This window comes from Carya illinoinensis, chromosome 10, assembly GCF_018687715.1.
Source record: "Carya illinoinensis cultivar Pawnee chromosome 10, C.illinoinensisPawnee_v1, whole genome shotgun sequence".
NCBI classification, from domain to species: domain Eukaryota; kingdom Viridiplantae; phylum Streptophyta; class Magnoliopsida; order Fagales; family Juglandaceae; genus Carya; species Carya illinoinensis.
In genome coordinates, this window is record NC_056761.1 from 34,750,505 (window position 1) to 34,822,593 (window position 72,089).

The following is a 72,089-nucleotide window of genomic DNA, read 5'->3' on the forward strand; positions in this document are numbered from 1 at the left end:
TGGGTTATTGGATTCCTTAGATTGTTTTCATATGTAAATCTGGAAAGTGTGACTTGATGGCCTTTATGTGTGATTTTCTTTGGTCTCTTTCGTTGTTTTAACATGAAAATTGCTAGGGACTAGCAATGAGTAAGTTGGGGGGTGTGATGAGTGTGCGAAAGTGCACTCTATATACCCTATTATTGGACTAAAATGCTAAAATGTAAATAGAAATCATAGGAATTAATGTCTATTCTTAAATTGAATTTCTATTTACGTTGGGATACTCCTAAGCAGTTTTTTTTTATGTCTAATTTCAGAATTTATAAAAGAGCAAGTCAAGCCCAGTCAAATTCAAAGGAATACATTCATGGGGTTTGAGAGCAATTTGGAAGAAAAGAAAAAGAAAAAAATCACAAAATGAAACCACAAAAAGTCCAAGTCCGAAATTCGCTAGGAGACAGTCTGGATATACTTTAGTCTTTTGACTGTATCTTTTCACCACATATCGGATTGATGCGATTCTTAATGCATTGGAAAGCTATCTTAAAGAGATATAACTTTGTCTCTAATAAGGATTTCCAAATTCGAACTCCTGAAGGCCGTACGTGGCTGCCAAGATAAGTCCTAAAATTTAGGCAATTTTTTTATGCGGAAATTAAGAGGACATTAGGGTTTCTTTCCTACCCTATATAAGCATATCATTAGCACGAAATGGAGGGAGAGGAAGAGGCACAAGAGGCAGATCTGAAGAGAAGAGAAAATCACTTCCATGGCCACCGTTCGCTTCAGTTTTCTCTGGAGATTTTTGTTGTCCAGTATATTTATGGGTAACTAAATTCTCTAGTAGGGTTAGGGATGAACTTGCACATTAGATGGTATTTCTAATTTATTCTTAATTCATGTATTTGATTTTTAATTTCTAAAAATCTTTTGTTTTATCATTCTCAATTCATCGTTGATGTTTTCTTCTCCGAATAATCATAGAATTTATTCTGTTTATGGATTCAGTCATGCTTTTTCTATTGAATGGATTAGTTCTTTGATTATATTTGGATCAATTATTTATCTATATTGATTTAGTTTTTTGCTGCAATATCGCTTCCTGAGTATATTATCGTTATTGGATTTCATCAATAGGGGTAGTAATTCACGTTTTTTAAAAGTGGTGAATGTTTTTTCAAAGAGTTACATTTGATTTAAGTCTGGTTTATAAATCTATACTTTCTGATTGGGAATTGCGGGAATTGAGTTCCTAATTGAGTTATCCAATGAATTAAGAATAATTAAAATATAAGATTTGTGCAAAGGATTCCCGACGCTCTATTGTTTGTCAAATTTGAATACTTTTTCTGTTAATCACTTTGCTTCACTTGAATTTACATTTAAAATTAATCTTTATTTTCTATTACTTATTTAATATTTTTTCTTTAATTTCTTTGTTCCTCTTGCTATTCTTTTAATTTGTCTTCCTGTGGAATCGACACCCTAAAGCTGTGCTATAACTACCGCGTTATTCTTTGGGCGTAATCATCGCTCATCCCCTACATAAACCGCGAATAATTGTTGGCTTTGTGGAAGAAGGGAAACCTTCCTCGAATCCCTAGAGCAAGCATTCATGATGTAATGACTCCTGATCAACTCAACCCATAGCCTTTACTTTCTTGATTAGCTTCTTGAAAGACGTCATTTTCTTCCCCAGCAATTTTTTTTTCTCTTCCTATAATCTACCCATAGTCTTGATTATCGCTACTCTTCTCTCCATCGTCGATATCTTCCTATCATCGCTCATGTGGCTTAAAACCTCATTAAAGTCACTACATTGTGATTTCTTGCCTTTTATTTTCTTCTCCTGTCTTTTTCAGCCTTCTTGCCTAGAGGTCTCTCAGCATTAAAGGATATATTCTCTAATAGAATGTCTTACCTTAATCGTATTGAGTCAAAAATTAGACTTGAACATGACACTTTTCTTTTATTCTCAGGACTTCCATGTGCACTTTCCATCTCAGTTGGTGTCTTAGAAGACTCAAACAACGTTCCATGTTGAAGTTGGTTTTTTGCTTCTCTCAGTAAAAAAATTTTGCCTTTTCAATTTAAAAAATAGTTGAAGATTAAGTACTCAGTTCATTAGAAGGATTTAATAATTAGAATAGTAATAATTAATATTACAATTAAATTATAACTTGTCTTGCTCAGTGCTACTGCATGGATGCATCGCTTCAACCTGGGCTAAGAAACCACAAAATTTATATGTGCATTTTTTTTATGCTTGACCATCAATTGGTCAAAGAGAGTACAAATCATTCTAGAATATTAGGTTTTTTATAGGTATTGTTATAATCATAAATTCTATTTCACAATTATGTGAACGTTTGGTCAGTCTCTCATATAGAGTCTAAGTTAATATTGAACCAAGCTAATACAAGGATAGTATCTCCCTCTACTTTGAATGATACATGTTATTAGGATTTTTTAATAAGTGCCTTTGTGTCCCACTGGGGTTGTATCATATGGATCTCAACATTATCATGTGCTCTAGTCATATGTACTAGAACAACATATATTAATGTTTTATAATATACTAGAGCAGCAACATGTTCAATAGAAATAATGTTCAACCCTAAAGTTTAGAACTTCATTAAAAAAATAGGCAGCTAACATCATTTAGACACACTTCGGTTATTCACTAGAGATGCAACATACTTTAGAACCTCTTGATCTCACTAGAGCAACTAGGGGTGCTACCCGCACCATACGGTGCGCGGTAGACCCCTTCCCCGTCCCCCCGCGCCCCTGCATGGGGTGGATGGGGAAAATTTTCCCCATCCCCCACCCCCTGTGTGCGGGGGTATCCCGTCCCGCATGACAGGGTGCGGATTGGGGGGCAATCCGTCCGCCCCCCCGCACCCCTTTTGGGCCCAAAAGCAATTTCTAGGCAAAAAATGATCCAAAAACCTCAGCAATGGGCCAAAAATGACTCACAAGCTTTTATTTTTGGCCCAAAAAAGCTTATAGGCCATTTTCAACTCATAAAATTATAAGTAAAAAGAAAAAAAATTTAAAAACCAGAATTAAAAAAAAAAAAAAAGTGTCTTAGATGGTAATTGATTTTATGGTTAATAAAAGTTACTAATTTAAGAGTCTAATACCTAATAAACTAATAATAATAACTAAGCTATTACAAAATTGAAAGGCTAAACAATTACAAAATTACAAATATAAAAGTATCCAAGAGATATTGTATCAACATTACAAATTATTGAATACAAAATATGAACAGATAATTAAAAATTGAATATTCTAAAGAGGGACTGATAGAGCTGTCAGCTGTGGTTTGTCTTTGACTGTGAGCCTGTGACACTTGGGGCTGCCCAGGCTTGAGCACATTTTTATGTTGCAGAGGTGTTAAACGTCGTCTCATGTGTTACTACAAAAATTAATATTAAAATTAATAACGATGAAATCGAAATGAATATAAATAAATCAAAATAATAAAATAAAAAATAATTACCAGGTGGTCCAAATCCAGACTGATCACCACCCTCATCGGTCTCTTTAAAATCTAAAATATTTGAAACATGAATATCCTTTCTTATCATCCAACTCTGTGTGCATATCAATGCCTCTACAGTTATAAGAGACAATGAATTACGGAAAGGATCCAATATACGACCTCCGGTACTAAAGACTGACTCTGAGACAACGGTGCTAATAGGGATGACCAAAATACAGCGGACAATCTCAAAAATGATGAAATATTTCTTTGAGGCATTCTTCCACCATCCTAATATATCGAAATTATCATCATCATCTTGAACCATATCTGCTGACAAATAGTTGTGTAACTCGAAAACCACCTCCGTAGATTGATGGACTAGTGTGAGATTATGTGCGAGGGTCTTAGTCCACTGCATTCTGCACTTCTTTGTAGGAGGCCCGGTCACGATATCTGTAGAAGGCGTTGGGGTAGGTGTATGTGTCTTAGATGTAGTACCACCCTTACTTGTATTAAACTCATTATACAATTTAGTCAGGATATCTCGGGCCAATTCACCAATAAGTTCAGTCCATACCTGATCGTGAGCAAGTCTCAACCCATATAACAAGCCTGAAACTTTTAGACGGGGATCAAGAATAATAGCCACATATAACAAAATATTCATTTTAGTCAAATCTCTCCAATATTTGTCATATTTTAGCATCATGGTCACTGTCATCCCTATCATCCTTTCATTAGAACTCCTACGCATATCTTCTAATTCTTCTTTTACCCTACATATTTGTTGACAAAACCCATGGGATGTAGGGTACAAAGAACTAGATAAATTCAATGTGACATCGTAAAATAATCCGAGAAAATCAACAAAAGTAGAAACTACCACCCAATCATCATCATTAGGCTTTCGTAATCCCCCGTGCTCATCAAAGTATTTGACATATTGGATGTCTTCATCACCCAATAATTGAAAGGTTGCCTTATATTTTTGGGCCACCTCCAACATCAAGAAGGTTGAGTTCTATCTGGTAGGAACATCAGTATAAAGACCATTCTTCGATGTTATGCCCGCAGCCTTTGCAGCAACTTTGAATTTCTCCAATCTAGAAAGAGAAGACCTCATAAATTTCACAGCCATTCTAACTCGTACAATCGAGTCATCAACATCTTTCAACTCCTCAGTTACAATTAAATTCAAAATATGTACAGCACATCTAACATACAAATATTCATCACCCAAAAATGTCTTATTTGCATCTTTAAAATAATTTTTTAGATATCCCAAGACAACATCATTAGATGACGCATTATCAACCAAAACAGTCAAAATCTTTTCCAACCCCCACTCATTTATTGCGGCCTCCAAGGCCTTCCCAATCGTCTCACCCTTATGATCAGTTATTTGACAAAATTTAATAATCTTTTTGTGCAAAACCCAATCAGAATCAACAAAATGCACAGTCAACAACATGTAATTCAATATTTTGGATAGAAGTCCAAGTATCGGTAGTGAGGCAAACTACCAAACCCGCCAATTGGCCCCTCAAAACATGTTTATAATGAAAGTACATCTTCTTAATATCATTTGCCATAGTGTGACAAGAAGGAAGTACAAATCTCGGTTCCAACTCTTGGACAAATTCTTAAAACCCTTTAACCTCCACAAACTGAAAAGGTAGCTCGTCTATGACAATCATATGAGCTAACTTCATTCTACACTCATCGAGATTATATTTCGTATACCCCTTCAATGTTGGACCCCCGGCCCTACTACTCTCATCCGCCATTTTAATATCTAGTCTAAATTGACCCTTCTCTACTAAAGATTTTAAAATTGGATTTTTCTTGCATTGTTCCTCTAAATTGATTTAGGGGTTTCAATCAATGAAACCCTTAAATCAATTTAAGGGTCTTCAATACAATTAACTTTACAGAAAAACAATCAATTTAGACGGAATCCGAAACAATCACAGCAAGAAAACCCTAACACTAAATACACATGCACAATGATCACGAATCCATAGCACACAAGTCACAAATCTCATCCTCCATCTCTGATTCAACCCATCATTCCTCCAATCTCTGATTAAAACTCAACAAAAATAAAAAAATAAAAAACAATGGAGAAAAAGCGTACGAGCTAACTTACTGTGTACCGTGCGGCGTCGTGCGAGAGAGAGGAGAGAACGAGAGCGACTCCAAGTCTCCAACCGAGACTGCGAGAGGGAGGAGAGAACAGGGTACTGGGGTAGGAGAGAGAGAGAGAGAGAGAGAGAGAGAGAGAGAGAGAGAGAGAGAGAGAGAGAGAGAGAGAGAGAGAGAGAGAGAGATTTCGAGAAGCTTGCCGAAGGGAGGGGGCGACGCGGGGGGGAGGGGTTAACCCCTTAGGGTAAGCCGCTTAATGAAATGGCACCGTTCTGTAATAGTCAAAACGGTGTCGTTTCATTAAGCCACTTAATGAAACGATATTATATATATAACATGGGGTGGGGTGGGGGAAAACCGAGTCGGGGTAGCGGCGTATCCGTCCCCTGCCTCCGATGGGGGCATCCCATAAGAGCGGGGTCCCCCGTACCCTGCCGTTGCGGTGCGGATGCCCCGCCTTGCATATGTGGGGGTGGGGCGAACGGGGCGGAGAAGAGGGTTCCGGGGCCCGCTGCCCACCCCTAAGAGCAACAACATATACTAGAGCATGCCATAATGTTTTATAATGCATTATATCTATATACATATATATAAATTGTTTTATAATGCACTAGAGTATTAGCATGTACAAAAGGAATCAATGTTCAACTCTAAAGTTTAGAACTTCAATAAAAAGAATAGGTAGCAACATGGTTTAGACATCCTTCAATTATTTACTAGAGCAGCAACATCGTTTAGAACATCTCAATCTCACTAAAGCAACGACATGTACTAGTAAGGGTGTATAGGAACCGATCGAACCGGCCATCACCGACAAGAATCAACTGCTAGAGTCCAAAACCAGTGGAGAACTGGTCGGCTGGTTGTAAAAATTTGGTAAAATCGACGTCGACCGATTCGATCCTGGTTTAAACCAATGTCTAACCACTGAATCGGCTAATAGCAAATATATATGTATATATTTATATATATCTTACTTAAAATGATACCGATAGTAATTAGGAACAGCGTCATTTTACACATGAGATTTGGAAAAAAAAAAATCATCGACACCGTTTGGTTTAATACATCAACAAACATCATTTTAGGGTTTATTACCCCTTCCCCTCCTCATCCTTCTCTCGATTCTCTCTTTCTCAATTTCTCTTTCAGACTCTCTCTCTCTCTCAAGTTGGCAACCGCACATCATCTCTCCTCTTTCATGCTGCCAGTGAGATCCACTCACCTCAATGTCAACTTTGAAACTTGAATTCTCTCTCTCTCTCTCTCTCTCTCAACAAATCTCTATGTCTGTGACTCTGAAATTTGTATGTCTATATTGGTATGATTTTTAGTTTTTGAGTATGTTTGTTATGAAATTTTACACTATAAATCAATGAATATGTAGTATATTTTTTAAAATTTTCCATATTTGTTGCTTTTGTTACCAATTAGGGATCATGATTGAGGTTTAGGCTTTGGTCATTTTCTAAGTTTGTAACTTTGTATTTGTGTTTGCATAACTGATTAGAAACCGGTGAACCGACTGAAATCACACTAAGACCGACGTCATCGGTTTTCTCTCCCTTAACCTACCGATCTTGGTCGATACCATCTCTTTAAAAAACTATCGGTGTGACTGAAACGACACTAATAGTATTGATTTTCAGCCCTATGTACTAGAGCATATAATAGTATTTTGAGGGATACTACTTATCAATCTACACCATATTTTATATATTTTAAAATTATTTTAATATTTTATTCTTATTAAATTAATTAAATTGTTCTATTAATCATTCATACACTACATATTTGTTATAGGAAAAATAAAATATATATATATATATAATATAATATATAAAAATGATAAGTAGAATTATTATAATATTTTGTAATGCACTGGAACAGCAGAACTGAAATCAATATTCAACTCTAACGTTTAAAACTTCCTAATTTACTAGAGTAGCAACATTGTTTAGATTGTGTACGTTACCATTCAGGTCATTTTTATCCAATTTCAAATTCAATATTGCCGGATCTGAAAAGACCTAGAGCTAGAAACCAAATCTAGTGCCACCACAAGAAATGGAAAGCTTATATATATTTTTTGGAAAATGAAATTTCGTCTCATGAATTTGTCCCTACAAAATTATAGTTTAAATATTTTTATTTTTTTTAATGATTAAGAAAATAAATATTAATGAAGTTATATTTTTTTCTTAATAATTAAGGATGTTTACTAAATATTTTTTTTAAAGAAAAAGAAAAGTATAATTTGCACCAATAATAACTTTGAAGAGATAAATTCAAGAAATCAATACCACCACCCATATTCTTCAAGGCTGGCTCTTCCATTAGGCGATCTAAGCAGTTGCATAAGGCCCTAGTGGAAGAAAGCCTTCCAAAAATATTCCTAATAAAATTTTTTTAAAGGAAAAAAAGTAATAATTAGAAAAAATTGAATAAATCAATAAAAAATATTAATAATATTAAATAGGTTTTATGTAATAAGTTATCTTTCTAGTTAATCGTATTTTTCTTTTCTTCTGAAAACTCAACTTTTATTACACTTTTCTTGGTTTATAGTTTTTTTAATCTTTTGGCTCATCACCAAAATTTTTATTTTCTTATTAAGTCATTAATTTATAAATATGTTAATAATACTCTTAATTACCAATAATGTACTCATTGGCATGATTTTTTTTTTTTTGCTTGAGTGTTGTTGAATCTTTATATGTTAATATTGGAACTTCTTTATTTAGATTTTTTTATTATGTTTCAGTTTACTTGATGATGACGAAATTTTTTTTTTATCCATCTCCTTTTCATTTCTAGTGTTGGTACTGAGACATGAAGATTCTCAACTTATCTCCACATAATAATTACTTCACATATGGTACATTTGTATTTTATCATTATTAGTTTAATATATAGTATGAAAAATATTAAGAGAAAAATCTACTTTTTAGTGTTGATAAAATGTTTTAGTATAATTATTTGAAGAGATAATGGTCCCTTTTTTTTTTTTTTCTAAATGCATGGATCTATAGAACTTTATTTACAATAATGGATATAATTGATTTTGAAAATCTAAAGCACATATGATAAAAGTAATTTTGATGAAATTCTTTCTAAATCGATATTTTTTTAATAAAGATTAAGTCGGTTATTAATTGAGAATGTCGTATAAAATTTTAATTAGGTAATTCTGTTTTGCTAAACGATAAGAGTGATATTTAAATAAAAATGTAATGTAAAAATTAAAATAAAAATAAATTTCTTGCATTTTACTTTTTAAAATAAAAAATATCTCACTCAAAATTTCGTTTTAGACCCTACAATGTATTCAGCTGGCCCTAATATTCTTTTATATTCGTTTCATACAAGAGTGTAAAAAACACCATATCCTGATTGTATACAAATTTTTATACTAATTTTATTCTTTGTTATTTATAAAATAAACAGAGCATGGGATGAGGTCTCTCCACTAGTTTCGTTAAAACTGGAGGGGACCAGATTCGTAACGAAAGAAGCACGTAAGCTTGACCAACTCCACGGATTCTTTGCCGCCCGCCTGTGGCCAGCAAAGTTTTCGGCTCGGCGTGCTTCTTTATTTTCTTCGCGAATCAGAACTCGTAAATGTGGATTTGTGAGTAGACGCCAGACGTGACATATAAAATGACATGGGCTATGGCCCCTTCGGATTTTCTCTCTTTCCAGTTTCCACCCAAAAGTGAATCCGAAAGCTTGATGTTAACTAATTTTTATTATTTTGCAGGAAATTCTATTTTACTAAATTATAAATAATCAAATTGTAATATCCTCCTAATATATATATTAAAACAATTTTTATATATCATCAAGAGAAAGTCTAATTATAAGTATAACTGTATATTAATATGCACCAATTTAATGTGATTAGTCAAAAATTAAATTTTATTAAAAACAGTACTAATTTAAATTTTAAATATGAAAGAATCAGTATTATTTTGTAGATTAATACGTAATTTTACTTGTACGTAACAAAACTCTTACTTCGTTATCGACACAAATGTTGTGATATTTCTTGAACTAATTTTTTGATAAAATAATTTTAGTAATAAGAATAAATAAAGATGAAACTAGGCAATGACTCTAAACCAACAAGGGTTTTTCTTTTTTTTTTTCCCCCTAAAAGAGGTCATGATGAACTCAATTTTAAATTAAGAAATTCGACACTAGACGGACTGGCATCTTCTTCTCCAATTTCATATACATAAATATCTCTCTCTCTCTCTCTCTCTCTCTCTCTCTCTCTCTCTCTCTCTCTCTCTCTCTCTCTCTCTCTCTCCAATTTGAAATCTCTTAAAAATTGTCGAGTTTGGCAATCACTTCCTAAAGCTACCATTATTTAATCTATCTCTTCCATTAAAATTTTACATAAATCTCTTGGCTAAAAGGAATTACAAATTCAAAAGAATCCAAAAAAGATGAAAAGAAAAAAAAAATGAAGAGATAAAAAAAATTTAAAAAAGTAAAAACATCAAGGCTCAAGATCAATCTTACAAAAACTTAAAAACAGAAAATAATGAATATTTTTTCAAACAAGCAGAAAATTTAAACATAAGAAAACAAAAATTACCTTATTTTATAATTTTGTGTTAAACAAGGTTTATTCAAATTTCATTAGCAGATTTCTTAAATCTAAATCTTTACTCATCTTACAACCCACATTAAGTTATTGTGATTGCATATTTATGTCGCTTAAAGAAGCTACTAGAATCTCCTAAAACAAATTTACACTTTAACATTAAAAGTTTAAGATGGTTTGCTCTAAAAAATTACTAAGAGATGAGAGATGAGAGGCTTTTATTTATTATTATTTTTTTCTAAGTAAGTCAATATCATTAAACTAAAAACATGATACATGCGGAGCGGTGGGGTTCCCAACAAAGACCCAAAAATAATAAATAACAATGTAAAGTGATAAAAAAATAGTTTATTTGAGACCAATTTCTTGAACTCTACCCATCTCCTACATGAGGACGTTGTCTTTTGAAAAGAAGGAATTAGAGTGTTTGCAATAAAGCAAACAATGGAACCATTGCTGTAGATGGTAGTTCCTCTGCTAAAAGCGGTGAAGGTGATGGGTGCACTGTCACTTATCGTGTTGAGATGATTTTTGAGGAGGTACTCAACCCCTCTAATAAGATTACAGGTTACAGAAAGCAGTAACATAAAACAACAGCCTGATATTGAGCCAAGTCGTCGGTAAGTAGCCAACATAGGCAGTGGTTGCGTGTGTAAGTCACGCGCCATCTGAGGAGGTGAAAGAATGAACAACTCCAGAGGAGCGAAGGCCTCTGAAGCCGATGGGGCCGTGCGTGGCAACCAAAACCACTCCAAGACACGGCAACGCATTGAAAACATGCACGGCAGAGGCCGCGTGTGCGTCGAACGTGCGAAGCAGAAACAGATATTTCTTTCGTGAACTAATAGATCAGTGACCGGAGGGGCTAAATTGGCGTTGCGTGTTGGTCGGAGGATGCCAGAAAATAGAAGATCATCTTGGGTTGGCGCTGAGGATGGAAAGCAACGAAAAAAACTATAGGAAAAACTAAAAAGCATTAAAATGCCAATAGGGCTGGCAGGGAGGAGGGGGTTTGGATCTTGGTGGTCAAAGCCTAAGCTCCAAACCCCCTTCACTCGATGAAGACGAGAAGAAAATGGATTTGGTTTTAGAGGGAGAGAGCAAGCAGGGTCGACGCTGGTTTCAAGGAGATGTTAAAAATCAATGAGAGACTTTTATTTATATGTTCACTCACTTTTTCAACACCCATAAAACTAAGATACTTAAAAATCTCATTTAAAAAGTTTCTTACTATGGACACTATATAAGTCATGAGGTATTCCTTTACCATCATTTGATAATAAAAAAAAGTATAAATTTTTGAAAATTTTCTAGAGATCGTAATTTAGTTTTTCAAAAATAAATTAGATGATGATCAAGATTAATAAGTTATAAGTAATTTTTTTTAAAGATGTTATAAATAATAAAAATTCTATATGTAATCAGTTTTATATATTTTTTTACGCATTTTAATATTGTGCTTAATTATATTATTTTTTAATATAAAATAATTATTTTGATTAATCATAATAATAAAATATACAAAAAATATATAAAAATGACTATATATAATAGAATTTTATAAATATATATATATATTATATATATATATATTTTTTGGTTAATCGAAGGTATGAGAAAATTTGAATATGTTTATCCGCAAAAGTAGTTGGAAAAGATAACAAGAGGCAAGTAATAAGAGACCGGGAAATGGGTGCTCAAACAATAAATAAAACCGGGAAAATTGGAAATCATTAGTGCGCACTGCACACGGACAGGACACGGGAGAAAGTAGAACTGAGACGGAACTATGGAAGCGAGAGTCAACACTGGCACGAGAAGGATACATCGAAATAATCTGAAGCCGTCCGATTTCATTTTCGATTTGAGATCCAACGGCTGCATAACTTCAAAATGTTAGAACATTCTCGAATCCTTAACCCTAACACTATATATAAGCTGCGCTTAACCCTTTCCTCCTCCTTCACTTCGGAAACCTAGCAGCCCCGCCTTTCTTTAACTTTCAGATCTCCCTCTCCTTCCTTCCTTTGTTTCCTTTTCGTCGGCCGTGCTTAGAAAGAATCATACAATGGCCGGAAAAGGAGAAGGCCCAGCGATCGGGATCGATCTCGGTACCACATACTCATGTGTGGGCGTGTGGCAACACGATCGTGTCGAAATCATCGCTAATGACCAGGGTAACAGAACCACTCCGTCCTATGTTGGTTTCACCGACACGGAGCGTTTGATCGGCGATGCGGCCAAGAACCAGGTTGCCATGAACCCCATCAACACCGTCTTCGGTGAGATCTGCGATCCTATGAACTCGTTTCTTTCACTGATTTTTAGATCTGAATGGTTGTGCTTGTATTTATTTTAATCTCCTTTATATTGTTGCACATAGGTTGTACTTTCGTTGTAAGTGTTAAATCTAAGTTATTTTACGGTTTTAAGGTATCGTTTATCTTGGAATAATTAGTATTCCTATATACTTGTTCAGATCCTTGTTGCTGAGTTTGTATTGACGTTGTTTTACCATATGGAACTTCAGACTAGCACTGCAACCTATATGCCGAATTTTTTACCGTATTTTATCTTGGCATGTTATATGAAAGAGCTAGTTAGTCATAAACAACCAGTCATAGTACTTTTTTACTTGGATAATAAGTAAATAACGAAAGATGTATAGGAATGTTTTTTAATAGGTTGTTTTAGAACTGTGGAGAATCTTTATTTATGCCTGTGTTTTGGCCCTAGGATTAACTTATGTTTATCTCATTTCAGTTGTTTGCTTTTACCTATAAAAAGAAAGTTTGTTATTTAGTGGCTTTGAAGATGATTTACACATTATTTCATGTGAGAGGAGTTGATTTTTCAGGCATATGTTCCTCCAAAGTTTTTAACTGTATAACAAGACTTGTTCTATTCCTCAAATTATAAGTGCCTGTTGGATGTTTGTATATGTAGTGCATGTCTTCCATGTTAAATAATCAACTTCGGTTCATTTAGATTCTAACGTAAGGTACACACATGCCTATCTCTGCAGATGCTAAGAGGCTGATTGGCCGCAGATTCAGTGATGCTTCTGTTCAGAGTGACATTAAATTGTGGCCATTCAAGGTCATTCCTGGACCTGGTGATAAGCCCATGATTGTGGTCAGTTACAAGGGTGAGGATAAGCAATTTGCAGCTGAAGAAATATCTTCCATGGTTCTAATAAAGATGCGTGAGATTGCCGAGGCTTATCTTGGCTCCACAATAAAAAATGCTGTTGTCACTGTCCCTGCCTACTTCAATGACTCTCAGCGTCAGGCTACAAAGGATGCTGGTGTTATTGCTGGTCTCAATGTTATGCGTATCATCAATGAGCCCACTGCTGCGGCCATTGCTTATGGTCTTGACAAGAAGGCAACTAGCGTTGGAGAGAAGAATGTCTTGATTTTTGATCTTGGAGGTGGTACCTTTGATGTGTCTCTTCTCACTATTGAAGAGGGTATCTTTGAGGTGAAAGCAACAGCTGGTGACACTCACCTTGGCGGCGAAGATTTTGATAACAGAATGGTGAACCACTTCGTTCAGGAGTTTAAGAGGAAGAACAAGAAGGACATAAGTGGCAACCCAAGAGCTCTCAGGAGGTTGAGGACATCATGCGAGAGAGCTAAGAGAACTCTCTCTTCCACTGCCCAAACTACCATTGAAATTGATTCTTTATATGAAGGTATTGATTTCTATTCAACAATTACACGTGCCAGATTTGAGGAGCTCAACATGGATCTATTTAGAAAGTGCATGGAACCTGTTGAAAAGTGTTTGAGGGATGCTAAGATGGACAAGAGCACCATCCATGATGCTGTGCTTGTCGGTGGCTCTACCAGAATTCCCAAGGTCCAGCAGCTTTTGCAGGACTTCTTTAACGGGAAGGAGCTCTGCAAGAGCATCAATCCTGATGAGGCCGTTGCCTATGGTGCTGCAGTCCAGGCTGCTATTTTGAGCGGTGAGGGTAATGAGAAGGTGCAGGATCTGTTGCTTTTGGATGTCACACCTCTCTCCCTTGGACTTGAAACAGCTGGTGGTGTCATGACTGTGCTAATTCCCAGGAACACAACCATTCCCACTAAGAAGGAGCAGGTGTTCTCTACCTATTCTGACAACCAGCCTGGTGTGTTGATCCAGGTCTACGAGGGTGAGAGAACAAGGACCAGGGATAATAACTTGCTTGGTAAATTTGAGCTTTCAGGAATCCCTCCTGCCCCCAGGGGTGTACCTCAGATCACAGTGTGCTTTGATATCGATGCCAATGGTATATTGAATGTGTCTGCCGAGGACAAGACTACTGGTCAAAAGAACAAGATCACCATTACCAATGACAAGGGTAGGCTCTCCAAGGACGAGATCGAGAAGATGGTTCAAGAGGCAGAGAAGTACAAGTCTGAGGACGAAGAGCACAAGAAGAAGGTTGAGGCAAAGAATGCCTTGGAGAATTATGCATACAACATGAGGAACACGGTGAAGGATGAGAAGATTGGAGCCAAGCTTTCTCCAGATGATAAGAAGAAGATTGAGGACGCCATTGAGCAGGCCATTCAATGGCTGGAAAGCAACCAGCTCGGTGAGGCAGATGAGTTCGAGGATAAGATGAAGGAATTGGAGAGCATCTGCAACCCAATCATTGCCAAGATGTACCAAGGTGCTGGTGCTGACATGGGCGGAGGAGTAGACGAAGATGGTCCCGGTCATGCTCATGCTGGAGGAAGTGGTGCAGGCCCCAAGATCGAGGAAGTTGACTAAATTTCTCTTAGCTTCGTAGGGGCTGGGCCGATTCTTAGTTTTATGGTGCTTTTGATGGACTAAAATGGGGCTTTGAAATTTATCTGTATTTTTTGTTCAAAGCCGAATTATTATATGTTTTGCATTCCGTCGTTTTGGACATTGTTTGCCCGGGAACGTCTTGCGAGGCAAATTTTATTTTCTCGAAATATGCAAGTGTTTACTTTTAGAGACTTCAATTTATATATCTCTCTCTCTCTATATATATATATATATAATGGATTTAGCTCATGTTAGGTTAGGCTTCTGTATGCTCAAAGTTGACTTTTCCAACAGTCGGGTTCGGATGAAGTCGAATTTTTAGGTAAATGTCTGGACATTCTCTGGTCAACAAAATCGTTCTTTTGTAATTAATTTACCAAAATCCTCAATTGAAGTAACTCTCTCTTGTACATATGCGATGTGACGTAATTTCAACTAAATGGATGTTTCCTATTTAGTGACTTCAAACATAATATGTGCTTCCATAGAGAATAGAGATTGGCAATGGTTTAGCCAATTTTAAGTCTAAAATTTGATTAAAAGTTGGTTACAGTGAAAGCCATTGAAGATATTAAGAATTATCTATCTTAAAGATGAAATAATAATATAATATTAGGGAAAAGGTTGCGTCCGTGCAGCAAGCTTTGAAAGATTTCGAGGTGCATGACTGTCTAGAGTTTTGCTATATGCAAACAGTCGCATACTAATTTGTGTACCAATACTGATTCATACATACTTAAAATTTAAATTAATATTTTTTTCAATAAAATCTATTTTTTAACTAATCACATCATATTAATACATAATTATACTTGTAACTATATTTTTCCGGCTGCCGTATATAACATTTCTGGCTTTGCGGGGCAGCACCTGTAATTACTGGGATTAGGTAGAACAGAGATTGGTCTTGCAAGTCACTGATTTTCTTATGCAATCAATAACTACAGGTTTCTTCCCTATAAACATAGTGATTTTCAGTAATCATAAGCACAATTTAAACGAAAGTTTGCATTGCAGACTAATAACTTGAGTCCTCTCGATCTTGAGAACAAGGAGTTCACTATCGTAGTTTTTACATATTTGGCTAAAGCACGTTGTTGATGTCTCGAATCTTCAGTAAGGAGATAACATTCTCCACAAGTCAGACATGTTGCAATGGAAAACAATTAAGGGTAAACTTTGTTATAAATTTAACTTAGAAGTTGGTGGATAAAATACAACTTCTATTTTATTGACATGATAAGATCTAATTTATTAAAAAAAATTAAGATTAAAATCTCTTACAAATTAAGTCTTGTCATGTTAATAAAACAAAGGATGTGTTTCTTACCGTGCTTACATATTCTAAAACTATCAAATATCATTTTTTTTTATAAAAATTCTATGTACAGTTATCTAAATATACTCTTTTACGTATTCTATTAATGTGATTAGTTGTGTCACTTTTTTATAATATAAATAATTATTTTAATCAATCTCGTAAGTAGAATATTTAAGAAGTATATAAAAGTGACAAACTCATTTTTTTCCCTTTGTTTAATCTCATGTAGGAGGGCTGCCTTCGTATGCAATTCATGGTTCTAATTTCAAAGTCGTAATTGAACAACTACAAAAGGTAGAATGTTAGTAAGTAAAAGACAGGTGAATTGACAAGAAAATATCATACACGCCGACGCCATCCTTGACTCACGAAAGAGACAATTATCGTTGACTCTGCTACCGGCACACGTTACTAGTCGTTACCCTTCCCAATCAGACCCACTTTCTCCGAACCCGCAAATGTTAGATTGGAAGATGATTTTTGCCAAGCTCAACTATATCTACAACTGTCTACATGCAAACCACCGTGCTCCTGCATCTGTAGGCTGGCTTAATCAGCACCTGATTTCAAGAGCTTCTACTGAAACTTCCTGGCTGAAAATAAAAACCATTTAAATTAAAAAAGAATGTATTATCTTAATCTTGAAATAGTTGATGGATAATGACTACCATTTATTTTTTTATTTATGTACTCTGCAAAACAGAAGGTGAAGTATGCAGGGAAGACGAAAGAAAAGTAATAATCAATTCTGAGACGGTAAAATTGATGCCAACAACCCTATATACCTGTGATTTGAAAATAACAGAATATACAAAACTCGCTGTATAATCCTTTCAAATGGAAACCGTCCAGCTCCAATAAGTGTTTTTATAAATTACAGTAACTTTGAAGCTCCATAAGGTAATTTAGCAATGAAGACAGGTATACACCCAATAAAATAAAAATAAAATAAAAATCCTAGGCATGCAAGAAGGTAATTTTGATGAGAATGTAATAATGTCTAGGTAATTAGAATCAGTTATAAGTTCAAAAATCAAGAATCGTTACAAAAAAATACTGACCCGATTCATGGACGCAACAAATACCATAACAGTTGGTGAACAAAAATTGCTCAAGAAAAGTGAGACACATTTCGTTTCATGGAATAGACTGTATGGTACAGAGTTAGTAAGACGATGCAGCACCAACCCATAAAATTCTCAATAAACGATCATCTCATGTCAACATAAGATCATTGCCTCCTAGGTGAGGGCGAAGGCAAACGCGAACCTCATGTTCTTCGGGCCCCACACGTAGTTTTGGCACCATAATCTCAAGCACAGATCCTGGCCCATCATAATAAGCTTCTATATTTGCATCTTCAGGAATTCGGGTTGAAAGTGGGATTTCTCTAACAAATTCCCCTGGAGGACAGTGTTCAGAAGATGGGTCTGTGAGCTTGAAAGTCCTGTCATGTCGCTTGATGAATTGCATGCAAGATACGCTCACACAAGATACCTTTATGATACCATGAGTGATGGTATTTCTCCAAGAAACTTTCACTCTCTGGAGATCAACTAAGGGCAAGCTGATAATGATCAGATATCCTTCTTTATCCTCATAGATTGTTTTTGCAGCAGTGACAGGTCCATAGACATTCTTCATTACGCCGCTAAAGTCATTCAACCAGTTTGGTTCATTAGGGTGGATCTCAATATCTGTAATTCGATCAGAGGGAGGATTTACAGCCAAGTAGACATCATCATCATTCCCATGAGGGAAAAAATCCTTCCTCCTCTTGTTGCTGACAGGTGATAGATCCATTCCATCGCCGTTGGTATGGTTAGATGGCTGAGTTGACAAGTTCAGGCCAGAACCATTAAGCAATTTCTTTGAGTGGGAATTCAAGGCACTCTTTATTGGAGGAGATGGCCTCTCAAGCTCAAAATCTGTGTTGGGAAGGCTTCTCCATGAACTAAAAGCACTTGCTTCTATTGGAATTGTTAAGTTCATGTCCCGACCTGTGAGCTCCATCCACCTCTTCCGCTCTTCCTCATCAAGACCCATGAGATTAGGTGATGGAACAACCTCAATCCCATGCACACACTGGGGGTTCGACAGACCCCTATACTGCTTTCGTTGCATCCTGTGAGATCGAACGAAACCCTTATCAACACTAAATGGGAATGGACGCTCTCCCTGACGAGAATGCCCATTCATGTAACTCCTAAGCTGCATCTTACCCAATGCATTCTCTGGCCTCTCCTTGAAAACCCACATGTACATATTCTCCAGGTCATGCTGAACCATGAAAACATCAAGATTGAGATCAGATTTGTCAAACCCTGACACTCCATTGCTGTCCCTGATAATCTTTGCCTTTGATTTCTCATTCATCGCGGGTTTAAAGTAAAAGCTGAAAAAAAACCAGGCACCCCAGATAGTATCAATCCGCTTGGCGCATTTCCTTCCAGCTGCGGGTATGGTAAGAAAACTCTCCGTCTCATAAACTTGTGGACCAAGCCCAACATCTAAAATATCACAGGGGTCTAGATTCCATGGCTGAGGAGGTGGAGGTGGACTGCGCTCTGCCGACAAGGGTAAATTGATATCCGGCGGACGGTGAAGAATGATTTGCCGATTCATCTCCAAATCCAAGTCGTCGTGTGAGGAGGCGCTGGAATCCATGGACAAGAGCGTAGACGGGTGGTGATTCTCCATTGAAAGGGCCGTGAGGAGAGAATCTCCCATTTCTCAGCTAATCTCCCTGGTGATGGTTTTTGCTGCTGGTAAGTTTGTATATTTTGCCATTCCCAATAGAAACAATTCAATTACAAACATCTTCAAGCAAATGAATCAATCCCCAGTCTATCTCCCTTCCATCAAAGCCCTAGATTTATCAATAAGATAACAAATTCCTCACAAACCCACATCAATAATCAACAAAATTATTCAATAAAAAAAATTCAAAGAAAAAAGGACAAAAATTTAGATTACATTTAAAAAAAAAAAAAACATCAAAAGAAAAGAAAAAAAAAAAAAAAAGTCTTCCGTTCAATCTCTACCTAGACCAGGAAAAAGATAAATGAAACGCTAAGGAAAGCCTATAACTAATCCTAGTGCCAGAATCCCCCGAAATCCTCCGAACACAGGTGGGAAACATTGAATCAAAACCATCAAATCCTTAAAACCGAAGCCTCGTTGTCTTCTCACTTACACGGACACAACATACATAACAGTACAAAAAGTAAAGCTAAAAATCCAGAGACCCAAGAATGAGATTGGGGATCTTCAAGGAGTACCTTTTGGGATAGGCATCAGGGAATCGAGCAGAAAGAAAAAGAAGAAGAAGCTCTAGAGGCGGCCATGGTGCTCATCTTTTGCCCAACCCGGTTTTCTTTTCTTTTTTTTTTTATCCCGTCAAAAGAAGTAGAGAAGGTTTTGGGTAAGAAGTTTGAACGCCTGCTATAAGGGCAGCTTCCTAAATTTTTTGTGGAATTTTACTTCAAAACTCATTTTTTCCAATTTTAACTACTATGTATTTTATGTCTCACTCTCTATTCAGTTAAAGTAATTATTTTTTTAATTCTTATTTTCACATTTTTTAACTATTCAATTATTTTCTTCTTTATATTTGAGTAATGTTATATACCATATCACTATCATACTTGCATCTCACTATATATGATGTGGCGTATTTATCACCATTTGATAATAAAGAATCATTCAACAAATGATCATTTAATGGTAGTAAATATGTTATCCATTTTTTTGATAATAGACTTTAATTTTATTCACTGAAACCGAAATTACATCTGTAACTAATTAATACAGGATAATCCATATTATCAGCCAAAACTACTCAACTGTTAGAGGCTCCCCCGCCAACAAATTTCTTTGTGACGGACATTGTCTAAACTTCTACACCTCCTCTCCTGACAGCAGTCAAAAGAGAAAGTACTTTGTCTAAGCAGAGATAAAATGACGTTTCTTCCAAAGAAGAGAGATACACCTAAGCTCCATCCCCCCAAAGAGGAGGAGTACAACCACACTCTCTCCTCCCAAGGAGGAAGAGTACTATCGCCCACCTTTCTCCAAAAGAGGAGTAGGACAAACACCCACCTTCCTCCAAAAGAGGAAATGGGACACTAGTTTATTTTTTATTTTTTTATAAAAACTAAAACAAACCAATAAAAGTAAATACAGAAACACAAAAAAAATGGAATGGTCTATAAAAACTAAAGGCCCAGCTTGCACGTGGGGGCCCAACCCGTTAGGGTTCATCTCTTCCATCTGCTGCCGCTGCCCGTCTTCATCACTGAAGATTCATCATCTGTGCAGGAAACCATCCAAAAGCACCGAACAAACCACTGCTCTCATGATAGTAGTTTTCAGGTTAGCCCACGCCGCATTCTCCACGCCACACCCTAATGAGTTTTTGCTCAGTCGCGCCCCGGTATTCTGGTCGGCCCTCGCTTCCGCACCTCTCACTTACCTCTCCCTTGATCCTGCAGCACCAAAACTACTCTAGCGGCTGACCACCATGGGAGCAGCCCTCTGTGATACAAACCCAACCACGCCACCCCTGTTTTAAGCTAAAAAACAGAGCAACTACTAAACATCTAACCACCTCCACAACGGGTTGCACGTCCGCGAAAGACCACCCCAAAAGACCAGAGCCACCGCTTTGCCACTCACCCCAAAAGACCAGATGCCAATCCGACCACCGAGTCCTCTCTGCCACACGTCGCCATATACATCCGGAGATGGGTGAAACCTAGGGCTTGGCCACGGCGCTTGAGTCACGGCGATACAGCTCCACCTTTAGCCTTCACCCGAGAGCTTATTCAACACCAAAACAAGAGTTTTAGACTAAATCTAAACTAAAAAACCATATAAAACGAAAAGAAAAAAGGAGGGAGGAAGGAAGGGAGGATGGAGCCGAGGCCCCCATCCCCCCTGCCCCCGGACTCGTTACTGGTTTTGCTGGGTTTCTAGAAAGAAGCTAGAGGTTCTCTCTCTAGCTTATTCTTCTACATATGTACGTTATATGTCATCTCTTACTTAGTGAAATGTAGGTAAGATGGTAGTATGATATATAATTTTATTTTCAAAAATATAATTTCCTAATAATAATATATTTTTAAAAAAAATATTTTTAACCAAATGATCAGGTTTTTAAAAAAAAGTCGATCATATCATAAGTAACATTTCTAAGGCTCTTCACCCAATCCAAATCGATCCGAAAACCACTCTTCTGACCCGACCGATGTATTCCCTTTGGTTCGTTAACTGATGCCCCAGCTCGAAAATTCTTTAGGAAGAAATGAATATTTTTGACATGACGTTTTTTTTCCTTTTTTTTTTCTTTTTTTTTTTGGTGTAATAATTTAGAAAAATTTGATTACCATTTTATACAAAAAATTTGAAATGGTTTGTTCCAATGCTCTTTTGGATTTTAAGTAGGATGTTGTGATCGTGCACTAATTTAGAATTTGCAGAATCTATTTGTTTCTGAATTTCAATATAATTGAAATTTACATTGTAACGAATGTCCAAGGTTCGTTGTATTTTCAATGGATGGCTCTGTATTTCTTCTAGTTGTTAGACTCCAATTTTCTGATCAATTACACAACTTTTGAGAATAGTTATAGGCTATATTACTTTTAGATGTAACGTTCATGTATTGTTCATCATTTCTGGGAAGATGAGATAAAGATATTATCAATTTGAAATTAGATATAGATGATTACATTCTATTTATTATATCAAAATACTATTATAATTACATCATTTTCTAATTGATCTTTACGGGTTATTAAGTTTCTAACTGAATTGGGAACCACACTTGTACCATGACTTATCCCTTTTAGACCAAGAGCATGGAAAAGGAGAAAGGGCTATGACTTGGTTGGATAACCTTGATTGCAGTAACTTTGTATGGTTAAATACTAATGTTTATTTTCGGCTACTTTCTATTTGGGTATACACGTGCAAATTATCATATAAATACGCATGCATTCATCAAGTCAAAAGATCACATATAGAGATCCAAATGTGTACATATGAGATCCAACAAGTATCCAACTCAAAAGTATTCAAGGAATCTTCAATCAACTTTATTCAAAATATTCTTCAAAGTTATTTCTATATGAAAAAAAAATTATGTTAAACATATAATTAATAGAAAAGACTATAAGAAAATATTCTTTAAATATGAATCTTTACCGTTTCTAACTTGTAGCTTTTAGCATTTTTCATTACATCTTGGGAGTCATATTAATTAATAGAGGGAGCCATCAACCAGTTTTGTGCTTAAATAAGTGCTTTAACTAGTGTTGGGGCCAATGAGTTATGAAATGAATATAAGACATGACCTCCAATGCTAAATGCCGACTTAGAAGTAACAGTAGACATAGGAATAACTAACATATCTCGAGTTATATTGGCAATGATCGGATATCTGATTGAGTTTGCCTTCAACCATATTAGAATATCAAAGTTAGGTGTCAATCCTTCAACACATTTTCATAAAATACTTATCCAATTTTGATCTAGACTCAACCATACCTTTTGATGCTTGATATTGGTGATACATATTGGATAGATCATCCTCATCATTATAAAGAATTGTTGTTTTAGGTCTCACCAATACTTGACCGGCCCTACTTGAACCTATATTGGATTTTGAATATTACTTATACATCTGCTCAATCATCCTTCTTAACCATTCAACACATTCAGACACTCACTCATGACTAAGAATATTTGTAAAATAAAACTCCAAAACTTCCAACTTGAAGCGCTGATCAAGTATTGATGCAATAAACAACATTTTATTTAATTTCTTAAAATCTCTCCAATACTTGTCATATTTCGACAACATCCTCTCCGACATGGTTTTTAACATATTACTCTCACTCATAGAAAATTTGTTCAAATGATTATAGATTGTAAATATTTCTTTAATGAACAAATTTGAAGTTGCATAAACTGAGCTTGAAACTTGCAAAGTCATATCATGAAAAAAATTTTCAAAAATCGTACAAAAACCTTTATGGTTTCCTAATCATATAAATTGGTATTCATTGTCCAACCTCATGTAAATATAGGTCAAACTCATTGTTTTCATCTTGTAGCACCTCAAACGCTGCATAATATTTGAGAGTTGCACTCAACATTAGATTTGTTGAGTTCCACCTATTTGGAACTTCAAAACAAAGAAGCATGCCACCCAAAATATTTTATTTCTCTGCACATGATGTGAACTTAATAAGTCTTGTAAGGGAAGACTTCACATATTTTATTGCATTTCAAATTTTCATGATTGATTTTTCAATCCATCCTGGACAATGAAATTTAAAATATGTGCACAATATCTTATATGCATAAGGTCATTGTCTAATACCATACAGTCCATAAATTTAGCAATTTTCCTCAAATAATCGTTGGTCATAGTATTAGATGATGCATTGTCGATTGTGATTGTAATTATCTTCTTTATGCCTCATCCAAGTATGGATGACTCTATCTTTGTTCCTATTGCTATCCTTTTGTGATTAGGAATTTGTTAAACCTATAATTCTCTTATGCAAAATCCAATCGTCATCAATAAAATAGGCTGCTATGCATATATAGTTAAGATTTTGAATTAATGTTCACATGCTAGTAGTGATGCAAATCTTATAATCGAATGCCATGACCATGTTCCTTAACTTTTCTTTTTCTAATATGTACATATCCATACAATCTCGTATAACAGTAATGCGAGAGGAGATTAGAAATTTAGGCTCAATTACGGTCATAAAGTCTTAAAACCTTATTTGTCTACAAATCTAAATGTGCAAGTTCAACCGTATTTTCTGTTCATTTTACTTGATTGTATCATCTACCCCCATCTTCCTAGTCTCGGTCTATTTTAATTGGGGATTATCATTTCCAATCCCAATAGTATTAAAGGCTTTACATGTTTGGTTATGATACTTCAAGGATGAAGTACCTTGTTTTTTAGGATGTCATGACAAAATTTTATCACAATAATCGTATGAGGCTTTGGGCTCATTGGGATCCTCGACATTCTCAATCTTCGTAAAGTGTTGCTATACATCTGATCTACCCCATCTTCTTGTGATAGGAGAGCGAACTTGAGGGCTAGTTGTTAGGAGAGAGCTATCCAAAATTGAAGGTAGAGTGCTATCCAAATGAATCACATTGGGCATTGATTCATACCAAGATGAAGGTATAGCATCACTAGGTTCTATAGGATTCAACTGCAATTTGAGATAAAGCAAGAGCATAAGATTCCTTTCTTTTTTGGCTATTAAATTAAGATAGCAACACAAAATAATACAAATTTGAAGAACAGGACCTTAAAAATATAAAGCACATTCAACTATCCAAATTAGTATTTAATATGTGTGTATATATATTATATATATATACACAAATATTTGAAAGTTTTGATTCAACAATTTCTTATTTCATATTTCACATTTCATGTATTGGGAGTCTGAGACTCCAAATATACTATGTTCATGTTTAATTCTTGCCATTAACTTTGAAGCTCATTTTCTCTATTTTCACTTAATTCTGCATTTTATGGTATCAGAGCCATTTTCTGGTTCTAGTTGCTAACAATTTTGTTATATCTTTATCTCTTTCTTATCTTGATAACTCCCGGAAATATTTTGATTCTTCTTGTCTCTTAGTTATTTTCTTGTTGTACACCACCGCAGTCGAATAGACCTTACGAGATATCTCCGAAGTCCCAAGTAGTCCGTGTGAGCCGGGTAGGCGTGTGAAGGACGTGATCAGGATATAGAGATTGTGCTTTGGTCTTATGGCCCTCTGGTATGTGTGAGTCCTACAACTAGAAAAAAGAAAAGACCTAGGTCTAGGATGTACCAAAAAATCTGGTTTCAGTAGTTACCAAGATGAGCAAAAGATGTTTAGATCTAGCTCATCTGCTAGTTCCAAGTCAAGTATGCCTCCTGATATTATTAATGAAGAAGATTGTGAGATTTCAGAAAATGATTCAAATGCTTCTGATCAATGGCACATGCCAAAGATCAAAATTGATTCTCTTTATAATCGCACTTGGATTCAATAAAAAATGAAAAGCTTGTTTCAGGTTAAAACCATAGAACAAACTTTTCCTGTTTCCAAAACACGAGAACAATATGTTCTATTTCAAAAGAAAATGATAAAATCTTTTCAAGAAAAAGGTTATAAATTTATGCATATTGCTTCTGTGCAAGTTGCAATAGTACCTTTGGTAAGAAAAGGTATCGATGCTTGTGTTCTTTTATGTTTGCGTGATGGTAGATTTAAAAAATTTAATGATAGTGTTCTAGGGATTTTTCAAACCTCCCTGATCGATGGACCTGTTCATTTTAATTGCTATCCTAATTTCATTGTTGGTTTATTTGATAAAAATGTTTTTTCCACTTTAACTTTGAATGTCCAAACCTCTGGTTTTGATATGGTTGAAGGTAGCAGGCCTATGTCTTTAGTTTACCGCATCTATTACAGTCTTAAGCACTAGCCTTGAGCCAAAGGTTAAGATTAAGTCTCCAAAAAATGAAACCATTCTGATGTACAGTTCAACTTTGAACTCCAACATCACAACACCCAAGATGCTATTCTGGAAAGATGTAAGTCTTCCGGATGAATGGCTACTTAAGTAGGAACTTCCTCCCATGGAAGTACCAACCCAAGACTCAGACCTTAGGTATATTCACCAATATCTTGATGGTACTGTAAAGATAGCTTTTGACCAGCCTTTAATCAAAGAAAGAAGAAATTATTTTGCTAGTTCTAGGTCGTCTTTTAGTTCGGACCAAGATCTAAGAGATAAAAATCTCGAAAGATACTTGAAGGATCGTGATAATCCTACTCGTCCGATCATGATCAGGGAACTTCACTCAAAAGAAGTACCCTCAAACCAAGACATAAAGTTGGAAGGAATTTCAACTAAGTCCCAGGTTACTTCTGCCTATTATTCAACCAAAGATGATCTTAAATCCACAGGTAGATCCATAAAGGAAGAAGTACAAGTAGAAGATGATGCTAGATCAACATCTCCTACAGCTTCAGATATGGTTGCTCCAGTCCATTCCATTCTAATAGTTTTGGATAAAGCACTTGATGATTTACTTGTGATTGATATGATTAATTTACATGCAGATTTTATATCCAAAGAAAACCATGATAAGCGAAAAACTTATTATAGGATTTACTCAATTTCTGAGAAACAGAAGATTCGAAAAGAATGGAAGAAAAAGATGTACAAAGATAACAAGCACATCTTATTCTTCGATTTCCTTGAAAATCATTATGTTTCAAAGAAAGATAATTCAAAACGGTATTTAAATGTTTTAAAATCAAGTTTTACTAAAGAAGAAGGCAGGAAAGTTGTGAAAACCAGCCACCCTCATTTAGAAACCATCCTTGTTTCAGTTAAGGGAAAAGAAGTGAAAGTTTCACCTTTTAAAATTTTGGATCCAGGTCTGAATAAAAACGTTTTAGCTGAAACAAAAAAGATCATAGAACAAAACAATTTCATCAACCAGACCCTCCATACAATAGTTCAACAACTTGACCGTATAGAGGATAAAGTTGAGAAACCTGTTTTTGAAAAACCTGTTTCAACAAGTTTAAAATTGATTGAAAAACCTTTGATTGTCTTGCCAAAGGATAGGTCAAAAATCCATTTTGGAGAGACCAGTATTATGGTTAGACTTGATCAAATGCTTGCTGAAGTTAAGCAAGAAAAACCCTCTGTTTCAGCTATAGACAGAAACAGCCCAGGGGTTAATTTCGATGATTCTTTTTTTGTGCATACTTGGAATAATTCTGATGATGATGTTTCTTTGTCTGATAATTCCTTAGTTCAGAAAATTGACTTACTTGAAAAAGAATTTCAGGGTCTTCAAGTTGAAAAACCCGAACTTGCTAGGATATACTCGAGAGATATTAAGCCAATAGGTCTCACGAAGAACTGGTATTTTAGACCCACTCCTCCTGATTTACAGTACGAAGAGAGAGGTTTTCACTCTCAATTCTCCGTATCTGCTGACCAAATGTATGAATGGAATATTGATGGATTCTCTGAGCAAGAAATCCTCAATACTCTGAATCGTATGTCTATAGTTGTTGTGGCTTACTATAACAACAAACTCAGTCAGACTGAGATTGTTGATATCCTGACCAGTGGATTTTCAGGGATACTTCGTGCTTGGTGGGATAAACATCTCACTACAGAGGATAGAGAAACCATTCGATCAGCCATCAAAAGGGATGGAGATGGTTTGCCCATTTTAGATACTGAAGAGAACCGAAGGGAAGGAACCCACAAATCTCCTGACAGTGTCAATACCCTGATTTATACCATAGTTAAAAATTTTGTTGAAACCCCTTCCAACATCACAAATAGAATTTTTGATTATTTGAATAACTTACGATGCAATAAAATGTCTGATTATCATTGGTATAAAGATGTTTTTATGTCTCATGTTATGCTCAGAGATGATTCTCAAAAACCTTACTGGAAAGAGAAGTTCATTGATGGATTGCCTCATTTATTCGCCATCAAGGTAAAAGACTCACTTACTGATACTTCGAGTTACCTGAATTATGATAATTATACTTACGGTGACATTATAAGTATTATTCAGAAACTTGGTATTAGTATGTGCAATGATCAAAGGATGATTGCTCAATAGATGAAAGATAGAAAGAAAGCCAAATACGAGATGAGAAACTTTTGCGAACAATTTGGCCTTCCTCCTATTGCTCCATCTGTGCAACATAGAAAAAGTTCTAAAAAGTTTTTAAAACCTCGCAGGAACTATAACAGATCCCGTGAGGAGTTTTACAAAAAACCTGTTTCAAAACCGGTTTCAAGAAAGAAACTATTTCAGAAAAAGGTTTAAAAAATCCCTGCAAAGGGAACATGTTTTAATTGTGACCAACCTGGACACTATGTGAATAAGTGTACAAAGAAGCCACAAGGTTTTAAGAAAAAGCTTAATGAGTTAAATATCAATGCCGTTGATCAAGAAGATCTGTTTCATTTAGTCGAACATAGATCTCTTACATCTTTGGATGAGGATGAACTTAGTTCTAGTGGCTCAGATTACCACTCGGACTCTGATCATTCTAACTCGCCAAATATTAAGTTTGGATGCAATGATTCTTGTTGTATTTCTAAAGGCAAAACAATCAATGTTTTAGACGGAGGAAAAGAACAAGGACCTGTTTTGAGTAGAGAACAGGAACATGAAAACATGCTCCTCTCTATTATCTCCGAGATTCAAGACCCTTAGCTAAAAGAGAAATATCTCAAGAAGCTTGAGGAGACAATGACTCGCAAAGAGCCGTCGTCCTCCAAGGGCAAGATTTCTTTTGAAGAAACTTTGGGACATTTTCAAAAATAAAAACCCAAAGATATTTCATTAAAGGATTTACAGTATGAAGTATCTCTTGTTAAAAAAGAGATTACTGAACTCAGAGAAGAGATCAAAACTCTCAAATTTGAAAATGCTTCTTTTAACCAAGATTTAGCATGTTTAAAGTTGGATAAAGAATTTGATCATGAATGTCCTTCTGGTGAAGAATCAAACTAGTTACACCATGTTGAACCCTCTAATCCAACTAAGGATATTTGCTTGATTCACCGTTCTGTTCCGCAGAAATGGTATTGTTTGGTAGAAATTATTGTTAATCATGAATACAAATTCTCTACTATTGCTTTGATCGATTCAGGAGCAGATCTTAATTGTATCCGAGAAGGCCTTGTCCCTACCTCCTATTTCAAAAAGTCCGAAGAGAATTTATTCTCCGCAAACGGATCTAAGATGAAGATTCGTTACGAGCTAAACATGGCTCATGTCTGCCAGGACAATGTTTGTTTTAAAATTCCTTTTGTGCTTGTTAAGAATTTAACCCATGATGTTATCCTTGGTATGCCTTTTCTTAACATGATTTATCCATTCCCTTCTGAAGCCGATGGGATCACTACTGACCCTTTGGACAGAAAGTTAAGTTTAAGTTTGCTTCTAAATTTGAACGCGATACTGTTAGAAGATCTGTATTTTTGCTTTCTGCAAAAAGAAAACATTTAGATTTTCTTAAACGTGAAATCAAGTTCAAATGTGTTTCTGATAATTTGCATGATTCCTTGCTTAGATCAAAAATTAAATATTTTCAAAAAATTTTGATTTATGAAGTCTGCTCGGAACTTCCTAATGCTTTCTGCCATAGGAAGAAACATGTTGTTTCTTTACCTTATGTTAAAAATTTATCTGAAAACTTAATTCCAACCAAAGCAAGACCTATTCAAATGAATAGAGAAACTTTGGAGTTTTGTAAAGATGAGATCCAGGATCTTCTTGCTAAGAATATTATCAGGCATAGTAAATCACCCTGGTCGTGTGCTGCTTTTTATGTTCAGAAAAGTGCTGATATTGAGCGAGGTACACCCTGTTTAGTCATAAATTGCAAACCATTGAACAAGGTGTTAGAATGGATTCAATATCCCATCCCTAACAAGAATGACTTGGTTCATAGGTTAAGTGATGCAGTTATTTTCTCCAAGTTTAACCTTAAGTCTGAATTTTGGCAGATCCAAATTAGGGAGTCAGACAGGTACAAGACTGCTTTCACTACTCCATTCGGTCACTATGAGTGGAACGTCATGCCATTTGGGCTGAAGAATGCTACTAGTGAATTTCAAAATATCATGAATGATATCTTTCTATCATTCACTGATTTCACCATCGTCTACATAGATGATGTTCTTGTATTCTCCAAATCTATTGATGAGCACTGGAAACATCTTAAAACGTTTCTTGAGATCATCAAAAGAAATGGACTTGTTGTTTTTGCAAAAAAGATTAAACTATTTCAAACCAAGATCAGATTCCTTGGTTATGACATCTTTGAAGGCAAAATCAGGCCCATTCAGAGAGCCATTGAATTTGCTGACAAATTTCCTGATGTCATCCTTGACAAAAACCAACTTCAAAGATTTCTTGATTCTTTGAATTATATTTCAGATTTCTACAGGGACATGAGAAAACAATCTCGCTCTCTCTTTGCGAGATTGCGTTCCAATCCTTCTCCGTGGATTGATGTTCACACCAATATTGTTAAACAAATCAAGACACATGTCAAAACTCTTTCTTGTCTTGGAATTTCTACCTCAAATAGCTTCAAGATTGTCAAGACTTACGCCTCAGACACAGGCTATGGCGGCATCCTGAAACAAGTTGTTTCACCAGGTTCCTTTGAACAGATTGTTCGATTCCACTCCGGAACTTGGAACCATGCATAGTATAATTATAGTACTATTAAGAAAGAAATTTTATCTGTAGTACTATGTATTTCTAAATTTCAGAGTGATTTACTTAATCAACATTTTCTTTTACACATTGATTGCAAAACTGCTAAAATTGTTTTAGAACAAGATGTTAAAAACATTGCATCAAAACAGATTTTTGCACGATGGCAAGCTATTTTAAGTGTTTTTGATTATGATATTGAATTCATCAAAGGTTCTGATAATTCTATCCCTGATTTTCTTACCCGTGAATTCCTGCAGAAAACATGAGTAAAAAGAAGAAACCAATCCCACCGGTTACTTCACCACCACCCGCAACTATTTATCCGATGCTTATGCCTCCAGCATCTGCATCTACTTTGGCTTCCTCCCCACTAGAGATAGCCAACAGATTCACCAATTTAGGACAAGTTCCTAGACCGATTCCCCCTAGTTCATTTGCTTCCACCTTAGCTATGCCATACGACCCGTATGCAAATCCCTTGGCCTCGGCAGCACCCAGATTTCCCTTTGTCAATAATGCAGAATATTTCAAAAAGACTTGGTTTGAGAATCTGTTTTACATTGAGAAATCGGTAAAAATAGATCCCTTCCAGATTGCTCAAGATTATTTCCCTCGAGGTTTTCATTGGATCTGAGATGATCTAAAAAAGAACCTCTCATTTTACCTCAGAATCTTGGTTAATACCGGTTCCATTTTTATTAAACCAATTCATTGTAAAATTGATCCCTCCAGGATCATCTTTCACAATTGCTTCATTATTTCTATTATGATGGAAGATGAATGGGAAACTCACCCTTCTACTTTCAAGACTGTTAAGGGAACTGAAACTCAGTAGAATTATTATGATTATATTGAAGCATGGTTAAAGTTTCCTTCAAACCCCCAACATGCAGCACTCTTGATTCTTCAATTTCGACAAGAAGTGCAAACAGTCATTTCCTTTGTGGTTTCAAAAATGGTGGCATTTCTTTGGCCCAATTACTGAATTATTTCCTGATAACCTTCAGCAGGCTATCAAACATTTTACAATTTTCAGTCTACCTAATCTAAAAGGAAGAGAGACCAAACTCCTCCCTTGCTTCATTTTTGTGTCAAATACAAAACCCCCTGGATTTGTAGATGGCAATATACGAAAAAAGATGACCTCCTACTTTGCCATTATTTTGTCAAATGGTGGGATAAATTTCCCCACACAAGTGATATTATTTCAAGAATTTCAACTGATTTTCCTCTTGTTGTTCCTAACCTTAAGGATAAACAAGAATTTCCTTCCCCCACCCCAAAGCAAGCCTTGATTACATATCTAACCATTCCAGGTTCAAGTGCTCAAACTTCAGGTTCAGAATCAAAGAGTTCTTCATCAAAGCCGAAGAAAAAGTCATCTTCAGCCAAGAAGAAGGATTCAACAGATTCGCAAGATTCGGTCTCTTCTTCAAAACAAAAGTCTCCCTTTGACAAATTGAAGAAGAAAGATTTACTTGAACTATTGAAAAAGTCCATAGAAGATAACTCCAATAGTGAAGGTTCAGATAAAGAATCAGAAGCCTTGTCAGCAGACTCAGTTGCCTCTGATCCTTACGAGATTTTCGGTCATGACTCAGAAGACTATCCCCCTGGACTGGGAGATAATTGAATCTTGCCCGACCATTTGGCCTCTTCTCAACCCCGGAGTCTCAACCTTTTGGGGCGGAAAGATGGTGTACTCATTACTCTTTGCTTTCGGCTCAATCAGACAGCACAAGGAGACAAATGCTTTTGGTGCTTTGAGTGCAGAGAGAATACTTCACTTTCGGTGAAAGAAGACAAAACTACTTTCGACGGATGCATGCCCTTGACAATTTTCATAGTTCATCCCGGGATTTATGGGATTCACTGTTTACTTTCACTATTCATCCCGTGATTTATGGGATTCACTATTTGTAAAAGTGCTTCCTTCATCTATAAAAGGGCACTTCGTTTTATTTCAGAGGCAGAACTTTCTAGTCGAACTTACCTTCAGCAAGAACTGCTTCCCCTACTTACTTACAAGCCCAAATTCACCTTCCTTTTCTTCTCTTCTTTATTTTAAGCTTGTAAGTCTTTGATTACTTTCAATTAATAATATTTGAACATTTTGATTCAACAATTTCTTATTTCATATTTCGCATTTCATGCATTGGTAGTTTGAGACTCCGAATATACTCTGTTCATGTTTAATTCTATAATATATATACACACACAAAGGAAAGTTTCATATTCCTCACAACAAAACAAAGTTGCGGAGAAATGGAAGCATCAGATGTATGAAAGCAGATACATTGCTTTGCAACTCCAGTACTAGTTCCTTGACACTGCCATGTCTCTATCCTAAATCAATAAAATTGAGAACAAGAAAAGTGGTAGAAATGAAATTAGGAGCACAAATTAATTGTTTAGACCGTTTTCTACTTTTGCTTCGCTTCTACAAAAGCGTGGTAGAAGTACTATATTTGTGAGGGAATAAAATGCGGTGGCTGCCAGCCCCAAGTGAGATGGGTCAAGGGGGAAGGTCTTAATGATAGTAGTTAAACATTAACGATTTTAACATGCACCTTAACTAATAAATAATGCAATAATTAACAATTACTAATTAATATGGAGGACCAAAACACTAAAAATAGGGAATGAAATCATCATGACTTAGCTTAGCTTAGTGGGAAGAAGAATTAAAGGCTTATTAGGTTGACAACCAATAGGACAATATCATAAAGTTGTAGTACTCTTTCTACTAAAGTATCACTTCTTTTCTCTTTTTATACCAAATACTTCTTATAAATTATAATGAATTTACTATAATATGTATATAGATACACATACATGACACATAGAGACTTCAAGGCTTTTTTTCTTGGTACAAAAAATTTACATAATTTTTGTGTCCATTGGAGAATTGTTTATTCTAAAAATCTGCATAAAGGGAGTTGGAAGATATCATAAGCTTCCTACGTGATGTATAGAAAGTAGCTCTTTTGGGTTTGACCCAAGAGATGATTCGCATTCAATAAGCATCTCTTTGTTTCTCTCTTGTCAATCTCATTCATCAAACTCTTTTTGGGGTGTTAGGTAAAATTTGTCCAATGGATGCTCTTGAAATGGCTGATTGTGCTTGCATTCCAGTGGGAATCGATGGAATTTGAGGTTAATGTTTGTTGGGTGACAAGAACAACATTAGAAATGACTATTAGCTAGGAATTTTAGAGTAGGAATTGGAGTTGAGTGCAACAAGACCCTAAATAAATTTGTACATAATTTTACTAGAAGTTCCTACTTTAGAGATGAAAATTGTAAATGGCATGGCTGTCATTGGCATTGTAAATTCCGATCCACATATTCAAATCAAAATTAAAGAACATTGTAAGAGATATTTTAAAGTGAAATGAAAATATCCAAAAAAACATACACATCAGCACAATTAAGCAATTGCAGCCACACATAATATATTTTGAATCAAGTTGGGTTTTCACTAATTTGGGCCTTTTCAAATAGTGACGATGATATCAAAAACCATGCCACAGCCCTTTACTACCATCACCACCCTAACCATAACCCAAATAAAATGAAGTAATTTATGTTGCCTTCAATTTGTTGCTCGGTGCTTGTACAATGAGTTGCGAGGGATTGTGTTGCTACAGAGAGTGAGAGTTATGAGAGAGAGAGACATAGGGATACATAGAGAGTGAGAGTTGTGAGAGAGAGACATAGGGATACAAAGAGAGTGAGTGAGACGAGAGAGAGAGAGAGGGTAAGATAGAGAGAGAGAGAGAGAGATGCGAGAGAGAAACTGACCGTCATAAATTCGAGAGGAGACCAAGTGAGAGAGAGGAAAACTAGAGCTAGGGCATCAAGGACTCGTGTGAGAAGAGGAGAGTTGCGAAAGAGGGCATTGAGGACTTGAGCGAGAGAGAGGAGAGCTAGAGCTACGATTGAACAAACTGCTATACATATACCAAAAACGACGCAGTTTTCTGTTTAAAACGGGTATAGGGTATTACCCGATTAAAAACAAAAAGGGTGCGCTTTAAACTTGTTGCCTAGATGACTAACACAAGAGGGAGGGTGAATTGAGTTGTATTTAAAAAAATAACAATTATAAATCAAATATACAATATAAAATATAAACAAAATATGAAACAACAATAATTATAAAGAGTAAGGGTAAGAGAAAAGCAAATTCAGTATGTTAACGAGGTTTAGCCCCACTGCCTACGTCCTCGCCTCAAGCTACCTCTTGAGCATCCCCAAATTCACTATTCAACCTCCTTCAAGTGAAGATAGAAACCTATTATACTTTTGAACAATATCTCTACAAAGGATCAGTGTAGAACACCCTCTATACTTGCAATCACCTTATACGTGGTGATTCAATTATTCCCTATATAGAACATTTTCTATACGTACAAGGGTTATACACACTCTTTTACTGATACAAGAGATAATAGTGGGTAGGTTATCAGAGAACATTTCTCAATAAATGAAATAAGAACAATACAGAGTAAACTATATCTCTCAAAATGAACAAATATTAAAGCTCAATACTTAGAGAAAAGAGAATGAAAGCTTTAAATGAATATTGTATGCTCTTGGTGTTGTGAATGTGAAACTCTTAAATGATCTATTTATAGGCATATGAGACTTCATATTCAAATTTAAAAAGATTCACATGTCAAAAACAACATTATTAACTTTTCAAAAATTCAAACCTAATCTTTTTACTTTTTACATATGACAAAATGAGCACACTTTACTTTTCAAAAATTTTAAATCTAATCTTTTTATTTTTTGTATATGACAAAAGGAGCACACTTTACTTTTCAAAATTTTCAAACAAAAACATCTATATTTTACATGAGTACAAAAAAAATCAATCACTTTTGAAAATATTCGAATAAAACATGTACATGTGAAAGATGACAATCAATCATCTTTCAAAATTTTCAAATTTAACTTTTAAAATATTCATGCACATGTGAAAAATAAATTTTAATGCTTTATGATAAAATATTAATTTTAAGACTTAATCCTAATTTCTAATTTTTAAGAGATTTACAACATTACTCTATGACTTTAATGTGAACTTATTCCCTTCTTGCTCATACTTGGTTCCTTGATGTGTTTGACTCTATTGTGTAGACAACTTGAGTTTGAGACTTCTTTATTCTTTGAATTTATTTGTTATCATTAAAATCTATGTGTAGATATATAATTACACGAAACTTGAAACCTTAGATTCAACAATCTCTCCCTTTTTTATGATGACAAATACTTGATAGAACCTGAAACCTGTATTAATACATAAGCTCCCCCTGAGAATGTGCGTTAGTTTTTCAAGCAAAAGTATAAATATAATTCCAAGCATATATAACAAGTTTAACAATTTAAATAATGTTAATATTCTAGTTTAAAACTTTTCTCCCTTTTGGCATCATTAAAGAGGATCTGTGGTAAGTAAATAGATTGAAGAAATCAGTGTGTTAGTAGACACTGTAGATAGTTGAAAAATTGGAACAGCTCGTGACCCGACAAGTATGGCTGGAGATTTGAACAATCGCATGATGTTGTTGACAAACAAGATTGAGGAATCTGAGTTTCTATAAAAAAAATGATCATTTTCACCCATCTGATATCCTATAAAATCAGTCTTAAAGTTCATTCAATTCGTATCAAATCTTATTCTCATCTCTATAACTCATTTGTATTCTTTCAACATTCTCGCTTTAAGCTTTCAACTCTTTTCTTAATGGCTCATTCTTTTAACATTTCTCTATATTCATCCATGATGTATTCTGCACCTCAACCTCCTGTCCTTTCTGCATCTGCCATTGGTGCCATGTTGCAATAAGAAAATAATAATTTGACTAATAAGTCAAATTCTGATGCTATTTACGACTTGGTGAGTCTCAGAACTCGCTACCCATCCTCTATTGTTGCTTTTTCCCAGTGGCTACAAGCCATAAACCACAAAGTTAAAAAACTTAAATAACAAATTGTTGTACTTCAGCGAATTGTTCAAGAGTCTCACACAAGGAAATGAATCGTTTAGCAGAAGAATAAACAGTTGAAATCTCTATTGGATTCTTCATTCCGCTTGCCAGTTCCCATAGATAGGGATGTCATGATATTATATGAAAATAATGAGTGTCTCAAACATGAGGATAAGAACCTCAAATTTATGTAAAAGTATTTTAAAAATCTCTCTCTATTTTTATTGACTTTGGTCTATCTTTTAAGAGATATTCATAGCATGTATCATACTTATTTCTCTTCTAATCATACATAATCTATTTTTTAGTAAAGGTTTTGTGAAAATATCTGGTAATTGATCATGTGTGTTTGTGAACTCTAATACTATATCGCCTTTCTGCACATGATATCGAAGAAAATGATATCTTATTTCAACATGCTTAGTTCTAGAATGTGTATTGAGTTCTTTAAAAGATTTATAGCACTTATATATCATATTTGATTTGAATGTGATTATACATGAATTTAAAATCTTCAAATTATTGCTTTATGTAAAGAATAAGCATAACAACTATCCGCAGCAACATATTTTGCCTCAACAGTAGATAGTGCAATAGAATTTTACTTTTTACTAAACTAGAAAACTAGTGTATGACCTAAGAAATGACATGCTCCACTAGTACTTTTTTTCGATCAATTTTACAACCAGCATAGTCTGCATCTGTGTGGTTAGGGTATCATAATCCTAGGTCAATTATACCACTAAGATAGCTAAGAATGCGCTTAACTGTAATTAAATGTGATTCTTTTAGAGATGGTTGAAAGCGTGCACATAAGCATACACTAAACATAATATTTGGTCTACTAATTGTCAAATATAATAAGCTACTAATCATACATCGATATACTTTCGAGTCAACTGGCTTACTGGATTCATCTTTATCAAGTTTAGTGGTGGGTTCATTAGTATTCCAATTTCTTTATTACCTTCCATCTCAAACTTTTTCAATAATTTCGTAATATATTTTAATTGATTGATGAATTTCGTACTTTTTACTTGCTTAATTTGCAATCCGAAAAAGAATGTAAGTTCTCTCATTATGCTCATTTCAAATTCTTCTTACATAGTCTTAACAAAAACTTGACACATATTTTCAGTAGTAGCACCGAATATTATATCATCAACATATATTTGAATTAAAATAATATCATCATTTTCATGTTTAATGAAAAAAGTTGTGTCAATTTTTCCTCTTGAAAAACTTTTTTCAATCAAAAAATCACTAAGTCTCTCGTATCGAGCTCTAGGAGCTTGTTTGAGTCCATATAGTATTTTTGTGAGTTTAAAAATATGATTTGGGGAAATATGATTTTCAAAATTTGGAGGTTGCTCAACATATACCTCTTCATTTATAAAACTGTTTAAGAAAGCACTTTTAACATCCATTTGAAAAAGTTTGAAATCTTTATAACAAGTATATGCAAGTAGCATTCAAATAGCTTCTAATCTTGCGACTAGTGTATATGTCTCATCATAATCAATTCCTTCTTATTGATTGAAACCTTGGGTCACAAGTCGAGTCTTATTTCTAGTAATGACTCCGGACTCATCTTTCTTGTTTCTAAAAATCCATTTTGTTCTAATAATTGTATGATTTTTGGGTTTAGGAACAAGTGTCTAAATATCATTTCTTTCAGATTGATTTAACTTTTCTTGCATAGCTAAAATCTAAGATTAATCAAGAAGTATTTCATCAATATTTTTGGGTTCAATCTGAGATAGAAAAGTAGTATGATTGCAAATATTTCTAATAGATGATCAAGTACTTACAACTCGTGAAGGTTCTTCCAAAATTTGTTCCACTGGATGATTTTTCACAACTTTTCATTGTTTGGTTGCATATTTTATTAAATTTTGATGATCTTTCCTAATGTTTCCATGTTGAACTTCCTCTATTTTATTCTCTTTGTTGAGATTGAGACTTTCCGTATTATTTATACCTCATGTTTCTTCATCAATAGATTTCTTGTTGGATAGAGAATTAGATTCATCAGATACTATATTAATATATTCTTGTACAGTCAAAATCTTTTTATTCATTACTTTATAAGCCTTACTATTAGTAGAATACCCGAAAAAAATACATTTATCAGATTTTGCATCAAACTTGCTTAAATTATCTATGTCATTAAAAATAAAACATTTATATCCAAATACATAAAAGTAAACAATGTTATACTTTTTCTCATTCCAAAGCTCATAAGGGGTTTTATCTAAATTAGACTATAGTATAACTCTATTTATAACATAACATGCAGTACTTACCGTTTCGGCCCAAAAATAACTAGGCAAGTTGTACTTATTGAGTATTATTCTTGCCATCTCTTGAAAAGATCTATTTTTCCTCTCTACTATCCTATTTTTTTTATGAGTTCGGGGAGTAGAAAAATTATGCACAAGACCATTTTCTTCACAAAATATTTCAATATTTTTATTAAGAAACTCTTGTCCCCTATCATTTCGAATACTTGAAATAGTATAACCCTTTTCATTTTAAATCCTCTTGCATAACTTGATAAAGGCATTATGTGTCTTATCTTTATGAGTAAGAAAGATGATCCAAGTATATCTAGAGAAATCATTAACAATAACAAATGCATAATATTTTCCTCCTAAACTTGCAATTCTATTTGGTCCAAAAAGATCCATGTGTATCAGTTGCAATAGTCTAGTAGTGAAAATATGTTTCTTGATTTTAAAAGAAGTTTTTATTTGTTTACCAAAGTTCTTTAGTTCCTTTATTTATTAGTATTAGAAGAAACAAGATTTTTTAGTACCCATATGGCCTTAATAGTCATTGTATGCTTTCTTCTAATAGGACAAGTATGATAATTATGATCATTTCTATTACAAAAATTGCAAATAACATATGCTATATATGAAGAACTTGAGTGATTATAATAGTATCTTTTTTTGACAGAATTATTTTTATGAAAAGAATTTTGAATATTGGACTTTGATATAGAAAGATTATCAAATTTTTTTTATAAGATTTGTATTTTAGTTTTGGCATATATCTCAAGCCTACCTTGTCAAAAATATATCTTTGACTACAAGAAATTTTTCAAAATTTCTTTTCCTATTCGTAAAGTTTTCAACAATATTTTTTAAATCGATTTTCTTCTTCTTCAACTCAAGATTTTTATCTTTCAAAACAATGTTTTCTTTTCTTAAAATATTAATTTCATTTCTTAAAGAAGAATTTTTCTTTTTCAGAGCAGTATACTTGATATCCAATTTTTCAAGTTCCTCATATACCTCTTCTAAAACATTTTACAATTCTTCATATGAAGAAAGGATATTCAATATTATCAAGATTTGTTACCTCAATGTCATCTTTAGTCATAAGATAAAGATTTGCTGATTCTCCATTGCTTATTTCAATATTTGAGCTACTTGAATCATCATCCTATATATTTTTCATTGCTTTCTTGCCCTTGTTTCGATCTTTTCTTTAATAAAGGACAATCTGACTTGATATGACCAAGTTTATTGCATTTATAACAAATTAAAGTGTCATTTTTACCTGAATTTTTCTTGGAAAACTTTTGAAAGATTTCTTTAGAGGAGTTTTATTTTTCTTTAAGAACCTTTGAATTCTTCTTGTTATCATCGCAACTTCTTTATCTTTCTCATCATTTTCCTCATCTTCATCACTTTCACTTTCATAAGCAACAATTTTAAGTGCGAAGTTCTTCTTTGGCTTTCCTTCTTCTTCTCTTCTTTTTAATGTGTACTAATAGGTGATAAGTGACCCGATGAGTTCATTCACTTTAAGCTTCTTAAGGTCTCTAGTTTTAAGAATCGTTGTCACTTTTGATTCCCAACATTTTGGTTGAGAGTTGATAATTTTTCTTACTATCTCCACCTTGAAATAAACTTTGCCAAGAGTTGTCAAGCTGTTTATGATGTTAGTAAAACGAGTGTGCATACTAAAAATAAATTTGTCATCATTCATCTTAAACATTTCATATTCATGAGTAAGAATATGAATTTTTTATTCCTTGACTTGCGAAATTTCTTCATAAATAACTTCCATGTTATCCCAAATTTCCTTTGTCGTAGCGCAAATTATTATTCTATTAAACTCGTTTCCATTGAGAGCATGATATAATAAATTCATAGCAGTTAAATTCAAAATATAAAGTCTATCGTGTTCATGATCAAACTCTTCTTCTTTATTTTTGACTTTTACTCCATCAACTACTTTTGTTGGAATATAAGGTCCATTTACAATGCATTTCCAGATTTCTCGACCTTGAGTCTGAAGAAATATTCTCATTCTAACTTTCTAGAATGAGTATTTGTCTCTACAAAAGAGTGGAGGCCGACTAGTAGATTGACCTTCACCAAATGAAGGTACAATATTAGTCATAAGATCTTAATTCAATAGATAATTAGTCTTATAACAGAGTCCTTGCTCTGATACCAATTGTTAACCAAATGACTAACACAAAAGGGGAATGAATTGAGTTGTATTTAAAAAAATAATAATTATAAATAAAATATACAATATAAAATATAAACAAAATACAAAACAGTAATAACTATAAAGAGTAAGGGTAAGAGAAAAGCAAACTCAGTATGTTAACGAGGTTCGGCCCTACTGCCTACCTCCTCGCCTCAAGCTATCCATTGAGGATCCCCAAATTCACTATTCAACCTCCTTAAGGTGGAGACAGAAACCTATTACACATTTAAACAACACCGCTACAAAAGTTCCGTGTAGAACACCTTCTATACTTGCAATAACCTTACACGTGGTGATTCAACTATTCCCTATGTAGAATACTTTCTACACGCACAAGGGTTATACACTCCCTTTTACTAATACAAGAGCTGATAGTGGGTAACTTATTAGAGAACACTCCTCAATGAGTGAACTAAGAACAATAAAGCGCAAGCTATATCTCTCAAAATAAATAAGGATTAAGGCTCAATGTTTAAAGAAGAGAGAATGAAAGTTTTAAATGAATGATGTATGCTCTTGGTGTTGTGAATGTAAAACTCTCAAATGATCTATTTATAGGCATATGAGACTTCATATTTAAATTTAAAAAAATTCACATGTCAAATACAATATCGTTAACTTTTTAAAAATTCAAACCTAATTTTTTATTTTTTGCATATGACAAAATGAGCACACTTTACTTTTCAAAATTTTCAAACAAAAACATCTATCTTTTACATAAGTCAAAAAAAGCATCAATCACTTTTGAAAATATTCAAATAAAGCATATACATGTGAAAGATGACAATCAATCATTTTTAATATTTTTAAAGTTCAAATCTTTAATCATATAATGCACATGTGAAAGATGACAATCAATCATCTTTCAAAATTTTCAAATTTAATTTTCAAAATATTCATGCAAATGTGGAAAATGAATTTTAATACTTTATAATAAAATATTAATTTTGAGTTTTAATCTTAATTTCAAATTTTTAAAAAATTTATAACATTACTCTATGACTTTAATGTGAATTTGTTCCCTTCTTGCTCATGCTTGGTTCTTTGATGTGCTTAACTTCATTGTGTAGACAACTTGAGTTTGAGACTTCTTTATCCTTTGAATTTATTTGTTATCATCAAAATCCAAGTGTACATATATAATTATACGAAACTTGAAACCTTAGATTCAATAAAACTAGTTCCCATTTTACATACAAATGGGTCGAGTTTTTGGGTTGCGTCAGAAAATTCAAACAAGTTTGGTAAGCAATTTATTTGTTCAAGTTTAAACATTTCTATCAAATTTTAGAGATAATATGATTTGACATTTTTAATAGTAACATTTTATTTCATTTCCTTATTGTCACATTTTCAACTCTAACGATTTTTATCACTTTCTAATGGTCAAATTTTTGAAATTTTCAAACTTTTCCAAATGGTCACATATTAGTATATAAATATGTGAAGTTGCTCTTCTAATCCAATTTAGTTTATTTGTATTCATATAAATTTATTGAGGGTTCATAAAATGGTTTTGGTGAGGGTTAATAAAATACTAATATAAATAAGTTTTGGGTAGCAACAATAATAAGCAAATTTAGGTTTTAAATTTAGAATTATTTCCTATTTTACTCTAGGGGTGCTGCTACCCATCGTATATGTGCGGGTGGCCACCCATTCTGCACCTCATCCCCGTTTAGGCAGATTGACTAAATCTACCTCTGAACCTCGTCCCCGCCTAAGTGAGGTGATCATCCGCATCTACTTGCCAGGCAAGCGAATTGGCTCCACCACTATCCAACCACCTTGTCCAACAATGCATTTCTCAAGATAAAAGTCCAAAAAAATCATATATAATCATAAAAATCTCCCAAACCCAACAAAACAATCAAAATAAAGTTACAAAGCTACATCTCAAACCAAACCAAGTGGTAATTGCACAAATCTTCATATTTGTGTGCGAACCCTCAGGCCACTCATAAAGACCTATGCATAGATCTTCTGAGATCTATAGAAAGATCTTTATGGCCCATGGTCACAGCTATGGGGTCATAAACTTTTAGATCAATGCTTGCAACCATGGTCTTGGGTTGTAGAGAGACCCACAGCCAAGTTGTGGTCTTATTGTCATAGGTTGCGACTTGGTCATGACCAATGACAATGGAGTGAAGATTGCTTAGAGGAGGAGAAGAAGAAAATAAGAGAGAATGTTGAGCATTGAACGACCACTGAGGCATGAAATGAAGGGGGAAAGAGAAGAGAGACGGAGGGAGGACAATGGGAAAGTTGGGAAGGCGAGAAATGAGAGGTGAGAAAGAAAAATGTAATATTTATAGTTAGGATTTTTTTAATATATATTATACATATTAGGCCAAGTAGAAGAGTGAAATCTGAGCAGGCCCAAGGCCTAGCCTGGCACCTGCCTCCCAACATTTCAGAGTTTGAACTGGTTTTAATTCTCCTGTCCTATATAGGCGGATGCCCCCGCCTGTCAAGGTGGGTGCCGGACGAGTGGGCCAAATGTGGAATGATTTTTGCCTAGACTTAATCACTTTCCTCATATTTTGGCAAACCAGTGCTTATGCTAAGCCAACTATAATGCTCTAAGGATGTAGTGAACACCTTTAAACTATATGTTACCACTTAATAGTTATTCGCTTTTTAAAAAAAACTAGATAAACATTATTACTACAACTTAAAAATAGTGAGTTTCAACACCAAAATAATTGATCTTGAAAAAATATTTAGACCACGTTCTATTACCAAATGATCAGGGTAGTCACAAACACCATCAACTTGACTCTCTTAAGTAGATGTCAGAATTTTACTGACGCAGTTGGATCCAACAAAAACATGGCCAAATTCAACCATATCCAACCAAGTAAATGGTAGGATTTGACTAGCCAATTTTAGAACAATGACCGAATATAGCTATCTAACCACTATTATGGCGATTCGATCATTGTTATGGCCAGATTAGTGGTCGAATCCAACTATATTAGGCTAGAAAGTTGCCTTCTTCTGCCAATTAATGTCGAATATGGCCACATCAAGCTGCTCCAGAGTCGAGTTAATTTTCTGGGCACTGTTTAGAGTGGGGCCAAATAGACATCTTTTAATTTTTTTTTTTAATTTTTAGTGTATGTAATCTAGTGTGAGTGCGGGTGGACCACTGGGGGCAGGGTCCCTAATCATGTGCCGGGGTGTGGGGACGAAACCCTAGTCTGTCCGCCCCTTTATCCTTCGTCCACCAAAGCTGTCACAACTAAAAAAAGAAAGCAAAAACAATTGAGTAAAATAGAAAGTAACCAACAAACAAGTTAAACAACAAAAAATCTAGTGGGAAATCAAAAACTAAAATACACTAATACAAATTCACAGCACTCGACGTCAAAATTCAAGAAGAAAAATCAAAAATTGAAAATAGGAGAAGGAGAAGGATGAGGAGGAGAAGAAATAGGAGAAAGGAGGAGAGGAAGAATAACTCGTGAAGGGAGAGAGAGAGAGAGAGAGAGAGAGAGAGAGAGAGAGAGATGATTTAGGATTAGGGTTTTTAGCTTTTATACTTTAAGGACCTAAGTATAAAACGGTATACTTAGAAATTTGGTATATATATGCTTATATATATATATATATGAAATTGGGCTGGGTCGAAGTGAGGCAGGGTAAATGTGGGCAGGCTTCGGCCTAACCCAACGTTACACCCGCACCCTTTCCTCTTTGCAGTTAGGGGCCCCCGCCCTAGCATGGAGTGGGCAAGGTTGTAGACATGGGGTGGCGGGGGGCAATGCCCTGCTGCCATCCCCTATCGATTAGTAGTCATTTGTAATTGTTGAGATATTTATTTTAGTTAAGCGATGAACCATATACACTTCGTTGTATTTTAATGTAAGTAATGAATTGATAACAGTGTATAATATTAACTAGAAAGAAATGATAATGACATATGGATATTACTAATGAATGATGATTTTCTTGTACAAACATCTTGTATATTTAATGCCTCGTTTGGTTATACTAATGAGACGAGATAAAATGATTTTTGTAACCAAACGAGGCCTAGTCTCTAACTAATCTCTTTATTTATTCTGATGAAGTATATAAATACACACACACACACACACACACACACACACACACACACACATATATATATATATATTGCGTGTCTACTCAATTCAAGAATGCACACTTAGCCCCAAGTAAGATCTTTGGTGTTGCCAACTGGTTGGTACCTTTGGTGTCGCCTATCCTCTTCAGAAATGTTACAAAGGAATGAGGGTGACACAATGTAAGCACTTTATTAAATGTGTTATCCACACTAGCTTATAAATAAAATTTTTCATATATACATGTTATATATATAAATATATATATATATATATATATAAATATATATATATTGAATTTGAGATTACTAGTAAAGATGATACTTGTTGGTAAAGACAAGAAGGAACCTACAAAGGTTTAGGCTATGTTTGGGTAGTGAGGTAATTTCAAATTCTTTGGGAATAATAATAAAAAAATGGTGAAAAAGTAATTATAAAATATTGAATAGTAATAAAAAGTAGATAAAAAGTAATAATAAAATATTAAATAGTAGTGGAGTGATATTAAATACAACCTTAATATTCAAAGATAATCCGACACAAGACATCCAGAGAATCATACACAAATCATTAAAGTTTTTCAAACAAACTGCTGCCCATTCTTTGGAAGCACTAAGATTTCCATCTTATTCAATACCAAAAGTTGTCATTTTTTCCCTCTTCAAACTTTCAAAGAAAAGAAAAATGCACAAAACTGAGATTTGGGTCACTTCATCCCATCAACCATTTATAGAGTCTAGAATTAACATGATATTTACAAATTCGGGAGAATTGACAAGAATCAATTTCAAAGAACCATTAGCTCAAATCCTAAGATACCCAATACCTGATGGGGGATAGAGAATTGTTTAGAACTCATCTATCATGAGGGATTTTTCAAAGAGCTAAGGATGAGTAATGGAGTTCTTATCATTAAACATTATATTAACGCGAGGGCAATTTTCTATAACCCTTAAATTTTAGGAATGGAAGGAGGAAATGTTTGTTGATGATCCCAAAAGGTGCAAATGGCATCAGATGGAAAGGTTTTCTACAATCCTTTCAAAGCATCATTGGGTCCAAAGTCGTGGTTCTGAAGCAAGCAAACAAATGAAAGTTTGTTGATGGAGAGACAATGGGAAGGCCTCCCTCGATCAAAAGTGCCTCATACGCCTCGATGTTGAGGTCCCCAATAGGTAGTCCGGTAGAGAATAGTTCTGCAATGGAAGTAAAGGGTTAAGACAAAGAATGTTAGGTGACATTGGGAGAAATGGAAGGTAAGCCCCATGTGTTGCAGGTGGAATTGCTGCCTTTGTCGGGTGTTGGAGGGTGAGAGAAGTTGAGGGGATCTCTTGGGATGTCAGAGCTCAATTGACAGGAGTTATGAAGTATGCGAGAGATCTTATAATTAAAATGGATAAGGGGTTGGACCTGGTCACGGGTTTGGGTGTTGGATAAAAAAATGACGGAGAGGCGGGGGGGTAGATCCTACTGGTTTGAAAGCCTCAAGTGCGTCGGCATAGGGCATCTTGACCCCATCACAGATAGGGTTGTCAGGCGCTGTCATTACTATTCACGTCAGTATTACTCAGGACATCAGCAACTTGTTGTATGATTGCCCTAAGTTAACAGTTGCAAATGGGGTTGGTACATTTTTCTAGGGTTCACATTCAATTGTAGATGGGGTCCTTCTAGGATTTTGAGTACTTTGAAAGAAACAAAAAAACCTCTTTCAAAAAATAAAAATGGGATAACATAAGGTTGTGCTTCTCCTACCTATTCTATGCCTCCGGAGGAGCAATAGGGTCTAACGAAGTGGCATAGAAAGGATCGTTAGGAGTTGGAGCACCGACAAGCAACGTCCTCGTCGATGGAACAACGACACATATGCCAAAAGTGAAGGAACCCTTAAAGGTAACGAAACCCTTAAAGGTGACAGCAACAATATAACTACTACAGAGGCTCGTGATTTAAATGCAAGACATGGCTCAAAGGATATTATGAGTTTGTTGTTGGTGCTTTGTGAGGAAGAATGTCTAGGGTTGGAAGTGTAGTTAGGAACTGTGTTTAGGAATAATGTTATTCACCTAGTTTCTCTTCCTTCGATAAAAAATATAGCAAATTCACCATCGAATTGGCCCAATTGAGTTCTACATAAAGTTAACAAGATTCAACATATTGTGTAGCTTTCATATGGAATATGTGAAAACTAATTTAAAGCATTACTTACTACAATTGAGGCAAACCAATCACTTGAAACCAAATAAACTTTTAAGCAAAGTAAGGAGTTAAAGCACACTTTTTGAGCAATCAACTACAACGCTAAAAGAAGTAAATCAAATCGATGGAAGACTAAATGAAGGACATTATAAGGACATCCTCATATAAGGAATTTAGGGTGGAGTAGTCTTAAGGCAGGATTGGTAAACAGGTTTTAATTCAAAATTCTCATCTCATCATTATAATTTTTCTAAATTTTCACACAAAATATAATATATAATTCAACTTTTACAAATTTAAAACAATAATAATATTTTAAACTTTCGTCTCAATTCAAAATTTTTATCTTACTTACCAAATCTGCCCTTATATAAAACAAGGGATTGGGATTGAATATGTGTGTTCTATTTTTAGACTTGATGTATTTCATTATATTCAGACTTGGGGTCATTTAGGGTCAATTTGATTTTCAAATCTATATCAACTCATTTCAACTAATAATAACTTTTTTAAACTCTACTACAAAATAAAATAAATAATTTTACTTTTTCAAATTCTTAAATAATAATAATATTAAAAAATAATATTTTATTTAATTTTAACTTTTATTTCAACTCAATTCAATATTCAAATACAGTCTAAGAGCTCTCTAATATAAACCAGGTATTTTCTTGTATAACTTCAGTGTTCCTGATTACTCCTATTGATATATATGATATTTTCAATAGAGAAATAATATTTACAGTCGTGATTGTGCAAGCAACGTACAGTCATTTCGAAAAAAATAAATTAATATAAAATCCACATGATAAAAAACTAATTTTTTAATTGTAAACCCCATTTTTTTTCAAAACGATTATGCAGTATTTACAATTCTATAATTGTATATAACATTGCTCCTCAATAATAATAGAAAAACACTTAACTGACCGTAAGGAAAATTATAACGATACGCATATTTTCATCAAACTCCGAACCCTATCTACAAATCTCTGGCCTTAAATTCATGTCAAAACTTCCACCGACTACTACGCATCAACGTTTCCATCGAAACTGTCGAATTTGATCTAACAATCCAACTTCCAAAATGCACAATTTATTCACAACGAAGATTTCCACAAATTTGGCATCTAATTCGTAAACTGGGCAAAACCCAGTGAGAAATAGACCAGTCTAGGAAAATTCAGAACGAAAATTTCATGTAGCCTTTCCCCTATGTGATTCATGTATCAATATTCAATGACTTTACACACCATGTTTATACATTATATCAAGCATTGTAATCCAAATAATAATAGAGAGATCGAGAATGATGCCCGTTGTACCAACAGACAAATGCACCTTTTTTTAAACATTTTTAAAAATATACGATCAATCATTCTTATTTGTAAGCTTTCTCGATCGAAGTGGCATTTTTCTTTCAATCCATCCTATAAGTCATCCATTCCATGACTTAGACGTGATTCTCACCCTGATACTAATTGTTAAACCTGATAATAGCACAATCCAATCACTTCAATTCCATATAGCTAACAGTTTGTGATACAATTGAAATTTCACAACTATTTCAACTGAGAAAATCATAAATATCCTGCAGCAAACCGCTATCTAGGAAATTGGATATGGCTAATTCAATTACCAGTTTGATTAAATATTTCGCACACCGTTCAGTTACGATCCACCCAGCTTTCATTTCAAACAAAATCCAAATCACATGCGAAAAGGAGTAGCCCAGAGTCACGAAACTCTACAACTACAACAGGCCTCACGACTACTACACGGATAATTAACGAATTTACAGCTCTGACCGATTAAACAAGAACGCAACTCAACCACCGAATCCATACAATGTCCTTCCCTGTCTCTTAAGCGCATAGACCACATCCATAGCAGTCACTGTCTTCCTCCGGGCGTGCTCCGTGTAGGTCACGGCGTCACGGATAACGTTCTCGAGGAAGATCTTGAGAACGCCACGGGTCTCCTCGTAGATGAGACCGCTGATCCTCTTGACACCGCCTCTCCTAGCCAGACGCCGAATCGCAGGCTTTGTGATGCCCTGAATGTTGTCCCGAAGCACCTTCCTGTGCCTCTTAGCTCCTCCTTTGCCTAATCCCTTGCCACCCTTACCACGACCCGACATTTCCGCTGAGAGAGAGAGATCTAAGGTTTCGAATTTGGGATTTCTTTGGCTTGTGTAGAATATTGTGCATTAGAATCAGACGATAGCTAGCTTATATGGGGACGCATGGTGGCGGCTGAGATCTCTGTTTTCGGTAGATTTTAACTGTTGGATCCTGGAATTATCGACGGCTAATAATGGCAATCCGCGTCATTTACCCTTGACACACATGTACACCGTTGATAGCATCACAATCAACGGTTTAAAGTGCTTTCTACGGGATTGCTGATGTGGCATGCATTTTCATGAAGATGATGCGTCGGTTTTGTGTTTCTCGACGGCGGGATAGAAGAGCGCAAATTTGGACCGTGAGATTAATGTGCTATCGATGGCTGAGGGTGCCGATCCGTGGCTCGTAGCTTTGTTTGTCGTGGCCCGTGGATAAACTAATGTTGGGAGGGAGTTACTTCATACAAATCATTTCATTTTATTTTATTAATTTATTTAATTATTATAATTTTTTTAAATTTTTAAATAAAATATAATAATTTTTTTAATTTTAAAATAAAAATTATATTTTAATAATACTTTATTCAATTTTTATTTTATCTCATTTGTCTAATCAAATACCTAAGATTTATAACTGTTATTTGTTTGTAAAATAATACTCCACCGATCCCACGGAAAAGAAAGCTATCGGTCATTATTTTTCAAAAAAATATTTGTGAGTGTTTTAGTATTGAAGTATCTCAATCTTAAAAGAGATACTATTTTGCAATTCTTGGGCAAATCCTTTGTTAAAGTAGAATCATTATCCCAAGCCATAATCCTAGTCCTCTCCTGTCAAGGTGAGATTTAGTCTCTCTAGGAAGAGTAGTGTCTCTTAAGCTAGTTTGGCTGGTTTGAAGTGGAGCCATGGATGCAAACTTAGCAAGACACTAGAAGGAATTCAGCCTAATTGAGAAGGAGAATGGTGTGGTAATCCTACCACCCAAAGCAACACAGAAGCTCATGCAACAAGGCAAGTTTTGTCTACTGGCCATGATAGTAGCAAAAAGACCAGTCAATCGAGAGGCTTTCAAAACAACCATGTCTAAAGTTTGGAAATGCAAGAGCTCGATTCAATTTTCAGAAGTAGGAACCAATAAGTTTCTGATAGAGTTTAACCATGAGCAAGACCTGCAGCAGGTTATAAGTGGCAGACCATGGTCTTTCGACAGATGGTTGGTATGTCTACAGCCTTTTGAAGGCCATAGGCCAATTAATGAGGTCCTCTTTCATACAGAGGTGTTCTGGATGCAGGCTTTTAACATGCCATTTGCTAGCATGACACATGAGGTAAGAACTCAGATTGCAGAAAACATTGGGAGAGTCTTAACTGTCCAAATAGATGAGAGGGGCATAGGTTGGGGGAAATGCATGAGGATGAGGGTGGAAGTTAACATCTCCAAGGCACTCCAAAGGGGAATCTTCCTGACTTTTGAAGGGAAAAAAACTTGGGTCTCCTTCAAATATTAACGACTTCCTAACTTTTGTTTCAAGTGTGGGGTCATTAAGCATGACCAGAAGGGGTGCCATGAGGCATCCACAAGCAAGGATAAGCTGCAGTATGGTTCTTGATTGCGTGCACCAGCTTTTAATGAGCATGAGGTAACAAGGAAGAAATATGGCAATGAAACTTGCCACCAACATGCAGAAGAGCAGCCACGGAGGGAGGAGGAGAAGGTTAGGGATGAAGGGCAAAACTGTCAAGAGGAACCAACCAAGGAAAACCTGGAAACCAGGCTACCTGATGTTGACAAAACAGAAACCAAAATAGCAAATGCAGACAAACTTTCTAACTGTCAGCCTGCAGAGACTTTTTAATTTTCTATTAAGGAAACTGGGAGGTTTCCACTTATAGACATATCAGAAAGTAACTTTAATGCTGTAAGGAATGGTCTGTTATGTTGCCTAGATGACTAACACAAGAGGGGGGTGAAGTGAGTTGTATTTAAAAAAAAATAACAATTATAAATAAAATATACAATATAAAATATAAACAAAATACGAAACAGTAATAAATATAAAGAGTAAGGGTAAGAGAGAAGCAAACTTAGTATGTTAACGAGGTTCGGCCCCACTGCCTACGTCCTCGCTTCAAGCTACCCCTTGAAGATCCTCAAATTCACTATTCAACCTCTTTCAGGTGGAGATAGAAACATATTACACTTTTGAACAACACCGCTACAAAGGATCCGTATAGAACACCCTCTACACTTGCAATTACCTTACACGTGGTGATTCAACTATTCCCTGTGTAGAATACTTTCTACACGTACAAGGGTTATACACACCCTTTTACTGATACAAGAGCTGATAGTGTGTAGATTATTAGAAAATACTCCTCAATGAGTGAAATAAGAACAATACAGCACAAACTATATCTCTCAAAATGAATAAGGATTAAGGCTCAATGCTTAGAGAAAAGAGAATGAAAGTTTTGAATGAATGTTGTATGCTCTTGGTGTTATAAATGTGAAGCTCTCAAATGATCTATTTATAGGCATATGAGATTTTATATTCAAATTTAAAAAGATTTACATGTCAAAGACAACATCATTCACTTTTTCAAAAAATTCAAATAAAAGGTTCTTATTTTTCAATTGTCAAAGACAACATCATTCATTTTTCAAAAACTTCAAACCTAATCTTTTACTTTTAGCATATGACAAAAAGAGTATATTTTACTTTTCAAATATTTCAAACCTAATCTTTTACTTTTTACATATGACAAAAGGAGCACACTTTACTTTTCAAATATTTCAAACAAAAACATCTAACTTTTGCATAAGTAAAAAAAAAGTATCAATCACTTTTGAAAATATTCAAATAAAACATGCACATGTGAAAGATGACAATCAATCATCTTTAATATTTTCAAAATTCAACCCTTTAATCAAGGTATGCACATGTGAAAGATGACAATCAATCATCTTTCAAAATTCTCAATTTAATTTTCAAAAATATTCATGCACATGTGAAAAATGTATTTTAATGCTTTATGATAAAATATTAATTTTGAGCCTTAATCCTAATTTTGAATTTTTAAGAGATTTACAACATTACTCTATCACTTTAATGTGAACTTGTTTCCTTCTTGCTCATACTTGTTTCCTTGATGTGCTTGACCACATTGTGTAGACAACTTGAATTTGAGATTCCTTTATTTTTTGAATTCATTTGTTATCATCAAAATCCATGTGTAGATATATAATTACACAAAACTTGAAATCTTGGGTTCAACAATCTCTCCATTTTTGATGATGACAAATACTTGATAAAACCTGAAGTCTGTATTAATACTTAAGATCCCCCTAAAAATGTGCGTTAGTTTTTCAAGTAAAAGTATAAATATAATTCCAAGCATATATAATAAGTTTAGCAATTCAAACAATGTTAATGTTCTAGTCTAATACTTCTCCTCCTTTTGACATCATTAAAAAAGATCTACAACAAGTAAATGGCCTGAAAAAACGGTGCGTTAGTAGAAACTGTAGATAGTCGAAAAAAAGTGGATTCATCCATGACCCGACAAGTGTGGCTGGAGATTTGAAAAAATCGCCTGATGTTGTTGACAAACGAAATTGAAGGCTCCGAATTTCTAAAAAATGTCATTTTCACCGATCGAAAAAAAAAAATCACATTGCTCTTTGACTTGGATGATAGCTCATCTGGTTCTTTATGCTATCTCTATAAAATCAGTCTTAAAGTTTATCCAATCCACATCAAGTTTTCTTCTCATTTCTATAACTCATATGCATTCTTTCAACATTCTCATTTTAAGTCTTATATTCTTTTCTCAATGGCTCATTCTTCTAATATTTCTCTAGATCCATCCATGAGACATTCTACACCTCAACCTTATGTTCTTTTTGCAGCTGCCATTGGTGCCATGTTGCAACAAGAAAATAATAATTTGGCTAATAAGTCAGATTTTGATACTATCTATGACTTGGTGAGTCTTGGGACTCACTACTCTTCCTCTGTTGTTACTTTTTCCCAGCAGCTACAAGTCAAAAATCATGAAGTTGAAAAGCTCAAAGAACAAATTGTTGTACTTCAATGAATTGTTTAAGAGCCTCACACAAGGGAAGGAATTATTCGGCAGAAGAATAAACAGTTGAAATTTTTATTAGATTCTTCATTCCGCTTGCCCGTTCCTATGGATAAGAATGACATGATATTGTATGAAGAGAATGAGCGTCTCAAACATGAGGTTAAGAATCTCAAGTTTATGTAAAAGTATTTAAAAAATCTATCTCTATTTTTATTGACTCTGGTCTATCTTTTAAGAAATATTCATAGCATGCATCGTACCTATTTCTCTTCTGATCATACATAATCTATCTTCTGGTAAAGATTTTGTGAAAATATCTGCTAACTGATCGTGTGTATTTGTGAACTCTAGTATTATATCGTCTTTCTGCACATGATCTCGAAAAAATGATAGCTTATTTCAATATGCTTAGTTCTAGAATGTTGTATTGGGTTCTTTGAAAGATTTATAGCACTTGTATTATCACATTTGATTGGAATGTGATTATACATGAGTTTAAAATCTTCAAGTTGTTGCTTCATGTAGAGAACTTGAGCACAACAACTACCCGCAGTAACATATTCTGTCTCAGCAGTATATAGTGCAATAGAATTTTATTTTTTACTAAATCAGGAAACTAGTGCATGACCTAAGAAATGACATGCTTCACTAATGCTTTTTCGATTTATTTTACGGCCAGCATAATCTGCATCTGTGTTGCTGATTAGATCGAAAGATGTGTGCTTAGGGTACCATAACCCTATTTTAATTGTACCACTAAGATATCTAAAAATGCGCTTAACTGCATTTAAATGTGATTCTTTTAGAGATGATTGAAAGCGTGCACATAAGCACACACTAAACATGATATCTGGTCTACTGGCTATTAAATATAATAAGCTATCAATCATATCTCGATATATTTTCAAGTCAACTGGCTTACCGGATTCATCTTTATCAAGTTTAGTTGATGGGCTCATTGGTGTTCCAATTTTCTTAGCACTTTCCATCCCAAACTTCTTCAGTAATTCCTTAATATATTTTGATTGATTGATGAATTTTTCACTTTTTGCTTGCTTAATTTGCAATCTAAGAAAGAATGTAAGTTCTCCCATCATGCTCATCTCAAATTCTTTCTGCATAGTATTAGCAAAAACTTAACACATATTTTCATTAGTAGCACCGAATATTATATCATCAACATAAATTTTAATTAAAAGAATATCATCATTTTCATATTTAATGAAAAGAGTTGTGTCGATTTTTCCTCTTGAAAAATTTTTTTCAATCAAGAAACCACTGAGTCTCTCGTACCAAACTCTAGGAGCTTGTTTAAGTCCATAAAATACTTTTGTGAGTTTGAAAACATGATTTGGGGAAATATGATTTTCAAAACCTGGAGTTTGCTCAACATATACCTCTTCATTTATAAAACCATTTAAAAAAGCACTTTTAACATTTATTTGAAAAAGTTTGAAATCTTTATAACAAGCATATGCAAGTAACATTCGAATAGCTTCTAATCTTGTGACTGGTGCATATGTCTCATCATAATCGATTCATTCTTCTTGATTAAAATCTTGGGCTACAAGTCGAGCCTTATTTATAGTAATGACTCCGGATTCATCTTTCTTATTTCTAAAAACCCATTTTGTTCTAATAATAGTATGATTTTTGGGTTTAGAAACAAGTGTCCAAATATCATTTCTTTCAAATTGATTCAACTCTTCTTGCATAGCTAGAATCTAAGATTCATCAAGAAGTGCATTATCAATATTTTTGAGTTCAATCTGAGATAGAAAAGCAATATGATTGCAAATATTTCTAAGAGATGATCGAGTATTTACACCTCGTAAAGATTCTCCCAAAATTTGTTCCACTGGATGATCTTTCACAAATTTCCACTGTTTGGTTGCATCTTATATTAAATTTTGATGATCTTTCCTGATAGTTCCATGTTGAACTTCTTCTATTGTGTTCTCTTTGTTTAGATTGAGACTTTCCATATTATTTATACCTCATGTTTCTTCATCAATAGATTTCTTGGAGAGTGGAGAATTAGATTCATCAAATACTACATGCATAGATTCTTATACAGTTAAAGTCTTTTTATTGAATACTCTATAAGCTTTACTATTAGTAGAATACCCGAGAAAGATACTTTCATCAAATTTTGCATCAAAGTTGCCTAAATTATCTCTGTCATTCAAAATAAAACATTTGCATCCAAATACATGAAAATAATCAATGTTGGGCTTTTTCTCATTCCAAAGCTCATAGGGGGTTTTACCTAATTTAGACCTTAGCATAACTCTATTTATAACATAATATGTAGTACTTACCGCTTCGGTCCAAAAATAACTAGGCAAGTTGTTCTCATTGAGCATTGTTCTTGCCATCTCTTGAAGAGATCTATTTTCTCTCTACTACCCCATTTTGTTGAGGAGTTCGGGGAGCAGAGAAATTATGCATAAAACCATTTTCATCACAAAATGTTTCAATATTTTTATTAACAAACTCTTTTCCCCTATCACTTCGGATACTTGAAATAGTATAACTTTTTTTATTTTGAATTCTCTTGCATAATTTGGTAAAGGCATTACGTGCCTCATCTTTATGAGCAAGAAAGATGACCCAAGTATATCTAGACAAATCATCAATAATAACAAATGCATAATTTTTCCTCCTAAACTTGCAACTCTATTTGGTCCAAAAAGATCCATGTGTATCAGTTGTAATAGTCTAGTAATAGAAATATGTTTCTTAGTTTTAAAAGAAATTTTTGTTTGTTTACCAAATTTTTGTTTGGGTAGATTATCAGAAAATACTCCTCAATGAGTGAAATAAGAACAATACAGCATAAACTATATCTCTCAAAATGAACAAGGATTAAGGCCCAATGCTTAGAGAAGAGAGAATGAAAGTTTTGAATGAATGTTGTATGCTCTTGTTGTAAATGTAAAGCTCTCAAATGATCTATTTATAGGCATATAAGACTTTATATTCAAATTTAAAAAGATTTACATGTCAAAAACAACATCATTCACTTTTTCAAAAAATTCAAATAAAAGGTTCTTCTTTTTCAATTGTCAAAGACAACATCATTCATTTTTCAAAAACTTCAAACCTAATCTTTTACTTTTGCCATATGACAAAAGGAGCACACTTTACTTTTCAAATATTTCAAACCTAATCTTTTACTTTTTGCATATGACAAAAGGAGCACACTTTACTTTTCAAATTTTTCAAACCTAATTTTATTACTTTTTGCATATGACAAAAGGAGCACACTTTACTTTTCAAATATTTCAAACAAAAACATCTACCTTTTGCATAAGTCAAAAAAAAGTATCAATTACTTTTGAAAATATTCAAATAAAACATGCACATGTGAAAGATGACAATCAATCATATTTAATATTTTCAAAGTTTAACCCTTTAATCAAGATATACACATGTGAAAGATAACAATCAATCATCTTTCAAAATTTTTAATTTTAATTTTCAAAAATATTCATGCACATGTGGAAAATGTATTTTAATATTTTATGATAAAATATTAATTTTGAGCCTTAATCCTAATTTCGAATTTTTAAGAGATTTACAATATTACTCTATTACTTTAATGTGAACTTATTCCCTTCTTGCTCATACTTGTTTTCTTGATATGCTTGACTCCATTGTGTAGGCAACTTGAATTTGAGACTCCTTTATTCTTTGAATTCATTTGTTATCATCAAAATCAATGTGTAGATATATAATTACACAAAACTTGAAATCTTGAGTTCAACTTGTTACAATCCTCTGAAAGAACTATGGCCTCAGTCCTCATTGCAGACACAGCAAGGCACTTAAGGGACCAAGAGGGCACTAAGGGCCTCGAGAGAAATGATGACATGAGGTCACAGACTTCATCTCTGGCCCAGTTTGTCTTAAAACAAGTCTAGGTCTTGGAGACTATTCAGAAAAGGGCTACATAAGAAAGGTAAGGGATAAAAACACAGAGTGTCAACTAGTTGGCAAAGGAGGACAAAGAAAATAGGCCTAAAGGGATTAAAAGAGAGGGACCTCTCTTGATGAGAGAAACAGAACACAAAGCACTCAAGAGACCAAAGACTGAGTAGGTATGTGTCTCACTAGCTCATAGCATAATTGGGGTGGAGGCTGACTTTCAGCCCCACCCAATGAAATGAGTTGCTTAAACTGGAACTACCGAGAGCTTGGGAACCCTCAGACAGTGAATAATTTGTACTTAATGGTGCAAAATAAGTCCCCATCTTTTGTTTTCTTAATGGAAACAAAATACACAAGACCAAAATTGGAATCAATCAAGAAATTGTTGAGATATGAACACAGTTTTATAGTAAACTCAATAGGGGCCAGTGGAGGCCTTGCTTTTTTCTAGAAAGAGGGAATAGAGGCATAAATCATATCCTATAATCAATCCCACATCTCACTCCTAGTTAAAGAGTTGAAGGAAAATGTGACATGGCACCTAACTAGTTTCTATGGAAACTCAATCACAACAAAAAGACGTGAAAGTTGGCAACTCCTACAAGCACTGACACCTACTACAATAGCTAGTTGGCTGTGTGTGGGTGATTTTAATGAGATCCTGAATTATGGAGAAAAAAGGGGGAGGGGGGGGGGGGCTCTGAGACCTTATAACCAAATGAGACTTTTTTCGAGAAGCTGTGTACAGAAGTGGCCTCAGTGACATGGGATTCTCAGGTAACAAATTCACATGGTCAAATGGCAGAACAGGAGAGGCTTTTACCAAGGAAAAACTTGATAGAGCCTTTTGTAATGCAGCATGGTCAGACCTTTTCAGTGACTCAAGGGTACTCACACTCCCTACCATGAACTCAAACCATAATCCCATTTGCGTTACTTTTGATCAATTGCAGACCAAGGACAACAGAAAACTCAAACCTTTCAAGTTTGAAGCTAGGTGGTTACTACATGAAGAGTGTGCTAAGAAAGTAGAGGAAGCTTGGCAAGCATGCAGGCTAAATGGAAGCATCATGCAACGCATGTCAGAGGACCTGAATTTTTGCAAACAAAGACTACAAGTGTGGAGCAAGCAGGTTTTTGGTAATAAAAAAAGAATGCTTAAAGAACAGATGACACTCCTCTCTACTTTGCAGGAGAGGAACACAAGTCAACTAAATGGGGAGATTAAACAAGTACAAAGAAGGGTGGATGGGATCCTAAATGAAGAAAACCTCAAATGGAAGCAAAGGGCCAAACAAAAATAGTTGATGGAGGGTGATAGGAACACAAAATTCTTCTACCAAACTGTCTCTAATAGGAAGAAAACCAATACCATAAAGAAACTGGTGGACTGCAATGGACAAGTTATAACCTTGAAGGGGGGAATCAGTGACCTACTCAATGATCACTTTTCTGAATTGTTTTCCTCCTCAAATCCCAGCAACCCCGTAGAATGCCTCTCTTCCTTGCAGACTCATGTGACTGACTCCCATAATTGAGATGCTCACCAAACCATATTGCAAGCAAGAGGTTGAAGAAGCTCTTTTCCACATGAATGGCCTCAGCTCTCCAGGACTAGATGGCTTCCCTGCAATATTTTACCAAAAACACTGGTCAATCGTGAGGCCTCAAGTATGCAAAGCTATTCTGGATATTCTGAACTCAAAGTGTGGTATGGAAGCTATTAATAGCACCTACATAGTACTCATCCCAACGAAGAAGGTGCCTACAAAGGTGACAAAATTCAGACCTATATATCTTTGTAATGTTACTTACAAGCTTATTTTGCAAACAGGCCGAAAAAAGTGCTCCCTAGTATAATTTCCCCTTTTCAATCTGCTTTTGTTTCTAATAGATTAATTTTTGACAACATTATTGTGGCTTTTGAGACTTTGCATACAATGAAGTGTAAAATGACAGGCAAAGAAGGGTACATGGCTCTTAAATTAGATATGAGCAAAACCTATGATAGGATGGAATGGTGCTTCCTAAGAGTTGTCCTCTACAAGCTAGGCTTCAGCAAAACATGGGTAGAGCTAGAGATGAAATGTATTGAAACCGTATCATATGTCATCCTAGTAAATGGAGAGCCTCAAGCTTCCTTTCTACCCTCTAGAGGAATTAGACAAGGAGATCCCTTGTCACCATACTTATTCATACTGTGTGTAGAAGCTTTGAGCAATTTAATTCAAAAGGCTGAGGAAGGCAGGCTCATACATGGGGTCCCAGTTGTAAGAAGCCAAATGAGAATCTCACACTTGTTTTTTGTAGACAACAGTCTTTTGTTCTGTAAGGCAAATGGAGAGGAGTGGTGTAGGTTGATTGGTCTACTAAAGGTTTATGAAATGTCATCAGGTCAAAGACTAAACCTGGACAAGACATCAATTATTTTCAGTAAGAACACAGCTAGACTAACCCAAGACTACATTCTTTATATTGCAGGGATGAGGTCAGCCATGGCATATGAAAGGTATCTTGGCCTGCCTTCTGTGGTGGGCCGTAGCAAGCTCAAATCTTTCAATAGCATCCTGGATAGTGTAAGAACAAGGCTGAGTAACAAGAGAGTCAAGACACTCTCTCAGGCTGGGAAGGAAATCTACCTAGAAGTAGTAATACAAGCACTTCCAACCTACACAATGAGTGTATTCAAGCTCCCCATCACTCTACTACAATCCATTAATAAGGCCATATAGAGGTTTTGGTGGGGCCAGCAAGACAAGGAACGTAAGATACACTGGATCTCTTTGGAAAAAATGGGTCAAGCCAAGTCAGCAGGGGGCATGGGGTTTAGGGACCTTGAAGATTTCAACAAGGCAATGTTTTCTAAGCAATGCTGGTGCCTGATTCAAGACCCTAACTCACTGTCCTCAAGAGTTCTCAAGGCCAAGTACTTCCCAACAACAAGCTTCTATACAGCCAAGGTAGGCTCCAAGCCATCATTTGTGTGGAGAAGTCTCCTGGTAGGCAGGCATGTTATAGAGGCAGGTTGAGGGTGGAGAGTGGGGATAGGAACCAACATTAAGATTTGGGAAGATAAATGGTTAGGCCATCCCAAGCAAAACAAGCTCAAAAGCCCAGTTAAGATCCTAGAGGCCAAGGCTACATTTGCAGAATTAATTGACTCAGCAACAAAAAGATGGAAGATAGACCTGGTGTAAGAAATATTTGAGGAAGAAGAAGCCAAATTGATCCTGCAAACCCCTATCAGTTCTAGAGATTCAAAGGATAAAATCATATGGCAGGGGACTAAGGAAGGCTCATTCTTAGTCAGGAGTGCTTCTCATTTGGAGAAAACAAGGGTATTGCAAGCTGAAGGTCAAGCCTCAACAAGCAACAGATTCCAAGAGGTTTGGAATAAAATTTGGCAAATCCATGTCATCCCGGAAGACAAAGTTTTCCTATGGAGAGCTTGCCATGAAGCTCTTCCTACTCAATCCAATCTCTTCAAAAGGAAAGTAGTGAGGGAACCCTTATGCTCCATATGCCACAGAGAGGAAGAAACTGTGACCCATGCCTTGTGGAGCTGTGAAGCAGTGGTGGATGTGTGGGGCCAGTGCTCCAAGAAACTCCAGAAGTGCAATTTCTCTCAAGCTCTGCTATTTTTTGAAGCTGTGTCTAGGCCCTAAATGAAACTGAATTGCAAGAATTTGTCCTACTTGCCAGGAAGCTGTGGTGGAGAATGAATTCTTTCATCTTCAATAAGGACTTCTCCCACCTTAGTGTAATTGTTAGAGACACCAACATCATGATGGAAATAATGGCTGAAAGGGAGGAGACTTACTAGAGCAGCATGAGAGACAGTCAAATTTGTATCTCAGAAGATGCATGGAATGCTCCCCCATCGACATGGTTCAAAGCTAATTGGGATGGGATCGTGGATAAGACTAAGGGCCAAATTGGTATAGGTGTTATCATCAGGGACTGCAATGGCCAAATAATTGCCACCATGCGTGATAAGAAACAAATGTTCCCTGACCCCCTGCTAGCAAAATCATAGAGCACTAGCAGCTGCTCAACTAGCAATGGACCTGGGACTACAAAGAATTGTACTCGAGGGGGACTTGTTGCAAGTGACCAAGACCTTAAAGAAGAGAAGGAAGCCTGGAGCTGTTCTAGTATGATCATGTCTGAAACTAGAACTTGTCTTAAACATTTTGCTAAGTGAGATGTTTCTCATGTTAGGAGAAATGACAACAAAATTGCCCACTTACTTGCAAAAAATGCTTTGACCATTTCTAAACTCAATTGTAACCATGGAGGACTCTCCCCCTTGGATTTATCCACTATTATAATGAAATGGCATAAGGGTACTCCCATTTTCAAAAAAAAAAAAAAAAAAAAACTATTGAAATATATTTTAGTCACAAAATAATTATACAAAAATAATTTTATAAATTGATATAATTGAGTGTATATTTGTAATTGTGGTGGAAAATATTACTTTTAACTTAAAATTTATAACTTAGAGCTTAATGTAATAAACTCTACTATTAAAAAGCTATTTATTGTTTAGGATTCGTATGTCTAAAACACTTTCAACTAAACTAGATTTGTTTAGAAACAAATTAAAAAGTACTTTTTGACATATAAATGACATAAAATGGCATATACTTGATAAATATCAAATATTATAATAAAATAGTAGTAAAAATAGTCTAATAGATTTTCAATTAATTATAGTGAAAAAGAAAATTTTTTCAATGATGCATAAGTGATAAGAGAAAAATGAAAAATATTGATAAGCAGATCCTTGAATAAATTATATGAGAATAATGAAAATTATAGATGGGCAAAGTTGTTATTGTGTTAAAATGATGAGGGTCATTTCGTAATGTATATAGTACGGTAAAATATGGACTACTTTTTCTGAAGTGTTTTTCACAAAAAGCATCTATTTGATACTTTTGTTGAAACGTAGTTTTTTGCCTTTTTTTTTTTTTTAAAGTAATTTGATGTAAAACTACCAAATGAACAAATTTTATCATTTAAGTACTTTAGATTATTCTACCGCATTTTTTAGACCTCCCACCGCAATCCCAAACAGACCGTTAATACGATTTGTTAGATTATAAAATTACTTTTAATATAAAGCGAATCTAATAAATCACATGAAATCATGTCAATTCATAGGATTATTTTTATATAACCACTTTGTGTTTATAGCACTCATCTTTAATTTTTAATTTATTTTTTTCTTTAAAAACACAAATAATTTGTTTTAAAAAGAGAATACCCATGAGCAGCTCCCATTTATTTTACTTCTAGACCTACAAATACTAGCATTTTATTTGACAGGTTCCAATCATTTTTTCAGTATATTGTAAAAATAGTCGTCATGCTACTCGTACCAGTAACCACCCTACTTGTGATATTTGTATAACATCGTTGATGTGGTAATAGTAATGTATATCTATCACACTAATAATAATAAAAATGATTATCTACTGCACGTGAAAGATTTTAAATGGTGGGGGAAGGCTCGGAGAAGCAAAAAAAGAAGAGGAAGGAGAAGATAGAGAAAAAGGAGAGTAGAGGCTTGAAGAGGAAAAGGATTTGAGAGGTAAAGAGATGAGGAAGAACTAATATACGAGAAGAGCAGTGGAGAAAGGAGAAGATGGAAGTGACGTCGATTGGTACTATAATTAAATGTTTTTTTTTTTTTTTTTTTTTTAAATATATAGGTGGGGTGGGTGGATATACATACTATCCATAATTTAAAGCATCTTCAATAGATTAGTTAAAATTAAATAATATTTTTGATAAATATGAGATGAATTTTAACTTCTGGCTATTTCATTCACATAAATACTATATTAGTATAGCTATTTTTTATTAAATAAAATAATATAAGATAAATTTTACTTTAAATATTCACATCAAATCTTCATATTGAATTATCAATTTATTCATTATATAATAATAAAATAATTAATAATTTAAAAAATAAGTATATATTTATTTTATTTTATCACTTTTTACCATTTTATAATTTATTTTATTTGAGTTATATGTAGTGGATTTTCCATGAAAACAATGGTTTGAGTTGAGCGAAATAATAAAGGGAATGATGAAAAGAGAGAAATAATTGATAAAATAAACATTTGATGAAGTTACAATAGCAAGCAAATTTGAAAAGGAAAAATATAATTGCAAGCACAATTGTGTACTAATCTGTGTACCAATGTGATGTGATTGGTCAAAAAGTAGATTTTATTGAAAACGGTGTTAATTTAAATTTTAAGTATGAATAAATCAATATTGGTACACAGATTAGTACACGACTGTGCTTGTATGTAGTAAAACTCATTTAAAAATAGTTTTGGTGTTCACTATAGCTAAAGTCAAAATATTTGGATTTTGACTAATCCATTGTGATAGTATTTTGGAATCTAATAACTAAATAAGAGATAGAATTAGCATTTGGCAAATCCATTAAGGATGCTCTTACTCCACCTTAACAAAACAAAAATTAAATATATTCCCAACCACTCAACAAATCAAACAAAATTTTCGTCCGATGTAAAGTGAGCCCTTTGCTATTTTTATTATTAAGCGTTGTTTGGATTCAAGAAGATTCTTAACCCATCTCATCTAATCTAATTAATATAATTTTTTCAAACTTTCAAATAGAATATAATGAACAATTCAACTTTTCCAAATCTCAAAGCAAAAATTATATTAAAAAATTATATTCTAACAATATTTATTCAATTTTTAACTTTAATCTCATCTCATCCCAACTCAACTTGCTATCTTAATCTCGCCTTAGTCTTTTTTCTCTTTCTCCCTCTATTGCTTTCATTGCTAAAAGCAACATTAGATCTATCACTTTTCACTTCTTTTTAACTTACAAAACCATCACCACTAGACTCATCTTCTTCATATCTATCTATAAACACCGTAGGCAAGCAATTTGTGTTGGCTCTTGAGGAACAAGGCCTCTAAACGAGTGAGTGTGGACCTATGTGCCACTACTAATTGCAGCCATATTCGAGCCTTCCTAGTTTATTTATCTAAATCTAAATTATCTTATTTTATCTCATTTTATCATTATAATTTTTTCAAATTTTCACATAAAATATAATAAACAATTCAACTTTTTCAAATTTCAAAACAAAACTAATATTAAAAAATTATATTATAATAATATTTTATTCAACTTTTAATAAAACATCTCATCTGAACTTTCAACAAAACATCACTACAAGTCTACAACCCCTCTTCACCATTACCCCTCTGGTTTTACTCATTTTCATAGTTTTCTTTCATTATTCTCACTCTTTGCATAGCTTGGGAGCTTAGATTAGATTTGGAAGTTTTTTTAAATACAAAAGTCTCGTCTCAGTTCATTTCATCATTATAATTTTTTTAAATTTTTACATAAAATATAATAAACAATTTAAGTTTTAAAATCTCAAAACAATAATAATATTAAAAAATAATATTTTATTCAACTGTTAACTTAACATTCAAACCTAACCAAATTGCCTGCGCACCGATCCAAAAGTCTACCACCATCGCGATAATGGAGAACAATCATACATTATTAGCTTAAAAATATTTATCTTTTGACTTTTGGAGTTCTAACTTTTGAGTCAAAGGTATCAAGATTTTATTAAAAGAAAAATATAATTGCAAGCATAATTATGCACTGATATATACACCAATCTAATATGAATAGATAAAAAGTAGATTTTATTAAAAACAATACTATTTTAAATTTTAAATATGAAGAAATCAGTATTAGTGCGCAAATTAATACGTAACTTTGCTTGTATATAGCAAAACTTTTTATTAAAATTTCATGCTAAGTTTTTAGTTTTTAAACATAAATATTTAGATATAATTTTATCTAGAATTTTTAAGGAACCAATGAAATTTTTTAGATTTGTTACATTTATGGCTTATTTCTAATTTTTTTAGATTAAATAAATAAACGGCTGGTATATAGAAGTTCAAAGCTAATAGAACCATTAATTTCAAATTTGCATTGTTAAGATATAAAATAAATAATAAAATCCATCTCTTTCCATCAGTTTGAGTTTTTGAAATTAGTGATGATTTCACATAGTATTAGAGCAAAAGTCCTGAGTTCAAACCCTGACTTTACACTCTATTTCATTTAATTAAATATTTCATATGTTGGGCCACCTATTGAAAAAAAGTCTAACCTACACGTGAGGGAGAGTATTGATATATAAAATATAAGATAATTCTATACATCATACTACTATCCCACTTGCATCCAATTAAGTAAGATGTGACATATTTACCACCATTAAATGATCATTTATTATATATTTTTTTATTATCAAATAGTGATAAATGCACCACATCATATATACTAAGATGCAAGTGGAATGATGGTGTGTGTATAGCATTACTCTAAAATAAATAATAAAATCTATTTCCTTAAACTGCTTTTGGCCAATGGCTTATCATGCAACATGAATAATTTTCCTTAACATCCAACACCACATTCCACACATCTTTTAATTTATTTTTTCCTTTTTCCTATAACATGTGGTGTATGGATAATAAGTAAAACAACTCAATTAATTTATCAAGAATAAAATAAATAAAAATTTAAAATATATATAATATGTAGTATGAGATGATAAATAGCATAACCCTATGCAATATAGCCTCATGTAGCCAGCTCAAAGATCAAAGGGCACCATGGACAGAGGCTAGTTCCTACTTTTTCACCCTGCCTGACAAAAGAATACGCCTTTGCTACGGTCCAAAAATGATTTTATAAAATTAAACTCTCAAACTAACGTGACTTCATATGATACGTGATTTTGGTATATCACATCAAGTTACATCAATTTAAGTTTATTTTTGTAAAACTTCCTTATAGCTAAAACGTTTCTCTAAACAAATACACAAAATACAGGAATTAATTCATTTTAGGTTTAATATGCAGTAGGTGTCGTCTTAAATTACAACCGCTACAGAGTAGACACCATGATATTCAAGTTTTTATCATACCACAAAAGATCATGTAACATTCGGAAAATGAAAAGCTCAAGGAAGTGCGCTACTATTCACCATATAAAGCTGGCTCCACTTCATGTGATTTTCACGACCTGCGAAACATCAAACAGTAAGATTGGATCAAAGATAATCAAGCAACTTAATCTCACCGTACACAACATTTTTTTATGACCAGGAATCCCAGAGACTGAAAACGCGCCGTGTCTTTTACCCGGTTAAATAGCAGTCATTTATGCTAACATGTTTCTATACTCTATAATGACAAACGTGTCTATGAATTTCAATTTACATGGTGCTAAAAGTAATGGCTATTTAAATATCATTACTAGAAACACAATAAATATCATAGCTACGACAAGTTTAGTTTTCTAAGAGAGCATTTCTGACTAGTTATGAATTTGCACCATTTTAAACATGATGAACCCCAAAAGATGTCCTAATTTATAACATTTCAGTAACTTTGACTCTATACCCTGGTTACCAAAGAGACTAAAAATCTCGATAATTGTCCATTTTCATTTATGAATATCTATACAGATCATGGCCCTAATTATTTAACAATATCAATTTCAATACTGAGAATTAGTAAAAATTACCTTCTTAATTTTCTTGATTTCAACAGCAAGTGCAAAAGCTGCACGTGAAATTAACTTCTACTGCCTTCTCTTTTTCTGAGGCTCCAATATACTCCCTATCAACACAGTGAGGCCAGCCCATCAGCCGCAGGTATATACAGCTTAAACAGCAGATGACAACTGGTAGAGTAAACGAATCAATCGGATAGAGGAATAGAAAACATAGTTATGATTCATTAAGGCCTGGTTTGGGTAGTAAAGTTCTCCCAACCCATCTCATCTCATTTCATCTCATTCCATCTGATCTCAAAATCCAAACATCACAAACACAAATACTATTCAATTTCAAATCTTCAACTTTTTATCTAATCATTATAACTTTTCCAAACTTCTAAACAAAATACAAAAAACAATCCAACTTTTTCAAATCTCAAAATAAAAATAATATTAAAAAATTATATTCTAATAATATTTTAACTTTATAATATTTTTATTCAACTTTTTCTCTTTCCTTTCCCAAAATCCCATAAAACATATTAATTCAAAAAATTTCACTATCATTCACAAACTATTTTACTACAATTCATAGATCATCTTATCTCACTTTCCAAAGAGGCCTAATCCAAAACTAGAACCTGTGTATGGTGGGGCTTTAATAGTAAAATTAAAATAGGATGAATGATGCCAAATTAAAAGGTTGGGGTGACAAATTGAACATAAATGGTAATTATGTGTCAGTGACCAAAAGCTCACCAAGATTTAATTATTATGGCACCGAATATGTATAAATGATTAATGTCTTCAATCGCGGTTGTCTGGGCAGGGGAAGAGAGAGAGAGGGATGGAGTTAAAAATGAAAATGCTGAGAGACAAATGAAAAATGAAATTGCTTAGTAGTTAAACAAGTAAACAAACCTCTAGACTGTCCTATCACAATCAACTCATCCTTAATTCCAGTCATTTTGCGATCCTGAATACATAAACAAATCACGAGAAAGAATAAATCACACGTGACTAGATTTACACATCAACACCCCCTTTTTTGGATTTTTTTCCGCCTGGGAGGGGGGGGGGGGGGGGGGGGGGGGGGGGACAATTAAGAGCTACTTTTATTGACAAAAAATCCAATGTGAAAGTTTAACAGAATTCATCAATGAGTGTGGGGAGTGAAAGCATGCGCTATATTGAGGTTAAGCCACTATGTTCAAGCCAGAAAAAACAAACCGAATCATAAACTGGCAATTGATTGCGCCAGAATTCCAATGTAGGAACCAGTGGTCTCCCTGCAACATAGGCAAGTCAATTAAATGGGAGAAAGTAGAACCTGGAAATAATAATATTGACAATTTATGGGGAGTTCAACCATTCCAAGAAAAAAAAAAACAATATTAATTCTGTGTTTGCCATAGATATGAGGTTTACTACAGGCTATGGTTAGATTCAGTGCAATAACTTCAAATTTTCCAAAAGATGACATAGGAAATCTCATTTCAAATTAATTGAATTTTTTTTGGAAAAAATTCAGGCATCCTACTTCCCTATGGCTATGGAGCCACCACAGATACAGCTAATATAGAAGAAACAAGTCCTATTTAACTGCAATTATATTACTATCCACACAGAGAGAGAGAGAGAGAGAGAGAGAGAGAGAGAGAGAGAGAGAGAGAGAGAGAGAGAGAGAGAGAGAGAGAGAGAGAGAGAAGCATTTTAAGTGGCAGACTTGCCTGACCTTGATCTTCCAAAACTCAAAGACTCTGGAGAATGAATAAAATCTCTCTTACTGCACATGCTTTCTTCTTTAGCATTGTTTTCTCCTTCCCTTACTGCATTCTTCAAGTCCTTTGTATGGCGCAAAATTGGAGACCTAGCTGAATTATTGTTCCTTGTCTTCAAACCACCTTGAATCATATTGTTTCCACAGTTTAGAGGATGTTTCACATCGGATTTCTGCAGAGAACCATCTCCAGAACATTCAGCATTAACTTTTCTAAGGACAGTCTGATGCCTTGGGTCTTGAACTTCATCAGTATACGGGCTGGATGTGGCAATGCCCTCAAATTCACAGTTATTATTCTGTAAAATATTGCTCAGATCATCAGAAACAAAGGGAATGGAATTTATCTTTTTTCTATTGCTTTTTGACCCATTGACTGCCATTTTCTCTCCCTTCCGTTTGCTTCTTATATCCACAGACAAATTTCCAAAAACTTGGCCCATAGAGTATCCAGCAAGGCTGTCTGATATGTCCATTCTCCCCTCGGATTGAATGGTGGTCCTTGACGAACTATTCATTTTTGCTCCATCAGTGTTTTCAAATGCATCTAATGTGTGACTCAAGTTTTTGTTTCTATGCTTCACAGAATATCTAGATTCTGGGCTATTATGCAAATTGCCTTTCAGATTCTTCAATCTAGCCGAACTCCTACTCCAAAAATCACAAGGCGTAACAGTCACTTCTGTTCCATCCTTGGTCGCACGGTTACACAGCTTAGAACCATTTGAAGCATCAATGGTGATATTCTCAGAAACATTATGAAAACGACTTTTTAAAGGTTCAATATCATGCTTATGCTTATTTTCATGAATGAACAGCTGGTGATTTTTTGGAGTTTGTTTTGTAGCTGGACTAGAATTTTTCTTGCCTACAACCACTGCATATTCCAACCACATGGAGAGAGAAATAAAAGGATCCAAAAGACAAAGTTAGTTAAGGAACTTACAGAATTATCAGGTATGGGACAATTTTACAAACTAGAGTTGCATATATTACATCCTGGATGAGTGGCAAACTCATCTGGTGCAGAAAAATTTCCTGAATGAACACAAGTGGTAGAATCTCCTTCCAAGAGCTTTGCAGCATAGTCTTCCCAGTTGGGTGGAAAGCCAAACAAAAAAGGACTAAAAACCTGCGTGCAGTGAAGATATAAGCTTCAATTAGTGGCAGTGTCAACTATTTGTTGGGAGAGAACTTGATGAGTGTACACAGGGTGACTACGCCATTGGCCAATGGCAGTACTAAAATTTAGAGGAAGTTACATGGATAAGCAGAACTATCACCTGATACAATGCCTGCTTAGAGTGCACTTTCTTCTATGCTTGAAAGAGAGATACAAAATGATACAAAGTGCTTCATTACTTCTAAATGGCATCAATATCAAACCATGTATTCCTAACGTCAAAACCATAATTTTGGCATTTTCTTGGATAATTGAAATATATATTTTTCCAAATTCATTTCCCGGAGACATTTAGTTTCCAGAACCTCTACAAACGCCGATGCATCAAAGAATCCAATTACAGCATTAATCCAAAAATCGTACTTAATGCAGCAGCAACGACATTCCAAACTATACCTTCAAGAAAGGAACAGAACAGAATGAATCACGCTACCTCGGAGGGAAATCCATTGTCGCTAGTCCGCAGCTTGTTCATGAATCCCTTAATAAAAACACAAATCCCGTCAGCTGTCTCCAGGGTAAACATATCGTATCTTTTGACTACTGGTGCAGATGAAAACACACGCACTGCTTGTTGCCTAAACAAAAACAAAGAAAGTAAGACCTAGAAGGGGAAAATTTAATCATATTTGACCGCCCCACCAAGCAAAATTACAATCTAGAACTATGAATTAGTAAACAACAGAAATCAACCGGAAATTAAACAAAATCCTATCCCAAAACCCCAAGAGAGAGAGAGAGAGAGAGAGAGAGAGATCTTACTCTCGCGATGCGAAGCCCGCAACGGCTAGTCGTTTCCCTTCAAAGTCCTCTTCAGCTTTAATTAACCACCAATCGTGCAAGCATACCTTGTAAAACGAGAAAAGCATGTTGTTTGACAGAAAGAAAAGTAGAGAAATGGCAAGCCACGAATGAGTTGTTTTGGAGTGAGAAGTAGAGAGAAACACTGAACTGTTTTCTGGAAGTACGATGATGAACCATCGTAGGACTCATTTGGGTTCAGACCAGTCATAGAAGCCATGAGAATCAACCCGTCGCTCAGTCGCTGGAAATCTGAAGGTTCTTCCCGCCCAAACTCGTGCCACCGGTGCTCATATCTCTGGTCCGTGAATACGGAACATGTGCAAATTCCAAACAAAACCAAACGGGATAATTAATAGTAGGGCTGTACCGAAAAACCGGCCGGAACCGATCAGACCGGCTGCCGCCGCACGGAACGTGCCGAAACCGTCAGAGAACCGGTCGGCCGGCAGTAGGATTTAAGCCAAACCGACGTCGGCCGGTTCGGTTTGCGGTTCGCCCAGGGAAAAACCGCTGAACCGGCCGACTATATTATTTATATTTTTTTTGAAAATATTACTTATCTAAACGGCGCCGTTTCACTCATTTAAGTGGAACGGCGCCGTTTAAATCCTGTGCATTAAAAACATCACCTATGGAACGGCGCCGTTTAACTTAAACTTAAGTAAAACGGCGTCGTTTTAGGACTCAGTAGTTGAAAAAAATAATAAAAGGAACGGCGCCGTTTAACCCTAGGGTTAACACAGCGCCGTTCCTCTTCCCTTCGTCTTCTTCTTCTTCTTCGTATCTCTCTCTCTCACCAGCCGCCGCTCCTCTCTCTCTCTCTCTCTTTCTCTCTTCCCTTCGTCTTCTTCTTCTTCGTATCTCTCTCTCACCAGCCGCCGCTCCTCTCTCTCTCTCTCTCTCTCTCTCTCTCTCTCTCTCTCTCTCTCTCTCCCTTTGTCTTCTTCTTCTTCTTCTTTGTATCTCTCTCTCTCGCCAGCCACGCAGTCACCGTGGTCTCTCGCTCTCTCTCACGGCGCACACAGCCACCGACGACGCCGACGAACCGACCGGAGTTACGCCGAGACCGAGGACGACGGTTTCCTCCCCTTCTCCGG

At 34.7% G+C, this 72,089-nt stretch overlaps 4 protein-coding genes across 13 annotated transcripts; 1 reads left to right on the forward strand and 3 right to left on the reverse strand.

Annotated features, from left to right (window-relative positions):
• The first annotated feature begins 12,179 nt into the window (after positions 1-12,179).
• LOC122279411 (heat shock cognate 70 kDa protein 2-like) lies at positions 12,180-15,217 on the forward strand. Its single transcript, XM_043090060.1, has 2 exons — positions 12,180-12,514; positions 13,258-15,217. The coding sequence occupies exons 1-2, from the start codon at positions 12,301-12,303 to the stop codon at positions 14,997-14,999; spliced, it is 1,956 nt and encodes a 651-aa protein (XP_042945994.1). The 5' UTR covers positions 12,180-12,300; the 3' UTR covers positions 15,000-15,217.
• Positions 15,218-16,524: 1,307 nt separating this feature from the next.
• On the reverse strand, positions 16,525-19,780 carry LOC122279412. Of its 4 annotated transcripts, none has more exons than XM_043090063.1 (3): positions 19,623-19,780; positions 17,611-19,210; positions 16,525-16,930 (listed from the first exon to the last, which is right to left on the reverse strand). In XM_043090063.1, the coding sequence occupies exons 2-3, from the start codon at positions 19,069-19,071 to the stop codon at positions 16,895-16,897; spliced, it is 1,497 nt and encodes a 498-aa protein (XP_042945997.1). In that variant the 5' UTR covers positions 19,072-19,210; positions 19,623-19,780; the 3' UTR covers positions 16,525-16,894. The 4 variants fall into 4 exon arrangements, with proteins under 4 accessions (XP_042945997.1, XP_042945998.1, XP_042945995.1 ...); XM_043090064.1 differs by having other exon boundaries at positions 16,525-16,934; XM_043090061.1 differs by lacking the exon at positions 16,525-16,930 and having other exon boundaries at positions 17,306-19,210.
• A 29,357-nt stretch (positions 19,781-49,137) lies between these two features.
• On the reverse strand, positions 49,138-49,682 carry LOC122278100 (histone H4). The gene has a single exon (XM_043088184.1). The coding sequence runs from the start codon at positions 49,604-49,606 to the stop codon at positions 49,295-49,297; it is 312 nt and encodes a 103-aa protein (XP_042944118.1). The 5' UTR covers positions 49,607-49,682; the 3' UTR covers positions 49,138-49,294.
• Positions 49,683-66,393: 16,711 nt separating this feature from the next.
• Positions 66,394-71,335, reverse strand: LOC122279965 (kinetochore-associated protein KNL-2 homolog). 7 transcript variants are annotated; one of them, XR_006229702.1, is made up of 10 exons: positions 71,141-71,335; positions 70,951-71,036; positions 70,622-70,766; positions 70,002-70,137; positions 68,961-69,882; positions 68,456-68,514; positions 68,147-68,201; positions 67,985-68,046; positions 67,253-67,347; positions 66,394-66,748 (listed from the first exon to the last, which is right to left on the reverse strand). XR_006229702.1 is itself a non-coding variant. In XM_043090884.1 (9 exons), exons 1-8 carry the CDS (start codon positions 71,207-71,209, stop codon positions 67,272-67,274), a joined length of 1,617 nt encoding a protein of 538 aa, XP_042946818.1. In that variant the 5' UTR covers positions 71,210-71,335; the 3' UTR covers positions 66,394-66,748; positions 67,253-67,271. The 7 variants fall into 7 exon arrangements, 2 of the variants coding, with proteins under 2 accessions (XP_042946818.1, XP_042946820.1); XR_006229700.1 differs by having other exon boundaries at positions 68,956-69,882; XR_006229699.1 differs by lacking the exon at positions 67,985-68,046 and having other exon boundaries at positions 68,956-69,882; positions 71,141-71,334.
• Positions 71,336-72,089: the final 754 nt, after the last annotated feature.

What these genes read in the sequence shown, in the direction of transcription:
- LOC122279412 (XM_043090061.1), bottom strand. Translation starts at nt 19,071, where the DNA reads ATGGGAGATTCTCTCCTCACGGCCCTTTCAATGGAGAATCACCACCCG.
- LOC122279411 (XM_043090060.1), top strand. Translation starts at nt 12,301, where the DNA reads ATGGCCGGAAAAGGAGAAGGCCCAGCGATCGGGATCGATCTCGGTACC. An exon ending in CCCCATCAACACCGTCTTCG is followed by an intron (nt 12,515 to 13,257) that starts GTGAGATCTGCG and finishes CTATCTCTGCAG; the next exon opens with ATGCTAAGAGGCTGATTGGC.
- LOC122279965 (XM_043090884.1), bottom strand. Translation starts at nt 71,209, where the DNA reads ATGGCTTCTATGACTGGTCTGAACCCAAATGAGTCCTACGATGGTTCA. An exon ending in CATCGTACTTCCAGAAAACA is followed by an intron (nt 71,037 to 71,140) that starts GTTCAGTGTTTC and finishes TCGTTTTACAAG; the next exon opens with GTATGCTTGCACGATTGGTG. An exon ending in TTTTGGAAGATCAAGGTCAG is followed by an intron (nt 68,515 to 68,955) that starts GCAAGTCTGCCA and finishes CCTATGTTGCAG; the next exon opens with GGAGACCACTGGTTCCTACA.
- LOC122278100 (XM_043088184.1), bottom strand. Translation starts at nt 49,606, where the DNA reads ATGTCGGGTCGTGGTAAGGGTGGCAAGGGATTAGGCAAAGGAGGAGCT.